The sequence below is a fragment of the Panthera tigris genome, chromosome C1 (assembly GCF_018350195.1).
Source record: "Panthera tigris isolate Pti1 chromosome C1, P.tigris_Pti1_mat1.1, whole genome shotgun sequence".
Classification (NCBI taxonomy): domain Eukaryota; kingdom Metazoa; phylum Chordata; class Mammalia; order Carnivora; family Felidae; genus Panthera; species Panthera tigris.
In genome coordinates, this window is record NC_056667.1 from 114801612 (window position 1) to 114873700 (window position 72089).

Consider the following 72089-nt stretch of genomic DNA (forward strand, 5'->3'; position numbering starts at 1 on the left):
CATAATTTTAAATTCTACTTAAAAACATATATGTATGTATATATGTGTGAATATGTATATGCATGTATATACATATGTGTGTATGTGTGTATATAAATGTATATAATTGTGTATATATGTATGCCTGTGTACACATAATTGTGTGTATATATACATGTATGTATGTAATTGTGTGTGTGCATGTGAGTGTGTGTGTGAGATTCTTCCTCCCTGGTGATATTCTTGGCCAGTGGTGAAGGAATAATTTATGTGCTCTAGATTCTTTTCAGAGCTCTCTTAGTTTTTCACATGCTGTCTTTTGCTCTTTCTGTGGAGGAAGAATCCAACCTAAAAATGGTTTTCTCATTTATTAGTTTAAACATGTATTCCTTCATTAGCATATTAACCATTTAACATCAAAAGTAAGAGACTTAACCATCATCACTTAGCATCATCTCAATTCCAATACTGAAGGAATAACATCCTCATTCCCAAGATTGCTTTGCCTGTGTCATAACTGGCCTTCATTAACTCTTAAGCATAGACTTAATGTTTGATCCTAAAGGAAAGAAAAGAGGTGGATGGTTTACCATTATTGAGCACCACTCCAGGGGCACACCGTGTCTAAGCACTTCACATTTCTCATTTCACCTAGTACAAAACCAGTCTCTATGAAATAGCATTGCTTATGTTCCGTGGATAAGAATATGAAAGCTTACATGGGTTAAATAAGTTACACAGGGAGTTGAGCTGATCACTGGTGAGCCTGGGATTCCAGCCATGACCACAGTCTCTGAAGTCTCGTTTCATCCACCATATTGTGCCCGTTCAGTTGAGAATATCATCTCATCGGATGTATCAGGAAGCCAAAGCAGATAGAGGGCTTATACAAGTTCACAAAAGCCGGGTAGGACTGACACTACATTAAGCCTCCTACATCTTGTTTCAGTGCTTTTCCACTCACCAGCGTATCCCCACGACAGGCACCCCCAGGGCCAAGCTCTGTGCTGGCCCCGCCAGAGCACAGATACTTTTACTGAGCCACTAAGTTCCCCTGGTACTTATGCTCTGTCTTCCTTGCTCCTGTCCATCTATCCAGTTCCTAGGCACAGTGGCCATGCCTAGTTACCAGGTTCTTTTTGAGGATCTCACTAGCACAGCCCAATAATTGGAGATAAATGAAAACTAGCACTCCCTCATAAGCTACCTACCAGTAAATTATAGAATCAAGTCCCAGACTAAATTCTGCCACATATGCAAACATTAACAAACTGGAGTGCAGCCCCAGGGAAATCTCACTGTACAATTTTGAGACTCTACACATGATTTGCATGGAAGATTCCTTGGAAAGAAATGATATAATATTCAAGGTGTGCATTTCAGCGAATCATCTCTTGGAATGCCATGACCAATACTCTTCTAAACCAGCATCTGGACACAAGCTCATTTATGAATCAAACCACCCGTGTTATCTCTAAAGAGCATATGGTTAGGTAGATACTAGATTTAGCTCTCTGTTCCTTAAAAGCAAGGATTGTTTTCAAAATACTTAATGTTTATTTATTTTTGAGACAGAGAGAGACAGAGGGAGGGAGACAGAGAGAGAGAACAAGGTAAGGGAGACACAGAATCTGAAGCAGGCTCCAGGCTCCAAGCTGTCAGCACAGAGCCTGACGCGGGGCTCGAACCCACAGACCACGAGATCTTCACTTGAGCCGAAGTCAGATGCTTAACCCACTGAGCCACCCAAGTGCCCCTTCAAAATATTTAACCTTGGGGCGCCTGGGTGGCTCAGTCGGTGGAGTGTCTGACTTTGGCTTAGATCACGATCTCACGGTCTGTGGGTTTGAGCCCCAAGTCGGGCTCTGTGCTGACAGCTCGGAGTCTGGAGCCTGCTTCAGATTCTGTCTGTCTCTCTCTGTCTGCCCCTCCCCCGCTCGCACTCTGTCTCTGTCTCTCTCTCTCTCTCTCTCTGTCAAAGATAAACATTAAAAACACTTTAAAAAAATATTTAACCTTATCCACAAATACCGAATAAAAAAATTATTCCATGGAAGCATATTTCTAACACCCACTATTTCCAATCTACAACCTTCCTGGTATCTGTCAGGCTTTCTAGTTAATTAGCATAGCCTGTGATATTATTTGGTGAAAAAAGTAGAATGCTCGTAGTAGCCACTCCTGGGGTGTGGGCTTTCCGATTAAAAGCTAGCAGATCTCCGTGGCATGATTATAGCAACCGAACAACCGGGGCATGCAATGGAAACAAATACACCCATTTATACCACGTGGCCTGAGATGAAGTAGTTTAAAGTAAATTGTTGCTACTTACAGGTTGACTCACCACTTCCCCTGGCCTGTGATCACGTGTTCACATAACTTCTCCTTGTCTGCCTTGTTTCTGAGACAGTCCTCTAGCCCCAGTACAGAGGTGTGTCCCAGATCCTGACCTCATCACGCTACGTTCTCCCACTTTGCATCATCTAGAACTCTAGATATGATTCCAGAGAATTCCTGGAGCTGCCTGGCCCTACTTTCTTCGCAAGTCTGTGTTTTTCTGTCTGGTCAGGGCAGTGAAGTACAAAACTTCAGCCAGGCATGAGACCGTCCTCTGGAGGGAAATTGACAGGACACATTAGTTCATCCGTCTTCGTTATCTGGGCATCTGTGGGAGCTCACCTCGGTGACTTTAGCATCATTCTCAAACCTGACATCACCACCTCCCTTCCTCCCTTCTGTAACGGTGAACTTTAAAACACCAGCTTTTCCCATCTAGATGGCACTGGACGACGTCACAGAATTCTCAAGACACAGGATGAAAGATACATGGTGACTCTAAGACGAGGTGAAAATCCACATCAAATCAAAGCTATTCAATTTTCAAGGAAGTAAAAGTTAACTGTAAACAACAGCAAATAAAGGCAGACCACTTTTCCAGGACTGTTTCGCTTCTGAGGTTGAACCAAGGGGTCAACCAGACAGGCCACATCAGTGAATGGGAAGCAGAGTGGGAGCCGGCACAGCCCTTTCTGAAGGGGCTGCCTTGACCCAGTTGAGTGGCTCATCATCGCCTCGCCAGAATGAAGCCTAGCTCACCAGAATTTCCAGTTTTTCAATAGATGTGTGTAAGTTTGGTTTTTAAGATGAACTCCAACTATTTTGAAATGTTTGGGGGTGATTTTAATTTAATGAAATGCTGTGCAGATACATTATCACACAGTGTAGCTGAAACATTGGGCTTCTTCAAGAATTTTAAGTCAGCAGCAAGGGTTGAGGCATCCTGTATATGAGAGAAGATCCATGAGCCACTCTATATGGGTAGCAAAATGTGTTTCTTTAGAGGGGTGCCTGGGTGGCTTGGTCAGTTGAGCATCCAACTTCAGCTCAGGTCATGAATTCACATTCGTGGGTTCAAGTCCCACATCAGGCTCTGTGCTAACAGCTCAGGGCCTGGAGCCTGCTTCGGATTCTGTGTGTCTCTCTCTCTCTCTCTCTCTCTCTCTGCCCCTTCCCTGCTCATGCTCTCTCTCTCTCTGTCTCTCAAAAAATAAAATAAAATGCTAAAAGAAATTTTAAAAATGTGTTTTGTGAGGTATAGGATTAAAACTGTTTTGTATAAAGTTCTTTTAAAAGTTGCTAGCATCTTCTAAAAGGCTACTCTATGAAAGACAAAACAGAAGGCTTCTTATGTAATTTAATTCTCCCAGCAACCCAAGAGGCAGATCTTATTATTTTCAATTTACAGGTAAAGAGACTGAGAAACTCTGAGAGGTAAGAGTAACTGTTGTAATATGCTGTACTAGCATTTGAGCGAAAGGCATGTTGGAAACTATACCCTTCACCTCAGATTTGACTCATTAACTCCGAGTTATTTGTTACTGATATTTTCTCGATCAGTAATCATTACCATGTGCCAGCACCTCCCTTTTAACTCTTATTCCAGAAATGGCATTAGATATTCCTGTCGTGCCTGTCCTGGAAGGGAGGACCCTGGTGACAAGATCAGTCTCCCACCTCACATCTTCTTCCCATCTTCACATCTTCCATTCATCTATCGATGAACACTTAGGTGGCTTCCATATCTTGGCCACTGTAAATAATTCTGCAGTGAACATAGGTGTGCATATATCTTTTTGAATTAGTGTTTTTTTTTTTCCCTCAGATCAATACCCAGAAGTGGAATTGCTGATTTATATGGTATTTCTATTTTCAATTGTTTGAGAAAATTCCATACTGTTTTCCATAGTGGCTATGCCAATTCGCGTTCCCACCAACAGTGCACGAGGGTTCTCTTTTCTCCATATCCTCACCAACACCTATTATTTCTTATCTTTCTGATACTAGTCATTCTGACAGGTATGAGATGGTATTCCAACATAGTCTTGATTTGCATTTCCCTAATGATCACTAATGTTCACCATTGCTTCATGGGCCCGATGGCCACCTGTATGTCCTTTTTGAAAAAAATGTCTATTCAGGTCCTCTGTTCATTTTTTAATTGGATTGCCTGTGTGTGTGTGTGTGTGTGTGTGTGTGTGTGTATTCAGTTGTGTGATTTTTCTGTATAATTTGAATATCAGCTCCCTATCAGATATGTCATTGGCAAACATCTTTTCCCATTCGCTAGAAGGCCTTTTCATTCTGTCAATGGTTTCCTTTGCTGGGTAAAGCTTTTTAGTTTCATGTAGTCTGAATTACTTTTGCTTTTGTCTTAGCCCTTGCCTGAGGAGACAATATTCCAAAACAAACTATTGCTAAGACTGGCATGGAAAAGTTTACTGCCTATACTCTTTTTTCAAATATGAAATTTATGTCAAATTGGTTTCCATACAACACCCAGTGCTCATACCGAAATGTGCCCTCCTCAATGCCCATCACCCACTTTCTCCTCCCTCCCACCCCCCATAAACCCTCGGTTTATTCTCAGTTTTTAAGAGTCTCTTATGGTTTGCCTCCCTCCCTCTCTAACTTTTTTTTTCCTTCCCCACCCCCACCCCATGGTCTTCTGTTAAGTTTCTCAGGATCCACAGATGAGTGAAAACATATGGTATCTGTCTTTCTCTGTATGACTAATTTTGCTTGGCATAACACATTCCAGTTCCATCCATGTTGCTACAAAAAGGCCATATTTCATTCTTTCTCAATGCCACATAGTACTCCATTGTGTATATAAACCACAATTTCTTTATCCATTCATCAGTTGGTGGACATTTAGGCTCTTTCTATAATTTGGCTAGTGTTGAAAGTGCTGCCATAAACATTGGAGTAAAAGTGCCCCTATGCATCACTACCCCTGTATCCCTTGGGGAAATTCCTAGCAGTGCTATTGCTGGGTCATAGGGTAGATCTATTTTTAATTTTTTTGAGGGACGTCCACACTGTTTTCCAGAGTGGCTACACCAGTTTGCATTCCCACCAACAGTGCAAGAGGGTTCCCGTTTCTCCACATCCTTTCCAGCATCTATAGTCTCCTGATTTGTTCATTTTAGCCACTCTGACTGGCGTGAGGTGGTATCTCAGTGTGGTTTTGATCTGTATTTCCCTGATGAGGAGTGACATTGAGCATCTTTTCATGTGCCTGTTGGCATCTGAGTGTCTTCTTTAGAGAAGGGTCTATTCATGTTTTCTGCCCATTTCTTCACTGGATTATTTGTTTTTCGGGTGTGGAGTTTGGTGAGCTCTTTATAGATTTTGGATACTAGCCCTTTGTCCAATGTGTCATTTGCAAATATCTTTTCCCATTCTGCCAGTTGTCTTTTAGCTTTGTTGATTGTTTCCTTTGCAGTGCAGAAGCTTTTTATCAGCATGAGGTCCCAGTAATTCATTTTTGTTTTTAATTCCCTTGCCTTTGGAGATGTGTCAAGTAAGAAATTGCTGCAGCTGAGGTCAGAGAGGTTTTTTTCCTGCTTTCTCCTCTATGGTTTTGATGGTTTCCTGTCTCACATTCAGGTCCTTTATCCATTTTGAGTTTGTTTTTGTGAATGGTGTGAGAAAGTGGTCTAGTTTCATTATTCTACATGTTTCTGTCCAGTTCTCCCAGCACCATTTGTTAAAGAGACTGTATTTTTTCCATTGGATATTCTTTCCTGCTTCGTCAAAGATTAGTTGGCCATACTTTTGTGGGTCCAATTCTGGAGTCTCTATTCTATTCCATTGGTCTATGTGTCTGTTTTCATGCCAATACCGTGCTGTCTTGATGATTACAGCTTTGTAGTAGAGGCTAAAGGCTGAGATTGTGATGCCTCCCTCTTTGGTCTTCTTCTTCAATATTACTTTGGCTATTCAGGGTCTTTTGTGGTTCCATACAAATTTTAGGATTGGTTGTTCTAGCTTCAAGAAGAATGCTGGTGCAATTTTGATTAGGATCGCTTTGAATGTGTAGATAGCTTTGGGTAGTATTGACATTTTAATAATGTTTATTCTTCCAATCCATGAGCATGGACTGTTTTTCCATTTCTTTGTATCTTCTTCAATTTTCTTCATAAGCTTTCTATAGTTTTAAGCATACAGATCTTTTACATCTCTGGTTAGGTTTATTCCTAGGTATTTTATGATTTTTGGTGCAATTGTGAATGGGATCAGTTTCTTTATTTGTCTTTCTGTTGCTTCATTATTAGTGTATAAGAATGCAACTGATTTCTGTACATTGATTTTGTATTCTGTGACTCTGCTGAATTCATGTATCAGTTCTAGCAGACTTTTGGTGTAGTCTATTGGATTTTCCATGTATAATATATCATCTGCAAAAAGTGAAAGCTTAACTTCATCTTTGCCAATTTTGATGCCTTTGATTTTCTTTTGTTGTCTGATTGCTGATGCTAGAACTTCCAACACTATGTTAAACAACGGAGGTAAGAGTGGACATCCCTGTCGTGTTTCTGATCTCAAGGGGAAAGTTCTCAGTTTTTCCCCATTGAGGATGATACTATCTGTGGGCTTTTCATAAATGGCTTTTATGATGTTTAAGTATGTTCCTTCTATCCCGACTTTCTCAAGGGTTTTTATCAAGAAAGGATGCTGAATTTTGTCAAATGTTTTTTCTGCATCGATTGACAGGATTATATGGTTCTTATTTTTTCTTTTATTAATGTGATGTATCACATTGATTGATTTGCGAATGTCGAACCAGCCCTGCAGCCCAGGAATGAATCCCACTTGATCATGATGAGTAATTCTTTTTATATGCTGTTGAATTCAATTTGCTAGTATCTTGTTGAGAATTTTTGCATCCATATTCATCAGGGATATTGGCCTGTAGTTCTCTTTTTTTTCTGGGTCTCTGTCTGGTTTGGGAATCAAAGTAACGCTGGCTTCATAGAATGAGTCTGAAAGTTTTCCTTCCCTTTCTATTTTTTGGAACAGCTTGAGAAAGATGGGTATTATCTCTGCTTTAAAAGTCTGGTAGAATTCCCCCAGGGAAGCCATCTGCTCCTGGACTCATTTTTTGGGAGATTTTTGGTAACTGATTCAATTTCTTCCCTGGTTATGGATCTGTTCAAGTTTCTATAATGCTTTGGGATGCAGCGAAGGCAGTCCTGAGAGGAAAATACATTGCAATCCAGGCCTATCTCAAGAAACAAGAAAAATCCCAAATACAAAATCTAACAGCACACCTAAAGGAAATAGAAGCAAAACAACAAAGACATCCCAAACCCAGCAGAAGAAGACAAATAATAAAGATCAGAGCAGAAATAAACAATACAGAATCTAAAAAAAAAACAAAACTGTAGAGCAGATCAATGAAACCAAGAGTTGTTTTTTTGAAAAAATAAACAAAATTGATAAACCTCTAGCCAGGCTTCTCAAAAAGAAAAGGGAGATGACCCAAATAGATAAAATCATGAATCAAAATGGAATTTTTACAACCAACCCCTCAGAAATACAAGCAATTATCAGGGAATACTATGAAAAATTATATGCCAACAAACTGGACAACCTGGAAGACATGGACACATTCCTAAGACACACACACTGCCTATACTCTTTTAGGAGTCTTGTGGTTTCACATCTTACATTTGGGTCTTTAATGCATCCCCCACTTATTCTTGCATAATGGTTTAAGCAAGAGACCCAGTTTCATTGTTTTGGGTGCAACTATCCAGTTTTTCCAATATCACTTATTGAAAAAAATATCTTTTCTCCATTGTATATTATCCCATTATATCTTTCTTTCTAGTTTATAAGGGGTTGAGTGACTGGCCCAGAATTCAACAACAAATGTTAACTACAGATCTCATAGCCTTTCCACTCAGCTGGTCATTAACATTTATTCCAGATCTTTACAGGATTCCGTTTCTTCTGCCACCGATGTTCACTTCATTTCTGCTAAAATATGTTTTTTTTTTTCTTCCTGAGAGTCATTATGGTGTTCTGGAAAGATGATTAATAGTAATTTGATAAGGTACAGAGTACTGATCTACAATTCCAGGATTCCAGGATGGATAGATAGATAGATAGATAGACAGATGATAGATAGATAGATGATAGATAATAGATAGACACACTTCCAGGAAATACATATATACATATATGTGTATGCATATACATGTATATGTGTGTGTATATATATATATATATATATATATTCATATCTAAATGCATCTTTGTTTAGTCCAGGACTAAGAACGGAGTAGGTGCCCCCATATCTTTCGGTTCAATTTTGATTATTTGATGCAAACCCAAACAGCACCTTGATTCGCTCAATGACGAACACACTCAAGTGCTCTTCAGCCATTGTGGCTCTCTTGCACTTCTTCTCTGGCTTGTTTCCAGCCTCACTTTGCTCCTTCCAACAGGTTTTTCTAGAAGCACCTGGCTGTCTATGAGCCCATGGCACAGGCATCTTTGTACAGGAACAGGGTGTCATGTCAGAGAGGCTGTACAGATGCGCCCTCACAGAGCTTTAACGCAGACCAAAATACCTGTGATAGAATGTCCCAAGTGGAAATAAATCCCTGAAATGATCCATAAACAAGGGCTGGTATCGATAACTTCATGTGACGAAAAACAATTTGTGGTCTGTGGCTTGAGTCTCTCCTGTAGTTCATTTATTCTGGAGAAGTCACGGCAATTTTAAAATATGCTTTCACTTAAAGTAATTAAGCAAACACATACACAGGCACTTAAGGAATAATGAGTGGTAAACAGTAATGTTCTCTTTTTTTTCCTGGTGATTTCAACAGCTATTATTCATACATATTTATATAACATTTGAGAGATAGCCTTAAAATATCGACTTTGTTCCTCATGCATTTGTTTGTTAGAAAATGAGAGCACAGAGCTATATGGATAGATAGATGGTAGACGGATGGATGGATGGATGAATACATAGATAGATGATGGATGGATGCATGGAGAATGGATAGATAGATAGAGAGGAAGGGAGTGGAGAGAGTATACAGTAAAGGCTACACTTTGTGGAGTCATAAAATAGATGTCAAAATGAATAACTGGATCAAGCCTCTCTTTTGAAGTCCACACACCTCACACCCTCCTCTCCAGGTGCTCTCAACACTCCCAGTTTCCCAAGCCTGCCTGTGCCTTCCTTCCCCAGGAAGACTTCATTGCCACTGCTTCATCTGCAGTGCATGAGGGGCTCTTGTCCCTCACCCCCAGCCTTCCTTTGGCTTTCAAGGAAGGGCTAATTTTTCAGGACTCGATTCAAAGCGATCTTCTCCAGTCTGGGTCTCCTCATGTCTCAGCCGGACAGAGTGCATCTCTTCCAAGGATTCACAGGCATTAGCTGACCCTTTAAGCAGTCACTATACAGTACGTGTTTCCTTGTCTGGGTTGTTGGGGGTGACTGGTGGGCAGTGACCGTGAGGTTATCTTATTCTTTTATTTGTTTTGTTTCTTTTTACCTTGGGATCCAGTTACAGCTCTCTAGCACAGGGGGCGAGCTCTAAATAGTAGGTGTTGAGTGAATAAAATAAGAAAGAGTTAAGGAAACCATAGCCTAATTGCAGAGACAGAGGCAAATAGCAGGACGCAGTATCACAAATTCTCTAAGCCCCCATGGAAGAGGTATCCCACCCCCCGGCATTAGGGAAGGCATCACTCCTATATTCACCCCCATTTTACCTGGAGCTGCTCACCTCCAGCCCACGGGAATGGGCTCAATATTGGCTTCCGCTCCAATAAGAAATACAATGTGAAACAAAAGGCATGGAGACACAGTCCTTTTACAGAAGGCACTGTGGCTTGAGTACCCCCACACGGGGGGTAGTTTCTGCCATCCAGCCCGAGAGAATACACAGGGTCAAAACACAGGAAGGAAAACACAAAAAGGGACAGGGAGAGGAAGAAGGGCATGGCACGTTACAAAGGGGAGAAAAACAAGTTAGGAGTGGGGCAGAGGGGATCTGGCCAGCACCCAAGCTGTGTATTTGCGACCTAAGGAGGATGAGGAAGGTCTTTATAACCCATGAGGATTGCCCTTCTGGTTATTTCAAGCTGAGAAAGTTTCTGAGAAGGTACCTAATGCTTCTTCCTACAGAATCAGCTGGTCACCCTTGTGCCCCCAAGCCCATGACAGGTAGGAGTAGGGGCAGTATAAGGTTAATATGAAGAATATAAAGCAGGATTTTTGCTGCACGAGTTCTGCCTCTCACTCCTTCTCCCCGATTTCATAGGAAGGAAATTATATTTGCATAGACACAAGCACAATAGCCAAATGGAAACTGAAAAACCAATCTAACAAACAGAACCACCTTCTCTTAGTGGTTGGGTCAGAGCGTGAACCCTACCGTGTGACCACTCTGGTGGACCTCCCCACCCCCTCCACCCCTCCCCCTCCACCCCCACAGCCCTCAAAGCTTAGCTTCAGGAACTAGGTGCATGGAACCATCTCCCAGGTAAATGGCGCTGGGACAGGCTTTGCAGGTGTCTTGGCTCCAGCGGATTGAAAGACTAGAGCAGGAAGTGCACATTTAGCTCGGCTCTCCACACACAGGCTCCACCGATTTTCCTTTCTCCAGGAGCCAAGGAACACAAGGGGGGAAAACACAGAAGCCCAGAAGTGAATGTGAAGGTCAGCCTTCCCCATGCCCTTTTCTTATGAGGTCCACCTACATAGAGACGAGTATGGGGCCCCGTATCTGGGGATCTGCCCATTCAGATTAGGAACTCTGCCTTTCTTTGGGTGAGATGATTAAGCGAGTAAGACACAGGGCAGCAAAGTTTCTCGTGGTTTTTCCCCCAAGGATTGAGGCGGAATGTGAAGAGGGAGGAAAAAGCGTTCTTGCACCAGAATTTAAGAACTTATTTTCCTGCAATGTAAAATTCAGAAAACAAAAGAAATTTCCTTACAATTGAGGAAACTAAATGAGGTAGTTACCTGAATAGCTGCAATATGAATTCAACAAATGTTCATCTTGTGGCCACACACAGCTGTACCTCAAGTTGGTGCCTGTAACTGGCATTGACACTTAACTTTCTTTCTTTTTTTTTTTACTTATTTTGAGAGAGACAGAGAGCCAGCAGGGGAGGGACAGAGAGAGGGAGAGAGAGAATCCTAAGCAGACTCCGTGCTATCAGCGCAGCTCCGGATGCGAGACTCAAACTCACAAACCGTGAGTTCATGACGTGTGCCAAAGTTAAGAGTAAGACGTTTAGCCCACTGAGCCACCCAGGCACCCCAGACCCTTAACTTTCAAGGTGTGTTACCGATTCTCATTTATAATATCTTGGGCGAAGAAAAATAAAATGAATGAAAAAAATGAAAACCTTGGAATTGTTAACTCTGTAGTCAGGGGCACTGATTTGCAGGGCTGGAGGACAAACACGACATAAACGGGGATCAAGAAAATGGAGCAAAGGACCACAAGATGCGTGGAGTGTGGCAGTGGCCCAAACTTGATGAATACAATGAAGGCAAAGCTGTCAAATGACTATGATGGGGACATACTCTCCAAAATAAAAGTGACAGTTGTCTCACTGTGTTCTGTAAGGGGCCAGTTGAATCAAGAACACCGTGGCCTCCCCTGGGGAGGCCATGGTAGACCAGCAGAACATTCAGGAAGAGCCATCACAAGTGCGTGGAATGAGTCCTGGGAAATGGCCACATGAGGACCCAGAGCCATTTAGCCCAGCAGAGAAGCACTTCTTTTCAGATGTGAAGCCACCATACAGACCACGGAAGCCACACTTTGCCGTTTCTCTGAGGCACAGAGGTGAAATCGACGGCTAGATTCAGAAACAGCTTATTTCGGTACACCTATGAGAAGGCCGATTTTAACAGTTTGGGCAGTCCAATGTGGGGTGGGCTAGCTTACAAAATTATCAGCTTCATACCATGGAAACTAGACACGTAACCATATACATATTCCCCTATATATCTTAGCCACTGAAGATGTGTTCCCTAAGACATAGTAAAACATCTGAAAATGGTTCTAATAGTGAAAGGAGGGGACTTGAGTGTAAAGAACAGGTACATCCATTTTCCATTTCAGCCCTCATAATAATTTATATTATATTATATTATATTATATTATATTATATTATATATAAAGGAAAAGTTTATTTACTGCCTCAAATATATTGAGAATCTGTATATGTACAAACACATATTTACTTGCAACACTGTGGGAGGTACATTAGATAAATTAGTCAGAACACAGTTCTCATAAAGTTTACAGCCCCGTAGAAGAAAAGCACACGTAAAGTCCTCTGAGAATGAGATTGTCCTTAAGAATGCACAAATCAGCCTGTTTTCCTTATAATAAAAAAAAAAAAAATTGGGGAGAAAAAAAAAGCTAAGGCATCTGAAATAAATTGCTTCTCATTTTCAAGAAAATAAATGAAGGCCAAAGCAGGCTGAATCAGACAAATGAGAAAGAAAAAAAATTTTTAAGTGTTTTTTGTTCAATCTCTCTCATGCTGTAAACCTTAGTGAATCTCAGGTTTGGGTTAGACCCACAAGAATACGTTTTTGGAGTTATTCCAAATACCTCTCGATGAAAGACCATTTTTATTTAGGGTAAGACAGATTTACTGAAGAAATACTAGAAATATTAAAAGAAAAAATAAATCATAATAAAGAACCTATAACTCCCATTATCATGTTTATGCTAAAAATACACCTTTTCAGTGTATATTAGCATAAATAAATATGCATATATATATACAGATATACAGATACCATGAATACTGAACAATGAATAATTTTAAACATTCTTCTTTGTGGCAGGATTCACACATGAACAGAAATACCTTTCCCCATTAATAAAACTCCTGGTGACATCACCCTTAGTGTCTTATTCCTTTGTTGGATGCGCTATAATACATTTTTGGAAGCCTCAGTTATTGGACACTTAATTTGTTTCCAATGTATTATTACAAATAACGTGATAATACACACATCAATAAATTGGCATATTTCAAATTATTGTATTATACATTTTCTCACCTGTATATGGAAGTATAGATGAATGCCTCATTCTGCACACTCTTAGAAACACTATTTCTATGATGTTTTCTTTATGTATCTCAGGGAAAAAGTGGCAATGCTGTACAATTTACATTTCTTCGTTTTCAATTATTGTGTTTGTACGTAATTATAAACTGTAGACATGTGAATTTATTTCCTTTTCAAAATCATCTCCTTATGGAATGCTTTCTTTTTCTTATTTATTGACAGGAGCATATTTACACATACTTCTCAGCATTGATTTTTAACATTTTTAAACGTTTTTTGTTATTCACACTCAAGTTTTATGCAATTAAAACTATTAATATTTTCCTTATGACTCCTGTCTTGGTCTTATGTTTTGAAAAGTTCTCTCTAACCATCCCAATTATAGATATATTGTTAAAATATTTTGTGATTTCATATTTTACATTCAAATATTTAGGGCATTTGACATTTGTTTGAGAGTTGTGTATGGTAGAGTGCCCTACGTAATTTTTTTATACAATTAACTCATTATCCAGTCATAAATTATTGATTTAATCATTTTGATTCTAAATCAATATTCTTTACTGGATACCCCTAATGCCAGGCACTGAGAAGACAGTAATGAGGAAAAAAATGGACAAAATTAGTTTTCTCACAGAGCTTATATTGCAGTAAGAGAAACACATATTAAGCAAATTCTTACTAAAATATTTATGGAAAACCATGGAGAATAGCCTCGGGTTGGGGAATGGATAAAGATTAAATAGAAACGTTGCATGGAGGGGTGCCTGGGTGGCTCAGTTGGTTAAACGTCCAACTTCAACTGAGGTCATGATCTCACAGTTTGTGAGTGACTTCAGCTCAGGTCATTATCTCACAGTCTGTTATTTTGAGCCCCGCATTGGGTTCTGTAGTCCAGAGCCTGGAGCCTGCTTTGGATTCTGTGTCTCACTCTCTCTCTGCCCCCTCTCACTTGTGTTCTGTCTCTCTCTGTCTCTCAAACATAAATAAACATCCTTTTTTTTTTTAAAGAAATCTTGCATGGAGAGGTGGGCAGAAAAATTTTTTTACTGAATTAATAAGACCCTGTTCACAGGTCCGGGTATAGGCTGAATGTGCCTCATTCAAAGAACTGAAAGAAATGCTCAAATGACTTGAGTCTGAAAAGTAAGAAGCCACCCACATTCTAAAGTACTTGGGTCCCTTCCACATAAGGCAAAGCTAATCCCATGTCCCTTTAAAACTAAAGATGCCAGCTATTCTAATATTTTTTTTCTTACAGATAATTTGAGAATAATTTTCTAAATGTCAGAGAAATATTTTGATTAGAATTTCTTTTAATTAAAATATTAAACTGTGGAGTTTTTTTATTCAATGGCATGATTAATTTTAAATGTTTATTTATTTATTTTGAGAGAGAGAGAGAGAGAAAGAGGGCAAGCACACATGAGCAGGGGAGGGGTAGAGAGAAAGGGAGAGAGAGAACCCCGAACTGTCAGTGCAGAGCCCAATGTGGGGCTCTATCCCATGAACCCTGAGATCATGACCTGAACTGAAATCGGGAGTCAGATGCTCAACCAGCTGAGCCACCCAGGTGGTTAATTGAATGAATCATGAAAGGGTCTGGTCTTAGAGTAAATGCATACTTCTCATGTTTTATCTGTCTGTGCATGTCTGTGAGCATGTGGGTATGTGGGTTGTTTTGTTGTTGTTGTTATTTTTGTTTTTTAGTGTGACCTGGTTTGCAAAGATTTATTATGAAGACTAGTGTGGAGTTTCCAAAGAAGACTCTTTGATTTAACTTGCTTAGCTATGTATTCTGGCAATACACGGTTGGTAGTTCTGGTGTGATGATGGACAAAGCGACATTAAGAAGTGAGTTTTTTGGAGATACAGAGATTCCTTTAAAAGGCGTGTGTGTTGGGGCGCCTGAGTGGCTCAGTCGGTTGGGCGTCTGACTTCAGCTCAGGTCACAATCTCGCGGTCCGTGAGTTCGAGCCCCGCGTCGGGCTCTGGGCTGATGGCTCAGAGCCTGGAGCCTGCTTCCGATTGTGTGTCTCCCTCTCTCTCTGCCCCTCCCCCGTTCATGCTCTGTCTCTCTCTGTCTCAAAAATAAATAAACGTTGAAAAAAAATTAAAAAAAAAAATAAAAGGCGTGTGTAACCATTGGATGGGAGACCGTGGTGCGGTTGTCCAGTGTGTTTCATGAAGGTCTTCTGAAAGAACTTCAAGTATTGCTTCAGATCAATTAGCCTTTAAACACAACTTTTCCATGGAGAAAGGGGCTGGCTTACCTATCTTGAATGATAGGTATGAACACAAGAAATATTAGAACACTAAACAGTTTTAATAAGTGAGATACGAAAGTAAAAGATAAGGAGATCTTATTTATTTTATTAAATAAAATTCATGGTCAGATTGGTTTCCATACAACACCCAGTGCTCATCCCAACAGGTGCCTTCCTCACCTCCCATCACCCACCTTCCCCTCTCCCCAACCTGCCATCAGCCCTCAGTGTGTTCTCAGTATTTAAGAGTCTCTTATGGTCTGCCTCCCTCCCTCTCTTTAACTTTGTTTTCTCCCTTCCCTTCCCCCATGGTCTTCTGTTAAGTTTCTCAGGATCCACATATGAGTGAAAACATGTGGTATCTGTCTTTCTCTTCCTGGCTTATTTCACTTAGCATAATACCCTCCAGTTCCATCCACGTTGCTGCAAATGGCCAGATTCCATTCTTTCTCATTGCCAAGTAGTATTCCATTGTATATATAAACCACCACTTCTTTATCCACTCATCAGGTGATGGACATTTAGGCTCTTTCCATAATTTGGCTATTGTTGAAAGTGCTGCTATAAACATTAGGGTACATGTGCCCCTATGCATCATCACTCCTGTATCCCTTGGATAAATTCCTAGCAGTGCGATTGCTTAGTCATGGCAGGAGATCTTAGATTCACTTTGTCTTAACGTCTTGGCACCAGATATTTGGTTAGTCCAAGATACATGTCCTAGCAGCACTCTACCAAAATAGTTGGCTCTTGGGGGGGAAAAATCCACAATGAAATCTTTTTCATAACTTTTATTTTCATTTTTTTTCCTCTTTTTAAGTAATAAAGTGGATCTTTTCATCTTAGGTTTTCTACAAAACCACTAAGTGGTTGGCCCACCTTAACGAGGCTTAGATATAAGCAGAGTCCAAGGAAGTCAGAAAGTCATACTATAGACATTTCCAGATAACCAGTCACCACACCAGTGAGATTCATTTGCTATAAATTGATCTGCATTGTATCGTCTTTCCTGTTGGTGCTATACACCGACTCCCAGTGTGTCTTTTGAGAGTTGCGCCCAGGAGGTATATGATTCCTTGGCATATTGGACATATCCACAGGGCAGTTTTCCCCTCCTCCAAGAGAACAGCCCTCAGACACAAAGATGCAGTTACTGACAGCTGAAATTCCATAGACCACACTGCAGAATTGGAGTGGAGGCTCCACCGAGTCTGCTACGCCAACACCAATCTTCCGATCACAATGAAAAAATCACCAGTAAAGTGTTTTACAGTTTCTTTCAAACTGATCTTTACTACAAATACTATCCATGGAATTTTACAATCTCCATGTTGTTAAAATCATTCCCATCACGTTCATGACCACATTGTGTCCTTTTGGGTTGCTTTACTAGAATGCATTAAGCTGTGTTTGTCCGGTATTGTCACAGTAAAATGGTGTGCTGGGAACGTTTTCCAGGTGAGCTGTCAAAGTGCGGTCAATGTTTATTGTTAGTGTGTATTTTCATGTCAACGAAGGATCATACTCTTACAACAGTATCCTAGATGGAAGAAGGAGTTGAACACAAGAAACTGATAAACCAACATCAATCAGATATTAATGAAAGATCACATATTTATCAAAGCACTTGAAGAGTTTTGCCTGAAGACCGCAAAAGAAATGCACATCACGAAATAAACTTGGGGCACCTGGGTGGTTCAGTCAGTTAAGTGTCTGACTCTTGATTTTGGCTCAGCTCATGATCTCAGGGTTGTGAGATCATGCCCTCATCAGGCTCTGTACTGGGTGTGGAGCCTACTTAAGGTTCTCTCTCTCCCTCTTTGTCTGCCCCTTCCCCTCTCCATCTCTTGAAAAAAAGAGAGAGAGGGAGAGAAAAGAAAGAAACTCCTCTGCTCAAAAAGGAACTGAGAGGGTCGCCTGGGTGGCTCAGTCGGTTAAGCAGCCGACTTCGGCTCAGGTCATGATCTCAGGATCTGTGAGTTCGAGGCCCGTGTCAGGCTCTGTGCTGACAGCTCAGAGCCTGGAGCCTGTTTTGGATTCTGTGTCTCTCTCTCTCTGACCCTCCCCCATTCGTGCTCTGTCTCTCTCTGTCTCAAAAATAAATAAACGTTAAAAAAAATTTAAAAAAAAGGAACTGAGATAAAGAGTGACCAAACAAAAAGCATAAGAAATATGGAATTAACCAATCCCTTCAAAATTCCAGTCTTCTAAACAGCAGAGAAACACATATACGTTGAGCACGAGTGGCTGAAACATCTTGTTGCCATGCATTTTCTTTGGCCTCAAATTTGGAGTTGACACTATAACTTCCAGTTTATAGTACCTAATTTTGATCATTTCATGGAAAAGCTCATTCCCTTTTGTGTGTTTTTCCACTATTCCTTATCCTGGGTCCTGTCCTACTCTCTCCCACACAGGCACTTAATCTAATTTGTTGTCACATGTCCTTGGATATGTATATAACCTAATGAAAACACAGTGGTTCCTTTCTATGTGTTTTTAGGTTACGCAAATAGTATTGTGCTATGGACGTTGTGTGTGTGTGTGTGTGTGTGTGTGTGTGTGTGTAATGCTGTAGCTTTGTGTGTTCTTCATGTTGTTGTATGTACACATAATTTATTGCTCTGTAATGTTGTTACAGTAAATGTATCCATCATATTTTATTTATGTAGAGGTGCAAAGATAAGATGTTCACAACAACAGCTACCAGAAACAATGCTGAAAAGAGTTAGCTTCAGAGGCACACGGGGGGCTCAGTTGATTAAGAGTCTAACTTCGGCTCAGGTCATGACTTCACAGTGCATGAGTTGGAGCCCCTTATTGGTGAAGGTGAATACCTCATACACTTCTAGATGTTTTTGCTTGTTTTTTTCGGTTTCCCTGTGTTCTTGTTGATTTGCAGCAGTCTTCTATATTCAATATTTATCTTTAATTGGTTTCCGTTGCTGCAAATATCTCCTTGCAACCTGCCATGCGTTGGCTAATATTGTCTCCATTTTCCTTCTTTAATGAATTTCTGATATTTTAGGTAATGAAATCCATTGATTCTTCTTTTTTCCTTACAGTCTTTGGTTTATTCATAATATCTGGAATATTATCTCTTTCCTCTGCCTTTACCCCTGGGCCCAGCCATAGTCTTCTTTTCTTCCTTTAGCTTTATCGTGTTTAAGATTCATAAGCACTCGGAATTGCACGTTTATGTAATGAATGAGAGGGATCCAACTCCACTTTCCTCCATTTAGCGCGCTTATATTCTTAACGTTTTCATGACTGGGTTGGCATGCCAGGTCCGGCATAGATCACATCTGCTGTAAACACATGGTTATGTTTCTGAGCTTTTTATCCTCATCTCTGAGTCAACTTTGAATCAGTAGTTTATTGGCCACATACACCTCCAATGGCTTTTTATAATATATAAATGTGAATATGAATATATATATGAATATATGAATAAAGATTACTCTCTCGCTTCACAAAACGAGCTTGGAAAAATGAGCTTTATTCTGTGTTCCTCTTTCTGGGAAAAACTTCTTAAATTACTAAATAGCTATTCTCTGGAAGTTTATAGAAGTTATGGGTTAATCCCTGGCTGACTGCTCTAATTGTTTTGACACTTCCTGAATGGCTCATGCTCTCTATTTCACTGACATTTTTTTGACATTTCATGGTTTTGTAGGAACTTGCCATTTCATCTAAGTTTTCAAATGTATTAGCATATAACAGCTCCTAATATTCTTCATACTTTTTAAAATCTCTTTAGCGTCTTATTTAAATGTCTAAAATAGAATTTTGAAGTAGCTCTTTTATTATTGATTTCCAAACTGTATTGCACTGGGACCAAAGAACTTAGTCTACACGATTTTTTGTCTTTGAAATTTATGAAGCTTCATTTGTAGCCTACATATGGTATTTTTGTATTACCTATGAATCCAAAATATTTATTTTTGATGGTATCTCTACATCTCTGCGTGCATTGTGCAGATCTGTAATTTATTAATTCGCTTAGACTTTTTTAATAAATTTATTATAATCTGGTTGACATGTTATTTTCTCACAGATGTATGTTCACTTACCCAGCTATAATTATTAGCTTATGTATTTGCTCCCCATCTCTGCAAGTTGTCATTTCATACATTTCAAGTCTATACACTTAGGTTCATATAGTCATGTCTGTCATGTCTTGACCCTGTTGTTCCTTATTATGTCCTCTTATGATATTTTTAAACTTTGTTTTACTTTTACCGATAAATACGTTTTAACTATTCTCCAGATTGACTATATTAAAAATAACACTCAGGTCTCACCTTGCCGCCATTTTTGTTCTTGAGATAACCTGATATATATTTGATTCTTACTCACAGATGCTTTCAGGAATCCCCATTTGTTATTTGATCTACATAAATTTCACTAGAATATCAAGAATGTCTTGGATTTTTTTTTTCTTATTTACCCTGTGGCCCCTATGAACCCCATCAATATGAAATCATCATCATCCATTAATTATGAGAAGTCTTTCAGAATAATTTATTCTAGTACTGACTTTTCCCTCCTTTTTTTAAATTTTGATTTCTGGGCTTATTTTTAAAAATCAATTTTTCTCTTCTTCTATTTATTAGCTTGGATTTTATATTTATTTCTGAAGCCTCCTGGGAAAGGGACCGCAAATCATCACTTTGTGAAGTCTGTTCTTCACCCATATATCAATTCTCTTCTTTCAACTATTACAATTTTCTTTGTTTTACATTTTTAAATGTTTATTTTTGAGAGAGAGAGAAAGAGAGAGAGAGCACATCAGTGAGGAAGGGGAAGACAGAGAGGGAGACACAGAATCCGAAGCATGCTCCAGGATCTGAGCTGTCAACACAGAGCCTAACGTGGGGCTTGAACCCATCAACTGTGAGACCATGACCTGAGCCGAAGTCAGACGCATAACCGACTGAGCCACCCAGGTGCCCCAACTGTAGGCATTTTCTTACTCGGTATTTTAATTTGATTCTTTTAAATGTAACAATTGGGCTTCCTTTTTTCTCATTATCAATATTACCCCCTCTAGTTAGATTCTCACTTTAAATTCTCATTTTCAGTGGGTCATCAGCACGAGGTTACTTAGCTTATTAACCTTCTTTTCAGGGTCTGTGTTCCTTAGGTGTCTCATTATTTTCCCCTGTGATCCCATAATTTTTTGAGTCTTTTGACTATACTAGCAGTTGCTATATTCACTAGGAGAAGAAGCAAAACCCTAGGCTGTAATATATACCATACCTGGAGTCTGGGACAGGCCTGGCCAGGGGGGCATGTGTCTTTATTGGTAAAAGGACACATCCCACTACCTGTTCGCTACTTCTGCCTTCCGTAGCCCTGTTCCTCAGGGGACTTGCCTGTCCCTCTACCTTGATCTGTGCTTTGTTGCTTAATCACCTAGCCCTTGGAGTTACATGTGATATGAGTAGGTGAGGGATATCTCATTTGCCAGCTCTCCTACTCATATTCATTGAGATTTCCTTTCTGCCAGCCATTCTCAAAGGCTCCTCCGTGGATAACCCTTCCCACCTTAGAACAGCGTGTGGACAGTGTTGCTATTCTTGACCAACCAGGTTGGGTCACAGGTCGGGCAACAGTCTATTCTGGGAAATGCTGGGGACAAAAAGTCACAGTGAGGGTTTGCCAGCCCACTCTCTGAACATCCATCATGATCTTTTTTACTCAAAGCTGCTCCCTTCCCTCTCAATGAGACTCCATCACCTTCTGTCTGCACGATTTTTTCTCACAGATTTTACATTACTTTCTCTCACCTTTTTGCCCTTTGTATCAAGTATCTCAACTATGAGGTCGGTGTGCCGTATTCTCTAGAAGCAGAACTCAGGAAAATATTTTCGTCTCCATTTTGGGTAAGAGGAAACTTAAGTTTGGAATTAAAAAAAAAAAATGTGTCCTGCATTACTGAAGCAGTAAAGAACAGAGAAGGAGTGAGAACTGTTAGATTTGACTGCAAATCTCATGATTTTCCCTAGAATCTATATCATACAAGATGTAATACACAGGAATCGTTTCTCAGAATATCATTTGCTTGGTCAATAAAAGAAAATCATCTTGGTTTTACAAACTCTGGACCTAGAAAAGCACTTCGAAGTTTCCTAGCAAAATCAAACACCTAGAAGATACTTTCAGGCCCAAGGGTTCATGGCTACTTGATGGAGATGAGTAAAGGCCGCTGGATGAGTATAGAGGATAATTTTGAGTCCCATTTACAAAGACAACTCATGCGGAAATTGCGTACATCAACCCCATGAGTGGACCGTGAGCTGTTCTCAGTTTAGAGCCTCTCCAGTGACATGCACAGAGCAAATGGAAATCCGCCATTGCCCTCCACCACGAAGAGAACCCTGGCTCTCCTTTTGGATGAATGCTTTTCAATGCAATGCCCAGAACAACAGCTCTCGAGACAAAACAGAACATTTAATTTTTAATCACCGCATCGTTGTTTGTTATAGGAGCAGCCACACCAGTGCCAAGCACTAAAATACAAGCTAGTCAGATGGAAAATACCACCTGGGTTGTCTTGCCTCGAATCTTTTATGGCCACATTGAAAACACTTCCTGGGGTGTTTGCTAATTTTTGTGGGGTTTTGTCTTTTTATTCCTGTGCATTTTCATTTGGGGAGAAAAAAAAATACTTATTTGAGGGCAAAGGGAGTTGCTTTGAGTAAGTCTTGTGATTCAGGTGGAAGTGATCTTTCTCTTTTTAAGACACTATGACAGGTCTTTGGATGCCAAAATAGAGACCTTTTTTTTTGGGGGGGGGTTCCTGTAGAACGATGGACAGTCAGCAAAGCCCCGAAACCCACAGCATCATCATTTCTCATTTCTCCATCCTGGATAATTCATTCTCTATGACTGAGCTACTGGAACTTTTGCCAAAGCATGTCTTCAATCTGGTAGAATAACATCCAAAGCAGAGCTTGTAGCTGACTACAGGATTCAAAGCAGAGGTGACCAACCTATTTACTTTCTTATTTGGGTGAAAACACCGCTATAAAAAGAAGAGGTAGAAAACGCTACACGAGCATCCCGCTTGCTAAATATTTTGCCAGTCATCTTACATCTGTGACTCAGCCAGATTGGTACAAGTCTATGATGTTATTGTCAGAAATTAGCATCCTGAGGACCTGGGTGGCTCAGTCGGTTAAGCGTCCGGCTTCGGCTCAGGTCATGAACTCACCGGTTTGTGAGTGCCAACCCCATGCTGGGCTCTGCGCTGGCAGCTCGGAGCCTGGAGCCTGTTTCAGATTCTGTGTCTCCCTCTCTCTGTGCCCCTCCCCCACTCACACTCTGTCTCTGTCTCCGTCTCTCAAAAATAAACATTGAAAAATTAAAAAAAAGAAGAAGAAGAAAATAAACTAGCTTCCCCCTCAAAGTGTCCTCACCTTTTTCTGAGGTCGTTGGAAGAAACAGTGTCGCAGTGCTCAGAAGATCCTTCAGTATTCCCACCTCAGCCTGTGGGCACTGCCCCCATCACCCAACCTCTCTAGCTGGTGAATCTGGCAATGCTTTGCTGGGCAGAATCCCTCCAGTGAGGACCACACTGTCACTGCTACTCTAGACACTGGAGATGGGACATCCTTTTTTTTTTTTTTTTTTTTTTTTTTTTTTGCATGTCACATTTTACCCTAAGCGTAAGTGTGACTTTTACTTACTTTCCCACAGATAACTGACATCAGGTAAGAACTCCTTCTGAAGATTGTCTCATGAATCATCTTCTGCCGTAAGACTAACTTATTGCATTTTCAAGAGACAGACACTCGTGGTGTCTCACTGGGAACCCCTCTGCCACAATCCAAGCTGCTCCCACAGGTCACAGGAAACTTCTCCCCAAGACGTTTATATTTCAGAACCCCAATATAATAAGACGACAAGAGGTTAAAATAAAATAAGAAGTCACCATGTATTCAACATTTATGATATACTAGAGAAGTAATTTCATCTTTTTAACACTTGAAGAATGGATATTACTCTCCACCTTCCAACAAATGGGAAACTATAGCTCAAGGAACTTAATAGTTTGCTCAAGGTCACATAAGACTCAAGTTTGGTCAACTCTATAGTCAATATCTACAAATATATCACCCCACTTTCTCATAAATTATAGAGATCATAAGGTACTACTGAAGAAGGAAACTTGCAAATCTATCTTTGTATAGTCTTTTAATAAAAATAGAACACCTCTCATGAGTTTATCTTCCTTTTATGACATGTTGGTTTGAATTCCCATTACCTAGTGAAAACAAAAAGGTCTAAAAATACTTTGAAAGGTTTATAACCCTATTAAAGAGCGAGGTGTTATTATTAATTTGTAAGGTTTAACGGTCCTTGCATAAAGCATATTTTTATTATTTGTTTTATTGGATATTATTAAAGAATTATTTATACAATGATCCCAAATCTACATTGTTAGTGAAAGAAAATAATATGGATTTTCTGATTACTTTGCACATATTATGAGGAGAGCTATGAACTATGCACACTCCAAAGCTGATTGCTTCGAGATCCTTTATGCAAAATACTCAAGGACTATGTACATGATTTATACTGAATTAAGTCTGTAGAAACCTCTTGCTGTTGATAAAACAGAGCAGTAACCTGGCTCTGTTTCAAGAATACTACATATTCATCTACATTGTGAATATATAGTGACTTAATTCTTATGAATGTATGTATAAAACATTATAAATTACCTATTATTATTTTACTAATAAATTATGCTAGTGACTTAAGTGGGGGCATAGTTAAAATAATATTAGCTACTATTTATTAATGATAGTCTATGTGCCAAGAGGTATATTAGATGTTTTATCTACATCATCTCATGGTATTTTTTCTCTTGGTAACTCTCAGAGGTTGAATGTAGAGGCTCAAAGACGTTAAGTTATGTACTCGGAGCCACACGTCTAGAAGTTGTGTAATACAGACAATGGGAATCCAGGACTATCCACATTTGAAATTCCTTCCACTTGGGCAGACAGCCTCAGAGTTCCTCTTAAGCAAAAGCATGAACCAACATCAATAATGCTCACTCCACCCACAGGTTTGACATTTATGATTTTTTGACCCTCTTGGCATTTCGTTGTCCCCTCCTGGAAACTATGCAGAGTGAAGGCTCCTCCCCTCCACTACAGGTATTATTTCCTTTCATCCACATCTCCTTCTTCTGAACCTCAACCTGATGCATGTAAGCCTGTACTTAAGGTTACCCAAGGCTAGTGAAAGATATAGGATAATTTGGGCATGTTAAACTGAAATCACTTTGTTGCAGTTTCTTAGAGATTATCTGGTCTAATGGACAGCTGACTAGAATAGCCTGGCCAGAGGCACTGCCCCTGAAACGGAGTGAAATTGTAAGTCATATGTCAGACTCTAAGCTGTCAGAGCAGAAGGGATCTTAAGAAATTGTTTTATAATGTGTTTTTAGGAGTGAGTATCTTGAGTACTTCTGAGATGAATGGATGGCCCCAAGTAATTTAGCAGAGAGGCAAAGTTGCGAATCTATCCCTCAGACTTTCAGACTTACATTCTTCATTCCACTGAGTATTTACATTTTTGTATATTACAAAATCAAGGATGTGCCAGGAAAATATAAAAATACATATGTATCCGCCATCCAAAATGCCCCCAGTCCTGTATCCTAAGCCATACTTTCTACCCCAGATATAACTGCACAATTAGAAAAAGAGAGAAAAGTGTATTTCTATATGGAGAAATGTATAAACTATATGGTAACTACCATAAGAAACCTGAACAAAAGATATTCATGGGCCTTTCACCAAAGCATGAAGGATAAATAAATACAGATAAAGCTGCACAGTCTCTAATTGTGCCTAAATTCATTAAATGTTGATTTTTCTCCTAAAGGAAGTGGGGGCATAGCAGATTTTAAATACTATTATAATTTCTTTGCTCTTCTCCCATACAATCTTCCCTTGTTATTTTTGCCTAGAACTCTATTTCCATTTTTTTTTTTAATTTTCTTAAGTGGCTGTGTTGACGTTGATTTTTTCTACCACTTTGAGTAAATTTCACCATTCTTTGCTCATCTTTTTTTTTCCTGCTTGTCGTATTTGGATCCACTTGTATTCCCAACAAAGTGTTTTTTCAATTTGTTTTCAGTAAGTTGAGATTTGTCAATATTTGAAACTAGTTTGCTTGAACACTGACTTGACATCTATCGGTCGTGATCGTTTACATCTCTTCAGGTAATATTTTAATATTTCCATGCCATGAGTCTTTAATATTTGCATGCAATGTGCGCCCAGGTCATGACAAGTCAGAATGGGCAGCAGCCACGACACGCGAGATTCATGCTACTGTGCCGGCGGGCGGGAGGGGGGGGCTCTCTTAACTCTTGTATGTTGGGGAGATCCAGTGTGTCCTAAAGAAGTTAAAGGACAGTGGTCAGGATAATCTGAGGCTCAGGCTGGTTAGGAAATACTTGAACATCTAACATCTGGTATGGCTGCACCAGCACAGGCAGAAAGAGTGCTTCCCAGGCAACTTCTGTCCATCTGGTTCTTTCCCCTTGCTGCAACCTTGGTTTTTATCTTTAACGTTTTTTGTCATTTTCAACATTCATCAGTTTTCCCATGATGTGTCTAAGTGAGGGACATTTTTTTTTATCTTGTTTACTACTCGGAGTGTATTTTCCATCTGTTAGATACCTGTCTTTCAATTCTAGAAAATGTACCATTTTGAATATTGTCTCTCTGCTTTGAATATTGTCTCATCCTTTCCTTCTGGAACTTCTATCAGGTGTGTGTTGGCTCTTCTAAATAGACACTCAGTGTTCCTATTCTTCTTCTTCATAGTTGTCATGTTTTTACCAATATTTAAAGCATTCAAGGTAAATATTCATTACCATTGTCCACCTCCCCATTTCGCTTTTTTGGCTCAGCCAAGAGTTTCTCCCTTCAATTAACGTTTTTCTAATTTCAAGACCTTTTTTATTGTCAGAATTTCCGATTAGATCTTTTTCCCTCTCTCTCTCTATTTTGATTCCTTATTTATATTTGTAGATATTATTTTCTTTCCTACTATGTGAAAATTTCATAAATATCTATTTTAAAATCATTTTGAAATTGCTCTATCACTTTTAATTATCTTCTTGATTATGTAGATAGCGGCTCTGCTTCTCCAGGTTAAAATTCTAATTGGCACAGAACAGCAGGTGCCAAAGTTAAAAAAAAATAAAGAATAAATAGTCACAAATTAACTTTCATCTGAGAACTGAGAAAAGATCAACGTGATTTGATTTCAAGGACAGAATGTACAGGTTCTGTTCCACGTGATCACTCTGCAAATATGCATTCCAGACAGTTTTATACCTACCCCGATCTTCCAGGTGGTGAGTGAGAGCATCTCAGGACTCTCTCTCCCACCTGCACCACAGCTTAGCATCCTAACTCTTATATCCCCCTCCCTAGTCTAGTCTCCAGAGAGCCGGGGTGGCTTTTAATAACTGAAAATCAGGTCACATCAATCCCTTTTCCAAACCAATGTCTTTTCATCAATAATGATTTAAAAATATCTGCAATGTTTTCTGTCTGCACTCAGTGCTTTTGAAACTTTCAATGTCAACTGAATTACCTGAGAATCACTTGAGAATCTTGTGGAGGTGCAGATTCTGACTCTGCAGGTCTGAGGTGGGGCCCGAAATTCTGCATATTTTACAAGCTTTCAGGTGACGTTTACCTTGCCAGGTATGCTGGATTATAATTCCGTGTAATCTGTCTTTAGCCTTCCTTCCCTACCGAATTTCAAACTCTTCACCTCCGACTCAGTGCCTTGGTCTTTAAGAAGACCGAGATTGTGACAACCTTGGACTTGGACTTGGGATCAATTTCTGGTCTATTCCTTCACTTCCTTCTGGGTTCTGCTCTGACTTGGCCTGTTCCCACAGTTCTTCTCTGAATAGCTCACCTAATATACCCCCCACTCTTTACTACATCATTCTTTTGTTTGTTTCTCTTCATAGTGAGACAGGGAAGCCAAGGGGAACCCAGGAGAGAAAAAGCTGTGTTTCTCCTTTGCTTCTTTTCTGGCTTCTATTCTTGCCAGGATCTGCACTGCCCTCCCAACTCTACACATAGCCTTGTAATGCAAATAGCCTATGTCCTCCCTGTAAGAGACAAGGAGTTAATGATTCTCTGGAATAAATTACATAAGGAAGGACCAGGTGAGAATGACCAGAGGAAGTTATCATATGCATATTCTAGACCACCTGTGCTAGATATCTCCAAGCTAAGGTCCCCTGGCTCCAAGGAATAATCCCTGGGCCCCCATGTTTGTTTTCACTGGTTCCTGGATGCCTGAGAAGATGTGGGCACCAGATCACCATCCTCAGTAAAAACCCTTACACCCTGAACAAAAAAGGAGGCTTCCTCTTTTCCTTTCTGAGTCTCCTGGATGCTCCATTTATATATATATATATATATATATATATATATATATATATATATATATATCTTCCTTAAACTCTGCTTTAGGAAGATGGCTCACATTTGACTTCCTCCTGCTGGCTCACATTTGATTTCCACCTTGCATGAAGGCAAGGACCCTCTTGGCTGCTCTTGTGGGCTCTCCTCCCTCCCTGGATCCTTGGACCAGGTCTGCTGTCATCGATAGCACTCATCATTAATTTACGGTATGTATGAATATATATATATATATATATATATATATATGCTTTATATAAGTATATATATAAATTACAGATATAATATTAATATGTAAAATATATAATATGTATTTCCTTAATAATTTGTTTGCCTTATTAAACCATGTATTCCATTAAAATACGTATTCAAATTTTTTACTCCTATGTTTACTAGATAATAAACACTTTGAAGTTCTAGAACTTGACTGTCTCTCATGAATAGAATTGCACTTAGCAAATCTAATGTGAAAAAATAACCATTTTGTGGAAGTACTGAATGCAAGCACTTTGTGATCATACTTGTATAGCCAGCTCCTCGTTCCAACGTGGGGAAATTCCAGAGGCCGTACTGACTTTTACTTTAAGTGAACACCTGTCCTGGACTTAGCAGGTGTGTTAGGGAGAACTCTAAGGCAGTCCCCCAAATTTCTGGCCCTTGAGATACACATACTCTCGTCCGGTTATTCAGTCAAGCACTAACCTAGGGGCTGAGGTGAAAAGATTTTATAGATGTGATTAACATCGCAAATCAGGGGCTTCTGGGTGGCTCAGTCAGTTAAGTGTCTTACTCTTGATTTCAACTCAGGTCATGATCTCATGGTTCATGGGTTCAAACCCCACCTTGGGATTCTCTCTCTCTCTCTCTCTGCCCCTCCCCAACTCATGCTCACGTGCTCTCTCTCAAAATAAAGAAACCTTAAAACAATCTCAAGTCAGTTGACTTTTAGATAAGGGTATTATCTTCCAGTGGACCTAACACTGGAAGGTCCAGTGGACCTAACACTGTCCTTAATATCGACAGGCTCTTTAAGAGAGAAATTTGAAGCATAAGAGGAATCCAGCATAAGGAAGATTGTATGTTTCTGTGTTTGAAGAGGGAGAAGGTCATGTGGCAACAGGTGGTTCATATACACAGTAAAGACTGAGAAACATTGATTTATAGAATATATGTGCGATAAGAATCAAGGGGTGAGGGATATCCTGGAAATCCATCTGGCCTTGCTGGAATAACTGAAATCCATGTTAGTCACTAAGTCTGGGGAAACTTGGAGTTGTAATACATGAGGGAAAGCGGCTTTCACTATATCTATAATTGTTTTTTTAATGTAAGTAAATAGATAAAGAAGGGCTACATAAGAAATTTGGGGGGGGGAATATAGCATTCATTAATTCTAAATGCAGATGTCATGCATATTTCGTTATTTAAAAATTAAAGCACAACCTTATTTTAAATAAAAATTGATGTATACAAACTAATTTATGAAACCTATAAACTTAGCTTCACCGACTGGGATAAAAAGAACCTCCCTGACTTCCTTATGGCAGAATACAATAACTCCAAATCCCAGCTGTGAGAATTAGATGCCTGTGTGTCCCCTGCTATGCCAATTTCCAGTAGAACTGAAATTTAGATGAGCACCTTTGAGATCAGAGGAAGCCACAGTCACTTCTCAGTGCTACTATTGTTGTTACTGTTGTCCTAATATCTGAACAGGGGAGAAACATAAGCAACAGATAGGTTAGCTGAAGCAAATAAAAAAGCAACAGCTACCTTAATTGTGGTGGTCAAGAAAGATCTTCTGAAGGTATGTCATCTGAGTTGAGAACAAGAAGATAAGAAGGATATCTTCAATGTTCTGAAAAAAAGTGTTCTTGGCAGAAATAAAGACAAATACAACTGCTCTGATGGGGGAAGGAGCTGAACCTGTTCCAGTTTTGGAAATTTTCAGTGATTTCATTCACCTTGCCCCATCCCCTTTCTGGGCCAGCACAGCATGGTCAGGAGAAAGTGGCTTAAGTCTCCATTCTTTCCCTCTGGATGAAAGGAGCAGACTGGAATTTTTTAGTATGTTCTAGTCTCCCTTGGGACTGCCAGGGTACTGATTCCAGTCTCACCTGACTTGGAGGTCAGATAGGAAAAGTGGCATAGCTGGTGGAAGCCATGGCAGGCAGTGATGGGTAGCACATTGTGTGGAAACTGTGGAGAGACTAAACCTACAGATATATGAAGGCAAGGGACTATGGCAGAGAAATGCATTAGAACACATTTCTAAGGCCCGGAAGAGCTGAGGTAAAATTCTTCGAGAAATTAAGGCATTGAAAAGCAATCATGTATATGGTGGGGAAGAGGGAAGTAAACCCCCAGTTATAAAGTCAGTAAGTCCTGGGGAAGTAATGTAAAACACAGTGACTATAGTTAACATTATTGTTTTGCATATTTAAAACTTACTGCAACAGTGGATCTTAAAAGATATCACAAGAAAAGAATGTAACTATGTATGATAACAGATGTTAACTAATTGTGGTGACCATTTTGTAATATACAAATGTCAAATCTTTATGTTTTACTCCCCAAATATGTCAATTATACCTCAATTAAAAACAAAACGGAACACGGGCACCTGGGTGCCTCAATGAGTTAAGTGTCTGGCTTTTGATTTCGGCTCAGGTCCCGATCTCACAGTTTGTGGGATCGAGCTCCATGCGGACAGCACAGAGACTGCTTGGGATTCTCTCTCTCCCTCTCTCTGCCCCTCCCCTGCTTGCGCTCTCACTCTCTCTCTCTTTCTCAAAATAACTAAGTAAACATTAAAAAAAACACAATGTCCTTCTCTTCACATTGATTTTGTTTTGTGTTCTAAAGCAGAAACCATCACTGAAGAAACACATGCATGAGATTTAGTAAAGAAAAGTTTTAAAACAACTGTCTCAAACATGCTAAACAAGAACACAAAGAACTGAAAGAAATATGGGAAAATGGCCTATCATCAAAAAACAATATCAAAAAGGAGATATAAATTATTTAAAAAATTGGAGCTTAAAAAATTCAATTTATGGGACAGATTCAGGCTAGCTGGCGGACACATGATGGGCATTGTAGGAGAATAAAGACAGAGCCGGAGAAATTATTTGAAAACATAATGGCTGAAAACTTCCCAAATTTGAGGAAATACATAGATATACAAATCCAAGAAGCTCAACAACTTCTACTTAGGTAAACCCAGAGATCCACACCAGTACACATTTTAATCAAACTGTTGAAAGTCAAAGATAAGTTGAGAAGTTTGATAGCTAGATAAAAATGGACTATAATTGCATTAAACTTAAGGATGACCTCAATCCAAAGTAGTAATGGAAAATACTATCGATGGGCAGAGCTTGGAACAGCACAAGTGGTCATATGTCTTGTGTGGGAGGAGAAATATCCAGATATTAGAATATATGTGAATTCATGAGCAGTGGCCAATGAGCTGGTCAACTGACCAAGTCCTTTATAGGGAACAATCAGACAATTAAGGACAAGGAAGTCTGAGGTGGAGACATGAGAGTGGGCAAAAAGTATGAAGGCCTTTGTATCACATGTTAATGCCCAGCAGGGAGCATCTACCATGGAAAAGGGACTCAGCCACAATCTGACAAAATGTTTCACCCAGCTGGCATCATCCAGCCTCTGACAGTGGGCATCCAGTGCTGGCATAATAGCAACAAGAGTAAAACGGCCTTTTTGACAGAGATGGAAGTTATGGGTGGGTCTATTTGCCTGGATTCCTTCTGACCAAGGCTAATCTAGCTTTCTTCTACCTTGTTCTCAAGTATAATTTCTTCTTACAGTGATTGACATGGGACTATCCACTTCCTTCTGATTTTCCACCCTCTCCCAGGGCAAAGTGACCAGTCTTGTGAACCATTACAGAATAGATGAATATACAAGTTCACACTGTGTTTCTCTAAATAAGGCATCTTACAAGGGGATAAAGAAAATGTCATTGGGATTCAGGAAATGAGAATCCTTTTTTTTTTTTTGCTAGAGGAAGCATAGTTGAGCTAGCAATTTAATTGGATATTCAAGAACTTGCAGGCATATTGTATAAATTGACAATTGGATTTCATTTTTCAAATTCTCTACCCTGGCTCTGAGTTAGGGCATGACCAATGAGTATGTGTTCAAGCAATTCTGAGCTCATGATTGTAAGTGTTCTCAAAACATCAGATCTCGACAAAGTGTCTTCAGAGCTCTTTAACTTCAGGCAAAGGAAGTAATCAATTTCTTGTCATAAACAAGTGACCAGCAAACACTCAGTGACACCCTCTGACTTCCCAAAATGGGAAAAAGTGATGACTCAGCACCTAGTCCCCAGTTTGGCTCTTCCTACTTTAAGTTGATCATTCCCTCAACTATTTAAAATCATGCTTCCAGGTGTCAAAGGCGTTAGGTTTTCCTTTTCCTTTTTAAAAACCTTGCGCGTGCAAGTGATTGCTGTCTGAATGGCCATGGAATATTTTCATATCATGACACTCTAAGAGCGGAGAAGGTCATTATATTTGAGACTGTCTACATGTATTAGTTTATCTGAATCAGACCCTTTCCGGTAAACCAATTAGTGTCCTTCCTCAGTGTCTTCCTACATTAATATTTGTCCAGTTCTGTGTGGAAATTTTCACTTTGTGGTAATGCTGTCGAGAGAGAAAGAGTTCCCCTTATATGTGCATCCATACTGATTGTACTTCAGGAGAATAACTTCCAATTCAATAAATAAACTTTCCTGCCACAGCCAAAGCCATGACACGAAGTAAGCCATGGTTCTGAAGCTTATTAGCCCAAATGGGATTCCTGACTAAAAGGGGAACTGGCTTCAATACAGGCTTCCTGAAATTCATAGGCAGACGAAGACCCATAATTGGTTTTCCTATTTCCACCTGCCAACTGGACATCATTGGATGACTTAAAAGTGCTTATCTGATGCCTAATGAAAATTCAGTCATTATCACCTCTCTGCTCCCTGCCTCCCCGTATGCAAAGAGCCAGCAAATCTCCCCATACTATACCACTTTCATTTTTAAATTCTCCCCTCCTTTCCACCCACACTACCTCTATCTTATTAGTCTATGGTTTTCTTTAGCAGCCTCATGTATCTTTCTGTTTCTGGCCTCTGTTCTTTCCTCTGCCCAGCTGACTGGATTCCGTTTCCAAAACAGTAATTGTTATATCGTTCCCAGTCTGGAAATGCTTAGATGGCGTCCAATCACCCATAACAACGAAGGACGGTCTAAAGGGCTCTTGGCAATGAGGTCTCATGCTGATTTACAGCCTCTGATCGGCTGGTTCTCACAAAACACTCTGCTTGAACAGGACAAGATGAATTTAGTGACCCAAATGTCTCTGATTGTTCCTGCCCCCGTTTCCCCATTTCTTTACATGTAGTGGTTTGCAGCTACCTTCCACTCTCCCCATAATGTCTCATCTTTCAAAACATGAGATCTTTCCAGAATGGGAGATCTTCTCCAATACCCACACACATTCTTTCTCCTGTACTACAGTGGCCATTTGCATTTATTAGTAGAGGGCTTGCCACATTTCTTTGAGACGGAAGGAAACTTTCCTGTGTGAACTGACGGCAGCTAGGACAATATGCAATACTTAGCCCTTGCTCCATAAGTCCTTTTTGAGTTAATGAATAGATGAATAAAAGAATGATTGTCACCGACCACCGCCCTTCTCTCTTTTCCCCTCCTCTAACTCAAATGCAGAAACATGATAATAAATGCAAATCTTCAGTGGTATCTCCCTCGGGTCTTTGTATCTTCGTTCCAGCATGAGTTGCTAACTTCTTTTATCAGGGTCCCGAGTCGACTTTTCATTTGGTCTCCAAATCACTTCGCCAACACTCCTGGCCACCTAAATGGACCTATTTATCTCACCAATTAAAAAGCCTTCCAGAGCACTTTTATAACATATTGAACAATGAAATTATCACATATGAATTACGCCACCAAGAATTGTAAGCATTTACAATTCTTTAATATTTGCTTCAAATGTTTAAAATTTGAAAAAAAAACCTAATTTTTAGAAATGAGGTAAATTCTAATTTCGCAGCATACCCTATGTCATTTTCCCTATCCCCTTCCTATTTCTCAGCCCTGGTCATCAGAAGCAATCTCTACCATCAAACCACTTTTATAGCTTTACTCACACACACACACACACACACACACACTAATTTTCGAAAAGGATGCATTGCATTGGTTTAACAAATTCGCACATTGAATGTGTGTAAGTGTTTATTTATATAAATGTGATCACTGCATACATCTTGCTGCATTCAAAATATGCTTGGATACTTATCTTTGTAAACCTATTGAGATAAATGTTTTCTATTATCTGATATATAGATACTATATTGTATTTAACATTAATGCTTATTTATTTTTCAGAGAGAGACAGACAGAGTACAAACAGGGGAGGGGCAGAAGGAGAGGGAGACACAGAATCCAAAGCAGGCTCTGGGCTCTGAGCTGTCAGCACAGAGCCTGCCCTAGTGCTCAAACTCATGAACCATAAGATCATGACCTGAGCCAAAGTCGGACATTTTAACTGACTGAGCCACCCAGGTGCCCCTATTTAACATAATATCTAATTGTATTTAATTTGTCTTTTTGAAGAATGTTTTGGTCATATAGTCTCTTTTCTGTTTGCAATTATTGCTGTAATAAACATCCAAGCACTTGTACTGGGAGTTTATATTTATATATACACTCCTTGTGTATATATACAAATGTATTCTTTATATGGTATGTATAATCTTTATACATACACACACACGCGCACGCACGCGCATGCACACACGTGCGCGCGCATGCACACACGCGCACAGAGTGGGGGAGGGGCAGAGAGAGGGAAAGAGAGAATCCCAAGCAAGCTCTACACTGTCAGCACAGAGCCCAATGCAGGGCTCGAACTCACAAACCATGAGATCATGACCTGAGCTGAAATCCAGAGTTGGGCACTCAGTGGACTAAGCCACCAGATGCTCCACTTCTTCAAATTTTATTCTAATTTACATTCCCATCAAAAATTGTGAATATTATATACATTCTAAATTGATTTTCCTAATTGACCATATTTCCTGTCATTTGCTTACGGCATCTTTTTGTGACTATTTTTGTTGCTATAAAATGCTAATTTTTTATGAAATCAGACTAAACAATATTTCCTTGAATAGAGATTTTTCTTTTTACTTTCTTCTTGAAGAATATATTCCTTACTTGATGTCATAAATATGCTCTCTTTTATTCCTTCCAATAATTTTGATACTTCTCCTTCCATATTTTGCTGTTGAATCATCTTTTTGTTTTGTCTTGTTTTGCTTATAGCATGGATTGGGTAAATATTTTTATTTAGAATTATAATATCATATTCATCACATGCCATATCCGTTTTGGAGAGATGTCCTTAAATCCTTGAATTCTTATTAAAACTTACTTACTTTATGTAAATTTTTAAATTGACGTGCTTTAATTGATATATAAAGTGTGTTCCAAAAGACACATATTAAATGTACAGTTTGATTAATTTTTAGCACCACTCTGATCAAGAAATAGAACAGAATACAGAAGTCTAGTAATACAGAAGTCCTCATCAAACCCTCTGAATGTGACTATTCACACACAATGTAAATATTTCATAACTTATAACATTAAACGTACCTATAAACACAACTCATATAAATGAGTTAAACCCAACTATTAACAAGGAGATTCTCAGATTGCAAAAAAATAAAACCAAGTCAAAATTAGTTACATATATTATATATATGTATATAATGTATGTATAAATTAGCTTAAATTACATATATCAAAAATAACAAATTATTTGTGTGTAAGGTTATTAAACAAGGAAAAAGCTGGTGTATTCTAACCAAAATGAAGCTGCTATAATAATGCTAATATGAGAAATAGGAATTAAGGGGGTGCCTGGGTGGCTCAGTTGGTTGAGTGCGTCTTGATTTCACCTCAGGTAATGATCTCACAGTTATTGGGTTTGAACCCCGTGGAGGGCTCCACGCTGACAGTGCAGAGCCTGCTTGGCACTCTGTCTCTCCCTCTCTCTCTGCCCCTCTCCTGCTTGTGCTCTCCCTCTCTCTTAAAATAAATAAACTTTTTAAAAACAATTTTTTTAAAGGAAACGGAAATTAAGAAAACAAATGAATATACCAAAATTTACTTACCTGCCTTTGTGCTGATAAACATTTGGGTTATTTCCACTTTGGACTAACATAAACATTGCAGCTATGAGTATAGACATACAGTGAAGCCTTGGTTTGTGAGCATAATTCATTCCGGAAACATCCAAAGCACTTGTATATCAAAGCGAAATTCAAGATCCATTGGCTCAGTTGTGATCATGTGACATTTGGCATCACATACTATTTGTATTGCAAGATATCTCTCACTTATCAAGTTAAAATTTAGGGACCCCTGGGTGGCTCAGTCGGTTAAGCGTCCAACTGGCTCAGGTCATGATCTCACTGCTCATGGGTTCGAGTCCCATAATCGGGCTCTGTGCTGACGGCTCAGAGCTTGGAACACGCTTCCCATTCTGTGTCTCCCTCTGTCTCTGCCCCTCCCCCACTCACGCTCTGTCTCTCTCTTTCTCAAAAATAAACATTTAAAAAAATAAAAACAAATTTATTAGAAATGTTTGCTTGTCTCGCAGAACACTCACAGAACAAGTTATTCACATACCAAGGTTTTACTGTATAGATACACCCATCCGTCTCTATATATCTTTTCATGAATATGTGCGGGCCATTCTTTTGGGTACATACTTTGAGCTGGAACTTCTGACCATACAGTATGCAAGCATTGAACTTTAGTGGATACTGCAAAACAGATTTCCAAGGGACTGTACCAATTTACACTCCCACAAGCAATATGAGACCCTTTTCATACTAAAGAACTATTTTAGTATTAAAGAATTGTTTTGGTTTTGTTTTCAATTATAGTCATTCTGATACATAGGTGATAGCATCTGATTGTAGTATAGTTTTTATTTCTATGATAGCTAATCATGTACAGCACGTTTTCATGCTTACTAGCAATTGTAGCAGACTTTTTAGCGAGTGACTTTTAAGTCTTTTTCTCAATTTTAAAATTGCACTGTCTGCCTTTTTTTAGTGACTGCTAGAAATCCAGGACTCTCGGAAGGAGGTTGATTCTCACAGCCTTAAGAATATGTTCTGAGGAGCACAGAGTCTTAATTTTACTACAATGAAATCTACCAGTCATTTCCTTTATAATCAGAGCTTTACATGTCCTATTTAAGAAAACTTTGTCTACTCGAAGATGATAAAAATATCCTCATATGTAATCTTCTATAGACTTTATTGTGTTACCTTTCATATTAGAGTTACAATCCACCTCAAACTAATTTCCATGCATGGTGTAAAACAGAGGTTCGGATCATTTTTTCTATATGGATATTTTATTGACATAACATTATTCGTTAGACAATCTACTCCTTTCTCCTTCATTGTTCTATTTGCGTACTTTTTTACATTAATACCATACTGCCTCCCTTACTATAATATAATAAATGCTGACATCTACAAAGGTAGGTTGCCTAACTTGTTTTTCTCCAAGATTAATTTCACCTTCCTTGCTCTTCTTTAGTTCCATATACATTTTAAAATCGTTGTGAAATTTTTCACCAAAAAAAAAAAAAAAATCAGCTTAGATTTTAGTTGAAATTGTAATAAATCAATGGCCTGACTTTTAGGAAGCCCTACCAATATTTCATTGAGCCTTTAATCCCTAAACATGAAATGTCATTCCTTTTATTTAGATGTTCTGTAATTCCCCTCAGTAATATTTTATAGTTCTTTGTGTCAATGTCTTCCAAATCTCTTCTAGATTTATTTCTAGAGTTGCTTTATGGTACTATTAGTGCTATCCATTTTTAAAATTTTATCTTTCAATTATTTGTGGCAATATATGTTTACAAAGTATATAAAGTATTGAGAGTAAATCCAGTGACCTAACTGAATTTACTCAATTACTAATAATTTATCTTTAGCCTTTTTTGGATTTTCTAAGTACACAATCCCATCATGAATAGGTGCTAAGTTATATCAAATGCACTTTCCACAACTGTTAAAATGATCAAACAGGGGCGCCTGGGTGGCTCAGTCAATTAAGCATCCGACTTAGGCTCAGGTCATGATCTCACAGTCCGTGGGTTCAAGCCCTGCATCAGGCTCTGTGCTGCCAGCTCGGAGCCTGGAACCTGCTTTGGATTCTGTGTCTCCCTCTCTCTCTGCCCTGCTTGTGCTCTGTCTCTCAAAAATAAGTAAACATTAATTTTTTTAATGATCAAATAAATTTCTCATTTTTATGGTGAATTACACGTTTCATTTTCAAATGTTAAGCCTACTTTGTATTCCTGGACTAAAACTCATTTATTTTTGATGTATTATCCTATTAGTATATCTCTGGATTTTTTTTTTTTTTTGCACCAGGGTTTTTTACATGTTTATGAGAAAAATTAGCTAGTAATTTTGTCTTGTAATATTTTGAAAGGCTTTGGTTTCAAGTTTATTCTGGACTTTGAAAAGGATTTGGGTAGTTTTCTCCCATTAATTATGAATTAAATTTATATCATAGATCTAGGACTATTCAGAGTTTCTATTTTTTCTCGGGTGTGTTTTGTTAAATTGCATTTTCCTAAGATTTCTTTTATTTCTTCTGTTTTTTCAAGTTGATTTACATAGAGTTGTTTACAATATCCTTGTATTAACTTTTCATGTATGTGTTTTCCATTATGGGGGATTTGTGCATTAAACACTTTTTCTTGGTTAGTCTTGCCAGTAGTTTGTCAAAATTATTAGTCTTTTCAAGTGATCAACCCTTTCATTTGTTGAATTTCTCAACTGTGCATTTTTGTCTTTTTATAATTTTCTGCCCTCTATTTTCTTTAAAATTAATTTGATCCTTTTTTTACTAGATGATTAATATTGCTGCTCTCCCTTGTTTTATTCTAAAAAAAATGAAGCTACTGTCTTTCTTTTACTTCTACAGTATTTGATTTTTTAGCTTGATCAATGTGTGGCAAATGGAATAAAGGGTCTTTCTAAAATGTCTGTGTTCTATTCCCTGGAATCTGTGAATATGTTACCGTACATGGCAAAAAAGGAGACTGAGCATGTGATTAAGTTAGAGGATTCAAAGTGGGGAGCTTTTCCTGGGTTATCTGTGTGAGCTCAAAGAAATCAAAAGTGTCCTTAGAAGGGAAAGACGATGGCCAGAGAGTCAGACAAGGAAATGTGGAAAGCAGAGGGAGAAAATGGAGATTTCAAGATGCTACTTTAGTTGGCTCTGAAGATGAAGAAAAGAGCCATGAGCCAAAAAAAATGCATGTAGCCTTGAGAGCTGGAAAAAGGCAAGAAAGTGTACTCTCCTCAAGGTATCTGAAATACATCAAACCCGCTGACACCGTGATTTTAGCCTAGTGAGAACAATTTTAAACTTCTGACCTCCAGATTTGGCGACAATAAATTGGTGGCTTTGAATCACTAAGCTTGTGGGTATTTGTTACAAGCAGCGATGGGAAACTAATATCACATATTTGAACTTTTTTTGGTTACAGTGCCATTTGAACCTCACTTTTCCCAGCTAGATTCAATGTTTTCCTCCTTAGCTACATCCTCAGTGGTTTCTTCCAGATGGGTCGATGGATAATAAGCTTTCATAGACTTTGTATCTCTTACATGCCTTGACTTTATTCTGACATCTTCCGGGCAGTATAATGGCATAGCTAGCCTAAGCACTCTCAAGTTGGATACCATAAAGATGACAGTTTATTGACCTTATTCTTTTTTTAATGATAAAAAGCCTGTTGTCAATCTAATTACTTTGAGTAAAATCTGTCTTCTTCCCCTTCTCGTAGATATTTAAAGTTATTTTCTATTTATCCTAGGTATCAGTGGAGATTTCCTCTTCCCCTTTTAAAGGTAAGTCTACGTATATCATTTAACATAAAAATACATTTTTAGCTACCCTTCCTTTTTGTTTGGGAGACATAAGGAAGATTTTCCTTATTCTGTCTCATTCTTCTGGACCTAGAAGACTTTAGAGATATTTAAATGAGAAATGGAACACCGGTATTAAAACTTCTTGAAATATGACACTTCTAATGAAATCGCACCCCCTATTGATTTTAGCACAGTTGTGCACTCTTTGCATTGTTTCGAAAATTTCTTAGTAAGTCCTAGTCTGTCCCGATCTTACTTTCCCTCTTTATCACTTTTCCTAAGGCTCTGAATACCTTAATATCCACGTAAAATACAAGATAATGTGTCAGTTTAGCCATCCTAATACATTTCTATAAATTATGTCAATAGCGGCAGGGTTCTTATTTTATGCTACACTTGATTATTAAGGAAGAACATAGAGAAGACAGAAGAATGTAAACAAAATGCTAGTTAGATACATTAATTCAGTTTTCTGAAGTTCTTTGGTAAAAGGTGGATAGTGCATGTATCTTTGCAAGATCATTTTCTATAGTTAAGTAAACTAATTAAGTAAAAATAATTTTTCATAATTATCAGGACCATCATGGATGTGTGTATGTGCGGGCACGCACATGCGCGCACACACACACACACACACACTCTCTCTCTCTCTCTCTCTCTCCCTTTCCCATGAAATGCAAATTTTCTTGTTAAAAATGAAATGAAAGCTCCCTACATTCCACAGTACTACAGGAATAATTTTGTTTCAAGGTTACGAGTTTTGGGGCCCTTAGGTGGCTCCATCAGCTTCAACGGTCAAGCTTCCGACTTCGGCTCAGGTCATGATCTCAGGTTTCATGATTTCGGGCCCCACGTCAGGGTCTGTGCTGACAGGTCAGAGCCTGGAGCCTGCTTCAGATTCTGTGTCTCCCTCTCTCTCTGCCCCTTCCCCACTCTCACTCTTCCTGTCTCTCTCAAAAATAAATAAATGTTAATTAAAAAAAAAAAACACTTACAAGTTTTGTATTTTTCTCTTTTGAAAAGGGGCAAGTTGTATGGCATCAATATGTGTAAACAGCTTATGGGACTAATTCAAAGATATCTTAGGTGAAAATGACAGAAACTGTTCACTGTGGCAATTGCCAAACACATTGAGAAAGCAGAAAGAAGGTGTTGATCCTGAGAACCTCCTCGAAGCTAGGCTGCTTCCTCAGGCTCCCAGGCCCTCGCTCAGCTAGGAACTGAACTCTGAAATGCTCCCGCCTTCTCTGCCAGTCGCAGCACCAAAACCTTTATTTGTGTGGTTGTCAATAGTTGCCACAGAGGAAGCAATCTGTACTGATCCAAGCAAGAAACAATACAAAACTCTTGGCCCATGGAATTAGTTAACTAAGTTACAGTTCAATCCCAGCGTCACCAGTACCTCGTCTCAGTTTCCCCTTCACGAGAATGAAGATAGCAAATATAACTGCCTCTTGCAATAATTATAAGGAATAAATGAGAGAGCATGTATGCAAATGGGCCAGATGTGAGATGTGGCCTGCAGATACAGTACGTAAAGAACTAAGCACTAAATTTAAACTCAAACTTGACTTAAATTTAACTTTGAACTTAGATTGTCCGAATCTAAGACATGCATGGCATCTTATCATTTATAATCTGTAGGACAGTAGATAATTGTTCACTGTTACGACACTATTCTCATGAATCTATGTGTCATCCCTGCGCAGGGACCATGCCAGTCTTCGCTGTGTCATTCCAATTTTAGTCACGTGTGCTGCCGAAGCGAGCACACAACAGTACTCTCGATGAGCATAAACCCTTAACGGGTTTTCCAAGAATTCTTTCCATCGTATAAGATTCCACGTGGAGAGAAGGTTTGGGGATGCATACGGCATTGTGCAGGCAACTTGCAGAACTGCGAAAGCCAGCCAGGGAACACAGACGGTGGAGAGGGTCGGTATCAAGCCTGAGAGTGTCCCTCAGATCAGGTAGAAGGGAAATCATGTGCTTTTGCTTCCGATAGACTAATTCTTGTCCCAGCACGAATATACAAGCCACTTAGCAAATTTATTTTAATTCAAACCTTAATGGCATTCAGAGCAACATTCTACAGAAGTTAACAGCTCTCCTGACAAGCAGCAGCAGATTGTGTGGCCCTAATATGCAGCTAAGTATTTTGAGCTACTCAGACATCTGGCCCCAGTGAAACAGCTGGAAAAGCAAAACTATTAACCTTTTGTTTGCAGTGAGAGCTTTCCCAATAGATGCCAAAACATGGTGGTAGACTCGGAAATACCTCGTAGTGATTCAGACAGCTCTTCTAATGGCAGGTGATGGTGTCGTGCCTTCTTTCCCTCCTTGACGTACACCTGTTACGCTGAGCTCACCACACGCAGGCAGAGAAAGGCTTTATAGACCAAAACAGTCTACCATGTCTAAAATCAAAGAAGCAGTTGGGATGCCTGGGTGGTTCAACTGGTTAAGTGTCTGAAGCTTGATTTCAGTTCAGGCCATGATCTCACAGTCCGTGGGTGTGAGCCCCACTTCGGGCTCTCACACTCACCTCTCAGAGCCTGCTTGGGATTCTCTCTCTCCCCTCTCTCTCTGACTCTCCCCTGCATGTGCACTCTCTCTCTCTCTCTCAAAATAAATAAATACACAGGAAAAAGGTTAAAATAAATAAAATCGAAGCAGCCGTGTCTTTAGCCAGTGAGGACATTTGTTGAAAGGGAAATTAAAGCAACATAGTATCAGAAGTGCAGGTCACAGAACTAAATATCTAATGAGACCGGGGCTCCTGGGTGGCTCAGTTGGTTAGGCATCCGGCTTCGGCTCAGGTCATGATCTCGCGATCCGTGAGTTCAATCCCCGCGTCGGGCTCTGTGCTGACAGCTCAGAGCCTGGAGCCTGTTTCAGATTCTGTGTCTCCCTCTCTCTCTGACCCTCCCCCGTTCATGCTCTGTCTCTCCCTGTCTCAAAAATAAATAAACGTTAAAAAAAATGTTTAAAAAAATATCTAATGAGAGTTAATCAGATATATGTCAGTTCTTTATTATTTATTCATTCTCATTTTGTAATGTTCACTGAAACTTTGTTTATAGAACAAAGTGGAACATGGAGAGCTCGTGTAAGTTGTCCCGAAAAACACACTTAGAACACCACCATTATGAAGTTGGAACCCACACAGTCCCCATGGACCTTCCACACAACCCCCTAAATACACCAGATTGTAGTTTTTGCCCAGAAGTTTTTCAATTCTGATTAAATTTTAAAATGTTCCACATAAACTCCATCGTGGTAGTTTTTCCAGAAATGCCAGGTTCCAGATCTTTCTGGATACTTTGTGTGTCTCAGGGGTTACTTGCTTCAGTAAAAGATACAGTTAAATAAATGACGGTATCTACCGCAGCCTCTTAGGTGGAAAGGCCCTTGTGTGTAATAGAGCTGCTCACATAAATTTTAAGTGGCCAGTAACAACAGGAATGCAAAAATGATAAAGAAAAGCGTCAGAGCAAAATACATTAGTAGTGGCAGATAGTGACAAAATTTAACAAATGGAGACTTAAAGTTAATGATATTTTTTTTCAAGTAAAAACAGGGGGAAAAGGAAATCCATCACAATATTTTAAAAGATTTTAATCAGAGTTTTGAAAACTATCTATGACTGTAGGTCTGAGAAAGGATTCCTGGAAGAAGAGAGGGCAGGAGAAGAAGGCATCTCGGATTATGACAATGGCTTGAGGAAATAAGCCAGTAGACTGGATAATGGATTTGGATTTGGAGGGTACAGAAGTAGACATATCAGAGGGGACTCTAAGGGTTCTAGTTTGCCTAGCAGGGTGACTGGTAGTGTTATCCATTTACCGCAGAACATGGGAAGAGGACCTTGCATGAAGGGAAGTCCTTGAGTTCACTTGGAGACCTAAAAATCTTGAAGTACATTTGAGACACCCAACTGGGGATGTCCAGCAATCAACTACATATGAGTGTGTTACACAGAAAACTATCTTATAATAATTTATTTGAAGCATCTTGCACAATTAAGATGGAGTAAAGAAAGAAAACCAAAACAAGGGAAAGATCAAGACAGAGATACTTTATTTCATGCTATGCCAAGTAACATTTTTCCAACTCCCAAAAAACACCAGTCCCTTAGAGTTTGTTGTAAGTGGGCCCCTTAGAGTTGTTCAATGTGACAACCTTCGATAGAGGTTTGAGGACCGATGATGAAGGGAGAGAAGGATTCGCTTGTCAAGTGAGCACATGTAAAGACAAATAAGAGGCAAACATGGGCCTTACATGGCAGTGGTAGAGAAGAGAATATTTCAAGATGGGCAACATTAGAAGTTACAACTGTGGTTGGGGCTTCAGCGATGGTGATGATTTAAAAGGAAGGACATTGAACTTGGCAACACGAAAGTCATGAGAGTTCTTGACAAAAACCATCTCAGCAGAATTACAGAGGTGGAAACCAGATTGGAGCGGTTGAAGGGGTGAGAAGAGTTTAACTCTCAAACCTCATCACACACTGAATTCTCTAGTGACATCTGTCCCACTGCAGTGAACCTATATCTGTCAGAGCCTTTCAAATGAAAGGTGAGTCCATTGATATGAGGACCCTATCTGATCCATCTCTGCACACCAGTCTCACTGTAGCAATTGGAGCGGTCCTCCCAAATCATAAATCAGATGAGCTCCCTACTAAAACCCTCCACTGGTTCCCAGTCTACCGAGACATAATGACAGGGTTTGCATGACTCCAAGACCCTCTATCAGCCATTCCCTTGATCTCTCTGGCTCTGTCTTCTACTACTCTCTCCTCGGCCATTCACCAAATGACCATGAACTCCTCACTCTTCCACCAAATGCTAAGCACATTGTTCCCTCCTCGCTTACTATTCCTTCTACCTCATGGGCTCTTCTCCTAGACACCCTTGTGGTTAGTTTCCTGGCTTATTCCTGGTCTTCATTCAAACATCACCTTTTCTGAGAGTCTTTCCCGGACAACCCATCTGAAAGGTGGCTTCCTCACCATCCTATAACAGTAGTCTCTATCCTCTTTCCCATTTTATATAATTGTTTCTTTAGTACTTAACACTTTCAAGCAAACTCTAATTTATTTGTCCTATTTTGCGTCTTCTCCATTAGAACATGAGTTCAACGAGTGTAGGAATTTCACATGAGTTTTACTGCTATTTCCGCAGCTCCAAAAGAGTATTCTGCACAGGAAACCACTCAATAATTATTTGTTGAATGAATGAAAAATTCTAGTGCCTAATGCTGTGCTCTCTACATAATTGACAGTTGATAAATTAATGAGTACACCTTCGTATTATGACCAAATTACACTGTTAATTGCCAACATTGTATTGAATGAAAGGATGCAACTGATTCCTTTTTCAAAACTGTCTGCTTGCCATTAGTTTTTGATATTTATCTTTAACTCATCAAAATTGCATTATAGTCATTATGGTAAAATTCTTTGAAGCAATTTGGAACTGCAGGGTTTCGTTGGCCATCCATATCAATCTTGAAATTAGATTGATGTAATGCTGCCCACTCATTTGAGTCTAATGCTTTTCCTGGAGCCTCGGAGTAAAGAATATGTTTGGGTTTTATATATATATATATATATATATATATATATATATATATATATATTTATAAATATAAATATATATATATATATTAATTTCTCAAGTACCAGCACTAAACATATGGATTGTACAAGCCTGAAATCTTTTTGTTTTTAATCCCATTCTAAGTGTGAGCCTGGCTTCACTGAGCAGAAAGAATAGATAATGCCATAGTTCGGACTTGACTAAGAGAGTGGCCTAAACAATTCGGTGGAAATGTTCCATGGCATCTTTATGTCCTTTACTGATGTTTATTTCAAATTGAGTCGCTTATTGCTCCAAAAATTTCAGCTTAACATGGTTTCATATCATCTTTCTCCCCAAAGAAGATAAAGACCAGGTTGTTGAGCCATATCTCCATTGGCTTCATAAATTTATGACTTGTCACCAAGTATAAGTACGTGAAAATTGTCATAATGACAGAGATTAGTCTGTCCAGGGCAGAGGCAAGATCTTGATGCAAAACTTCTAAGCAGAATAAACAATTTCCTCTGAGGAGCTCGGTGAATGTTTTTAAGAAATATGGCTCACTGGTGACACTGTCACAAGAACAGCAAGCTGTGTTTTTTGGGAGAAAAAAAATTCATTTCATGATGACAAGTATGAGGTACAGCAGCCACTGTTCCCCTGAGGCCCAAACACCACAGGAAATGTGTATGGAGACGACCCGGCATGGCCAAAGACCGTGTTGTAGGTTTCATGTCAAAAGCAAAAAAAAAAAAAAAAAAAAGAAGAAGAAGAAGAAGAAGAAAATAGTAAATTCATTCCTCTGGGACATATTTCTACTTCTTTGTTTTTCATCTTATCCCAACTAAGATAACCTCACTTTTTTTTTCAATATATGAAATTTATTGTCAAATTGGTTTCCATACAACATCCAGTGCTCATCCCAAAAGGTGCCCTCCTCAATACCCATCATCACCGACCCTCCCCTCCCTCCCACCCCCCATCAACCCTCAGTTCGTTCTCAGTTTTTAAGAGTCTCTTATGCTTTGACTCTCTCCCACTCTAACCTCTTTTTTTTTTCCTTCCCCTTCCCCATGGGTTTCTGTTAAGTTTCTCAGGATCCACATAAGAGTGAAAACATATGGTATCTGTCTTTCTCTGTATGGCTTATTTCACTTATCATCACACTCTCCAGTTACATCCACGTTGCTACAAAACACCATATTTCATTCTTTCTCATTGCCACGTAGTACTCCATTGTGTATGTAAACCACAATTTCTTTATCCATTCATCAGTTGATGGACATTTAAGCTCTTTCCATAATTTGGCAATTGTTGAAAGTGCTGCTATAAACATTGGGGTGCATTTGCCCCTATGCATCAGTACTCCTGTATCCCTTGGGTAAATTCCTAGCAGTGCTATTGCTGGGTCATAGGGTAGGTCTATTTTTAATTTTTTGAGGAACCTCCACACTGTTTTCCAGAGTGGCTGTACCAGTTTGCATTCCCACCAACAGATACTAACATCGCTTTTTTAATTCATTAGCATTCGTGCTAAACCCCTTTCAGAGCCTTAAGATGAAAGAGGCAAAATTGTACTCTGATTCCCCCAAATTGTATAAACAGAGCAAGTGGGGATTCCTTACCCTTTAGCATAACAGAGACAATATCATAAACATCACCTTCCATAGATTTTTTTTTTAATGGAAACAGCTGCATGGTCAGCTTGGAAATCTCCATGGTGTGGCCACTGCACTCACGTTTTCCAGCACAAAGCTCTGGGAGATCAGCTTGTTCAGGCTGGATCCAGTCCTCAAAGCCCAGGTGTATTTACAAACATCCTTTTCAGACAAATGGCTTAAGGGAGAAGGGTGTTGTGGTGCTGTCTTTTGCTTGCTCTAAGGTCCATTTGGTTGTAAACTGACATCACTTAGGTGTGTTTCGCCATAAGAAACCTTTTCCCAGATGAAAGGCATTTGCCAAAGACCTCTGTGCCCTGCTTAACTAGAACCATAGTGTGAGTCCAGGCTGCAGAGTCTGAGAAACCTCGCAAAGCTGGTGTGGCCAGTTACTATCTGTGTCACACTGGGCAAGTTACGTGAACTCACCGGGCTTCACTGTACTTCATGTGAAGTAGGAATAACTAATAATTTCTACTTTATAAGGTAGTTATGACAAGTAGTTGAGTGACTGGAAAGTTCGCGGTTCAAGTAATATGTGACAAGGGAGTCAAGAACACTCAAGGGGGAAAAGGAAGGTTTCTTCAGTCAGTGGTGCTGGGAAAACTGGATATCCACTTGCAGAAAAACAAAACTGGATCCCTATCTTATACCACCCATGAAAATTAACTTGAAATGGGTTAAAGACTTAAACATAAGACCTGAAACCATTAAGCGCTTAGAAGAAAAGATAGAGGGAAAGTTTCCTAATATTTGTCTTGGCAACAAGTTTTGTGGACATAATATCAGAACACAAGCAATAAAATTTAAAAAAAATTAATAAGTGAGACTGCCACAAGCTAAAAATCTTCTGTACAGCAAAGGAAATTATCAACAAAATGAAAAGGCAACCTATGGCATGGGAGAAACTATTTGTAAATCATTTATCTGATAAGGGATTAATATCCAAAATATAGAAAGAACTCATATAACTCAATAACAATGAACAATCTGGCTTTAGGACAGAGGACCTAAATAGACATTTTTCCAAAAAGGACATCCAAATGGCCAACAGGCACATCAAAGATGCCCAACACCACTCATAATCAGGGAAATACAAATCAAAATCACAGAGAGATAACACCTCACACCTGTCAGACATGGCTGTCACGAAAAACAAGAGTTGGGGGGCATGGGTTGTCCAGTTGGTTGAGTAACCAACTCTTGGATTTCAGCTCAGGTAGTGATCTCATGATTCATGGGTTTGAGCCCCGTGTCCTGCTCTGCACTGACAGTATTGGAGCTTGCCTGGGATTGTCTCTCTCCTCTCTCTTCCCTCCTCCATGTCTCTTTCTCAAAATAAATAAATAAACTTAAAAAAAAGAAAAAAAGGAAAAACAAGAGATAACAAGTGTTGGCCAGGATGTGGAGAAAAGATATTCCCTAGGTATTGTCTGTTGGTTTGCAAACTCCTAGGGAGCTTCCCAGGTGAAATAGGAAACTGGCCCCATAGACAGAGGGCAGGCAGAGGCCAAAGAAAGAGGCAGGCCACTCCAGACTGGTAGGTAGCAGTACTAATAAGTAAAGGAACTCATGTTCAAGGTTGGGTTTGGGTTGCTGCAAGATGAGTAGATCTCTACACCTACCTGCCAAATTGTAAACATTTATATACAGCTTTTACCTGGGTTCAGTCATATATACCATCAAGATGGTCTCAGGACTACATCACTATCCCAAAGCCATGTCTTTGGGCAGCTTCTGGTAGTGGAGAAGGCAAGGGGAGCCCGTATTCCAAGGACAAGAGCCTCCCATTACCCAGGTCCAACCACAGATCAACCAGTGGTAATGTCTTCTTGATGACCTTCCCCAAAACTGTACCTTCTGTGACCAGCTCTTATGATCTCACATGTCCCCCTCCTCCACAGTGGGTCCTGAGAGGTCAGCAAGGGGTTTCACTGGCATGGAGGCAGCTCCTTTGGTGGCTATCTTGCTGCATTGGAGGCAGATATCACAGAGCAAGATGGCCACATGCAAGAGAAAACACAGATTAAGACAGTGGCTCTCAAAATCAGTGACAACTTTTTCCACTAAGAACCCCATGATATGAGCCACTGATTCATTTGGTCCCTTAAGCCAAGGGGCAAGATCACTCACTTTTATCCTCATATGATTTAAAAGATGGGATGTTGGCAAATCCATCAGATATGAACACACAGTATTCTGTTTAGATGATGGCACAGGTGACTCCTTCAAAGTCCATTCTATTTTGGAGGACAGCTCTTCTCATTAGAGATATCTCAGCACTCAGTAAGGACAAGCTTTGTTGGCTATCACTTGATCCTTGCTGAGTGAATTTAGTAAGGACTTATTTGTGTGCCATGATGCCTTTTAGGACAATGGAAGAAAGGAAGACAGCAGCCAAATGATGGTATTTGTGGAAAACAGTGTCCACCTGGCCTTGAGAAGGGGGAAGCTGGCAGTTTTAGGAACGTGACCTGGTTGTCCATACCATATGTGTGACCCTGGAGAGGCAGCACTGTCAGGCATGAGGAGATGGACTGGGGACAGGACATGCCAGACCAGGACTCCCAACGCCTCCCCTCCTTCAATGGGATGTGTTCTTTCAATGGTGCATTTCAATCGGTCCAGCTTATTGCAGGACAACAGGCTCCCGGTGGAGAGTGACTAGTCTCCCCTTCATTTGGGGGTGCAAATTAACTCAACATCCCTAAGGGACCTCCACTGAAATTTCTAGCAGCCAATTCCTTTCCCAGATGTGATGGGGCATGACATTCTCAGCAGCATAGCACATTGATCCACTGTGAGAGTGAAGGCAATAGTTGTTTCCTGTGACTTCCATACCTTTCCCAGATTTAATGCCTCAGTAGGGGTCTATGACCTGGTATATGGGCAACAGGCCCAACTGGTTAATTATCCACATGTATTAAAGCCTGGACGGTACTTTAGTCTACCCAGCCAAGGTGGGTTTACCTGTTAGTAATTTAATCTGCTGGGGGGGGGGGTTGTCTGCTATTTTTTTTAATGTTTATTTATTTATTGTGAGCAAGAGAGAATACGCAAGTAGGAGACGGCAGAGAGAGAGGGAGAGAGAGAATCCCAAGCAGGCTCTGCACCTTCAGCTCGGAGCCCGATGCAGGGCTGGATCTCACAAGCTGTGAGATCATGACCTGAGCTGAAATCAAGAGTTGGATACTTAACCAACAGAGTCACCCAGGCACCGCTAATCTGCTATTGTAATTTTCCCTTTTCCCTTTCTACCAAACCTGCTGCTTGCAGGTTACAAGGGAGATGGAACCTTTCTTCAACATCATGCTCTTCTGCCCAAACTTACACATTCATGACCTTTGAAATATGACCCCCAGTCACAGTCTAGTAGATGAGGGTATCTACACACGGTACTCAATTTCTCTAATCCCCCGATGGTGGCACCCTAGTCTGCACGGCGGCAGGGGACAGCTTGGTTGAGGCCAGATGCAGTGTCCACACGAGCCAAGGCATATTCATAACCCTCACTTGGGTCAGTGCAAACGATTTGCCAATCCCTTGCTGGTTGAGAACTCCAATGGAAGGCCCAGACTCCTTCGGCAACTGCCTCGGGTGTTGCCTAAAACACACAGGACATGTTGTCACTACATTAACCAAGTCACTGTATTTGAAGGGCAACCCAACGTTCTTGGCAATACTCCATCTCACCTGGGCACTGTGGCGGCCACTCCGTCTATGCACCCCATCTGCTGAATCCACCAAAGGGTCAACGGCTAGGGCTCAGACCAGAGCTATAGCATCAGCTTCCTAGCTGCCAAGGGGGTGTCAGTGTCATACGAGACAGGACATAGTAAGGCAGCAAGGACTGCCTTAGGCTCCTACAGACGGACTAAAATGTCTCTCCACATATTCTGATCCCACAAAGGCTCATTCATGGTCACGTTGCCCTTAGCTTCCTATCGTCCAAGCCACAGGGTTCATTCCTTTAGAACAACCCAACTGTCAGTGCAAAGAATTCATATCCAGAGCTCATGAGTCATCACCAGCCAGACTGCTGTGAGCTCAACCCGACCCGCCGCCGTGCTGACTCCTGCGTGACGGGTTCTACCCGGAGGAGCCCCGGGTACACTGCTAGGAGCTACCGGTCTAGGCGAATATATTGGGCTTCTGCCCCCTTCCAGAGCTGGGGCCAAAATCCGAAGGCATTTTCCCCCTTCTGTGGTCTCTGTCATAGTGTCTGGCCCATGCCTTCCTGAGTCACAGACACATCTAACTCAAATGACAGCCCTACCTGGGAGCTGCCCAGGCCTTGAACCTATTCCACTAGGTCACTCAAAGACACCTTGTTACTCTAACCCTCAGTCCCACACACGCCTGTTTGGTTTTTGGTTTTGTTTGGTTGGTTTGTTTGTTTGTTTTTCTTTTTAACCAGGACATAAGGGACAGAGGTACTGTGCCAGGTGGGGATTAAAAATCCTCCAAAACCCCAAAATCTCCACAAAGTCTTGCACCTCTTTCACCCTTGGAGGGGATGAATAGGCTTGTACCTTATCAGTCGCAACTTCTGGGACAGCGTGCACTTTACCCTGATCGAATAGCTCCCAAAACCTCACAGCGGCGCCTGGGCCTTGAACGTCCGGTGGGTCCAGTGCCCATCCTCTCCCTCACAGATGCTCCAGCAAACCCTTCAGGACGCCCTTCAGCAGAGGTGATTCTTCACGTGTTAACATCATAGCGTCAACGTAATGGGCCCATTTTACTACTGTGGGGAAGGAGGGAAAGGACAGGTCTCCAGCCACCATCCCTCGACACATTGCCAGGCTATGCATGCAGGTAGCCTGGGGAAAGCACCTGAAAGGTTCATTATTGTTCCTCCCACATGAAGGCAAATGGATCTCAGTTATCAGAAACCTGTCCAAGCCTGTTCCATCAATCTCCTTGAAGATGAAACACTTTTGCAAGATCACTTTGCCACAGCATCCTCGTGAGACAGTAACTCTGCAAATGACAAAAGATGGCCATGGTTAAAAATCTAATGAGAGTCCGTTACAATACAATGGACAAGGGAACTTGGTAACTTCTGTGACAGACATTTTTTTAACTGACCGATACATTATAGCAGAGCACCTCAGATTTTTAGGAATTTCATACAATGATACCCTAAAGAAAGGAGTATCACTCCTTATTTGACAAAGCTTCCCATGAAATTCAATATACATAAAAAGTCACATGTACCTATCTCTTTTAGTAGAGAAGGCTCAGGTTCCTGAAGTAATCAAATACCTGATGAGGACAAAGCAGAATTTTTGTTTTCTAGGCAAGTTACGTTAAAGGGAAAGAAAAACCTTTGCTTACAATTTCTTATTAAGAGCCGGTTGATGATGTAAGAAAACTGCCCTTTTTTTTTGTTTAAACACTTATTTACTATTGACAGACAGAGAGACACAGAGCGTGAGCAGCGGAGGGGCAGAGAGAGGGGGAGACACAGAATCCGCAGCAGGCTCCAGGCTCCGAGCTGTCAGCACATAGCCCAACACGAGGCTCGAACCCACAAACCGTGAGATCTTGACCTGAGCTGAAGTTGGACGCTTAACTGACTGAGCCACCCACGCGCCCCAGAAAACTGTCCTTTTAACAGAGAGAAAACCAAATTCTAATTTTGCACCAGGGTACTTTTTTGCTCTTTTTAGCTTGCATAAATCCATTCCAATCTTAGCTTGACGGCACATAAAGGTCCTTTCTCCACATCCCTGCTCCACAAACCTTCTGCAACGTTCTATATCCATTCAGCTTGGATTTCAAAACTGTAGCTTGAATCAGGTCCCCACCCACGTGGCTAAAGCTGTTCACTGACTTCTTACAGAGGCTGTGCACTGAATTGGGGGCAAGGGAACTTTTATAGCAGTTTTGGTTTGTTGGTTTACTTAAACTATTTTCCCTTTCCTTTCCTTCAGTCTCTGTGGGTGATGTTTTGTTTATCTCCTGGGTGTTCACATTTCAAAGGCAGGCTGAGATTTACAACTTGAAGGGACAGAGAAAGAATTCAAATTTTCTCCCAGAAGTTTTTTGGCGTAACTGTTATTTAACGTTCCTTTGTATTAGGGTCCAGAAAGGGCATGGGGCATTTTGTCTGTGTCTTCATCAATTAACACATCCATTTCTTCATTTTTGTTATCTGCCCAGAGATTCCACCTCTTAGCGTTTTTTGTTTTTTTGTTTTTGTTTTTTTTTTTAATGTTTACTTACCTTGAGAGAGAGAGAACGCACAGGGAAGGGACAGAGAGAGAGGGAGACAGAGAATCCCAAGCAGGCCCGGGGCTGTCAGCTGTCAGTGCAGAGCCAGACTCGGGGTTCCATCTCAGAACAGTGAGATCACGACTGCGTCGAAATCAAGTCGGAGACTTAACCAACTGAGCCACCCAGGCGCCCCTCCACCTCTTACACTCCGATCAGGCTTTGTCACAAGTGCCTGGATCTTTGTTGTTGTTGTAAATGTGCATTTTATTGATTTTTGAGAAAGGGAGAGAGATCACAAGTGAGGGAGGGGCAGAAAGGGGAGACAGAGAATCCCAAGCAGGCTCCGTGTGATCAGCACGGAGCCTGATGCGGGGCTCAAACTCCTGAACAGGGAGATCATGACCTGGGTCGATATTAAGAGCTGGATGCTTAACCAGTTGAGCCACCCAGGCACCCCAGAAGTGCCGTCATCTAATTCTACGGCAGCACGAACTTTCCGAGTTTTTCAGAACAACACAGTAAGGCCTCCAACTTACTATCCTGCCATGCCAACTTATCTACCAGCCTGTAGAAGCCAGAAGAGTGGTGGGCACTCAAAGGTCTTTCCCTAACCCGAGCTCCTCTTCCAACTTTCTAACTGGAACTTCAGCCTCTAGTCTGGCATTGGTGGCCAGCCCAGCTGCCCACAGAGGGGCCGGCCCCCTGTGCGACCCTGCATTTCCCTTCTGTGCTGCAACACACTCTGTGGGGTTCCTCAAACGAGCCCCTGAGGCAGCCAACATTTTAGGGTGTCCCCATATTCACAAAGTAGTCCACAAGCATCTGACATACGGACCACCCCTCCCCCAACAGAGGTCACAGGCCAGCTTGAGATTTCCCCTGTGGATGCCTCTTCTCCAAGGCTAGAGAATTTATTTAAAGGCTTATACTAGCCACCTTTTCCCTCACAGAGGTCAATGACCAACTCCAATGTCTCAGTCCCACGGCCTATGTGTTACTTCTTGGCTGGCTCACCAAGTTTTGGTTTGCAAACTTCAAAGGAGCTTCCCAGGTGTGATCTACCACTGGCCTTCATGTGCAAGAGGGCAGGGAGAGACCAGAGAAAGAGGTGACCACTCCATATTGGTCTTACGAGCAAAGAAACTTACATATAAGGCTTGTCTGGGTGGCTGCAAAATGGGTAGATCTCTGTGCATATCCACCAAATCTTAAAAGTTTATATAGAGCATACCATGTACGCCGTGTGAGTATTCTCCACACGGCATCACTATCTCCAGGCTATATCCCTCTGAGTGAGGAAGGCAAGTGGAACCCATATTCCAAGGGCAGAGGAGGAGGTGAGGAGCCTCTTTCCACTGGGGTTCAACTCAGAGGTCAACAGGCAGTCACATCTCCTCAATGATCTCCCCCAACGCCGTTGGTGAGAATATAAATCGGCACCACCCCAATGGAAAACAGTGTGGAGGTTCGGTAAGAAATTGAAAATGCAACTATTAGACGATCTGGCAATCTCACTTTGGGGTATGTATAAAGGAAATGAAAACAGGATCTCAAAGAGATATCTGCACTCCTATGTTTATTACAGCATTATTTATAACAGCCAAGGTATAGAAAAACCTAAGTGTCCATCAACAAATAAAAGGATAAAGAAGGTGTGGTTTACATCTACAGTAGAATATTTTTCAGCCATGAGGAAAAAAAAGCCATGCGACAACATGGATGAAACTTAAGGACACTATGCCGAGTGAAATAAGTCAGACAGAGAAGGACAGATTTCCTATCATCTCACATGTATGTGGAATCTGAAAAAGTTAAACACAGAAACAGAACAGAATGGTGGTTGCCAGGGACTGGGGAGTGGGGAAAATGGGGCAACGTCGGTCAAAGGGCACAAACTTCGGTTTTAAGATGAATAAGTTCTGGGGATCTAATGTACCACATGCTGATTATAGCTAATAATACTGTACTGTATACTTGCAAGTTGCTAGGAGAATAGGTCTTAAATGTTCTCACCACAAGAAAAGAAATCGTAATCACGTGAAGGGATAGAGGTGTTAGCTAATGCTGCTGTGGTAATGACTTCTGCAACGCGTAAATGTATCGAGTCAACACATTGTACACCTTAAATTTACACTATATTAAATGTCAGTTACTTCTCGGGCGCCTGGGTGGCTCAGTTGGTTGATCATCTGACTCTTGATTTCGGCTCAGGCCATGATCTCCTGGTGGTGGGATCCAAGCCCATATCGGACTCCGCGCTGAACATCGAGCCTGCTTAAGATTCTCTCTCTCTCTCTCTGCTCCTCTCCCCACAGCGTGCGCTCTCTCCTAGTTAAAACACAAAAAAAATTATTTAAAAAATGTGTTTTTTCTCAATAAAGCTGGGGAAAATAAAGAATAAAGAAAGAATAAAGAATGCCTGCACGGTGTTGGAGCTCAGTCGATAGGTATGGTATTTTCCATGTCAGTCTCCAAACTACAATATTGTGGAATATTATCTGATACATGCTATGACAGTCCAGTAATGAATTGGACCCCATAGCTGACTTGTAAGAATTAGAATCCTAATGAGTCGTGTTCGCAATAGCATCAGATTCCCTGCAAAAAGTATAGATGTTAGGCAGCAAAAACTCTAAATTAGTTTCCACTTGACTAAAGTTTTTTGATCTCTATTTGTGAGCCAATTTTGAGAAAATGTTAGTTTCATAAAGATCCTGTCTTGCATCACTAGAGCTATCTTTTTAATCATTTAAAAATTCATGTGTAGCATCTCTTCTTACAATATGTTACGATATCACACTGTGAAATGTGAATCTAAAACATCAGGTAATTTGTAATTCAGCTCTGGGCGCCTGTCGAGTGAGAGGAGTTTGGAAATGGACTGCCTACAATCTGGAATCACAAGTGAAAAACAGCTTGGTGGCATTTGGATTTTTACTCTGAACTATTTTATATTACTAATACTTATAGAAATGAACAATGAGGGCGCCTGGGTGACTCGGTCGATTAAGCGTCCGACTTTGGCCCAGGTCATGATCCCACGCTTCATGGGTTTGAGCCCCACATCAGGTTCTGTGCTGACAGCTCGGAGTCTGGAGCCTGCTTCAGATTCTGTGTCTCCCCTGCCCCTTCCCTGCTTGCATTCTGTCCCTCAGTCTCCCAAAAGTAAATAAACATTTTAAAAACTAAAAAAAAAAAAAATAGAAATGAATAATGGATTAAGAGAGGTGTATATTTCTGTCCCTTCCCCTTCACACGCCTCCTCAGCATTGTATTTAAACCTTCAGAATTACCAAAGACCAAATTCCCCAAAATGTATGAAACAAGTAAAAATATTCATCAGTCATCTATTTATTAGATACCTACTGTGTATGAAGATGTTAAAAATCAGAAATACAACAGTAAGTAGGCTATCTTGAGAAGGGCTTACAGACTAATGGGACCTCACAGGTAATTTAAGAGAGGGGCTCCTGGGTGGCTCAGTCAGTTAAGCATCCGACTTCAGCTCAGGTCATGATCTCAAGGTTCATGGTTCGAGCCCCTGTGTAGGTCTTTGTGCTGACAGCTCAGAGCCTTCTCTGTCTCCCTCTCTCTCTGCCCCACCCCCACTTGCTCCCTGTCTGTCAAAAATGAATAAATGTTAAAAAATTGTTTTAACTCAAGAGAAACTGAATAGTGCTCGTTTTACCATTTTCTAGTCTCAAAGTGATTGTTTATTCAAATTACACCTAGATATACATTCCTTCAGTGAAATATAAACAAGATTCATTCTTAACTGTGATACACAAGTTTTACTAAGTTAAATATGCCACATTTGTCGGTATGGGATCTGTGTATCTTCATCCTCACTGACAAACGGCAAGCAAGACCAATGAGATTCGTGTGTCATTTCACAGGAAAGAATTATAATCCTAAGCACAAACTGATCACCTTTCTTCCCTGTTGTAATACTCTTGTTGTGGGGGCAGGAGGGGAGGAGAGATATCTTTGCCATATTTAGAAAGTGCTTGACTCTCTTCCCACTTAAAAATTTCGAAGTTGATTTCTCAAAGCCTCATTTTCACCAGTGGCTCTCCAAGAGTGAGTGGTTCCCAGACCAGCCACACTGGCATCAGCAGGGAACCTGCTGGAAATGGAAATTTAAGACCATCATCCAGACCTATTGAATCAGAATTTCTGGGAGTGGGGGCCCGTGATTTGTGTTTTGACAAGCTTGGCAGGTGATTGTGAAGCATACTCAAGCCTGAGAACCATAATTTCAGTCCAAGGTCAATCCCGTTGAGTTTTTTCCAAGACGGTCATTACATTTCCTAGAGCTGCGCAGTCCCACGAGGTAGTTAGTAATCAGCGTGGCTACGCAGCTCTTGAAATGCGGCTAGTCCAAGTTGAGATGCGCCTTAAGGGCAGAAAGAGTTCTAACTTCAGAGATTTCATGGAAAAATGTTAAATATTGAAGTATTTTTTTATTAACCGACTTTACTTCTTACAGTGGTTTTAGGTTCACAGTCAAATCAAAAGGAAGGTACAGAGGTTTTTATATACCCTCTGCCCCCACATTTGCCATGCTCCCCCCACCCTCATTATCGACACCCCCCGCCAGAGTACTACATTAATTATAGTCAATCAATCTACACTAACACATTATTATCACCCAAAGGCCATAGTTTACATTAGGATTAACTTTTGGTGTTATACATGCTATGGATTTGAACAAATGTAAAATGACATTTGTCCACCATGATAGTACCATACAGAATAATTATACTGTCCTAAAATCTTCTGCATTTTACCTGTTCATCCTTCCTTCCCCCACCACTACCACCACCAACACCTGAAAACCACTGGTCTTCTTACTTTCTCCATAGTTTTGCCTTTTTCAGAACGCCAGATAGTTGGAATCACAGAGTATGAGCATTTTCAGATTGGCTTCTTTGAGTCAGTCATACATTTTGAAGATTCTCAAGGCCTTTCCATGGCTTCATAGCCCATTTCTTTTTAGCACTGAATACTGTTTCCTTGTCTGGATTAGCACAGTTTATTCATCCATTCACCTACGGAAGAACCACTTGGTTGCTTACAAGTTTGGCGATTAAGTATAAAGCTACTAGAGACATTCTTACGCAGGCTTTTGTGTGGACCATGTTTGCAATCCATTTGGGTAAATACCAAGGGTGAGGTCGCTGGATCATATGGGAAGAATTTGTTTCATCTTGTAAGAAACCGTCAAACTGTCTTCCAAAGTAACTGCCCCGTTTTGCATTCAGACTACCAATTTATGAGACTTTGTTATCCGCAGTCTCACTAGCATTTGATGTTATCGGTCTTCTGGACTGGGGCCATTCTAACAGGTATGTTGCGGTATCTCCTTATTGTTTTAATTTGCAATCCCTAATGACACATCATGGGGAGCATCTTTTCATATGCTTACCTGTTATCTGTGTATCCTCTTTGGTTGAGCAGTCCGTTCGTTCGGGTCTATGGCCTGGTTTTAATTGGGCTCTTCATTTTTGTTCATTGCCGGGTTTTAAGAGCTCTTTGCATAATCTGCATAACGATCCTTTATCAGATGTTTCGTGTGCAAATACCTGGCTTGTCTGTGGCTTTTCTTCTCCTTCTCTTAATAATATTTTTTTGTATTGATTACACAGGGACATGATTACATTTCTGAGATGCTGGATTAGACATGGAACCATATTAAAACTGGAAAGTTCCTGTGTGGCTTACATCCGCTGTCCACGTTAGGTTTCTGTTGGACAAAAGCTGTCCCGGGGTCTCACATTTCTCTCTAGAAACATCTCCCACTTCATTGTGACACGCTGGTGCAGAAAGCAGTCGTGCCAGGAGTTCTGAGATAAATATTCCAGTAATGAATTACAACAAATTGTGAAAAACACTGGAAATCATTTACTTACAAAAAGGATTACTATATGTTATTGCAGTCCAGAAAACAATCCTGAAAGAGGGAACACTTTCCCCAAGTCAATTCTACTCGCAAAGGGAAGTGTTATCACTCTTTTTAAGCTTATTTATTTCTTTTGAGGGAGAGGAAGAGAGAGAAGTCAGGGGAGGGACGGAGAGCGAGAATCCCCAGCGGGCCGTGAGCCCGACGCGGGGCTCGAACTCACAAACCGCGAGATCATGACCGGAGCCGAAATCAAGAGTCAGGTGCTTCACCTCCTGAGCCACTCAGGCGCCCCTGTCACTTATTTGAGATTGAATATCTAGCATGGCAATAGCCTCATGCCTCATCGAGGACCTGGATGTCAAACATGGCCTTCAGTTCAAAACTCCTATGTGTATACTTTGTCTTATAATGACGGCTTGGCCTGTATGTATCAGATAGAACTATTCACCTACCTTTTCAGACCACCCTGGACTCATCTGTTTCTCAGCGCCTGGCCCTCTTACCTGGCCTCAGCAGCTCCCAGCAATTCATGGAACCTCACTCCCTGTGCACCACTGGCAGAGGCCGGGGGCCTGTGGATGTCAGCCCAGAGGCCCCGCCTCCTCTCCACTTCCTGTGAACTTGAATGCAGAACCTTGCTCTGGTGCCGGGGATCTGGTTTCCCAGGCAGCTGCCGGCAAAGCCAGGTGACCCGGTCCGGAATTACAGGGAGAAAGAGAGGCAGCTCCCCTGGGGTAAATTGTGCTCAATGCGGAACAGAAAAGGCAAGTATGCACAGATGCCTGCCTTCACCCTTCTTTCTGTCCGCCGGCGCGGCGGTCCCGAGAGGCCCTGGGCGCCTCCTCCGGCTGTTCATCAGTAAAGCCCGAAGCCAGTGCACCGGCCACTGCCTGGCATTGCATCCCTACCTCGCCTGCCTGTTCTGGAAACGTCTGCATCCCAGCACGGGTTCGAATGCTACATGGGACCAAGAAAGAGGTTAACGAGCTGTGGAAACAGCAGCTGGGGCCATGAATCAGGGGGCTCTTTACATCGAGGTGATGTGAGGAGTGACGACAACAAAAATAAATGTTTCCAGTTTAAAAAAAAAAAAGAAATGTGTTTAGTTCAAAAACAAAAAAAAAAAAGGATTTTTTTTTCATTTCTGTGCAGTATAAGGGAGACTCATATTCTGTACAATACAAGGGTTATTTCTGAAATATAGTTAATTTCCTCCAGTTGCACAAAAATAGCTTCTGTAAGTAACAGTCGACTCACTCACTTTTTTTTTTTTTTTTTTACTACATATTGAGAGGTAAAATGAAGATCCTCCAATAGAAAGCTTCTCTGACTTATTCTTAGGTCATCTCCTGCTAGTTGTGAATGTGACAGAAAAGCCAGCTCATTAGTGCTCTGTAGATGCTTGTGTGGGAAGCATCCCATTTCCCTTAGCGGTCTGACATTTTTCTCTCTAATGTGTAATCTACTGAGAGAAGCTAATCTTCAACTCCCGCTGCTCAGTGGGAAGTGAAGAACTTGCTAATTATCCCATCGAAAACCCACAAGTGCTATAAGATTGGGGGTGGGTGTTTTGTATACAGCAGGAAAGAACTAACACCCATCCCTCAGTGCGGTGGTCTAGAAGTGGAATGTCTACGGATACTCGCCTTACATTGGCACTGGGCGGGAAGCCTAGGAACGTAAAGGAAAAATCTCCTTCAAATATTCACAAGCGGCCGGGAAACGGTACCGTCACATGTCTATGGGGCCAAAGCTAAAGGAAGCTTCTGAGAAAAGGATCACACAAATGTTGGGGAAGAATGGGATATCCCCACACGAAGACTTCCCGGAGAGAAAAGCCACAAGCTGCCAGGCCCTTTGGCTGAATTCAGCTCATTGGGTGTTTTTGTAAAGGTGCACTAGTTGTCAAAATTTAAAACTTGGCATACAGACGCAATCTGTATTGCTGACTTCCTTTGAAAAACAGGTCGGTCCAGCAAACTGGTCCCACAATCCGTGTGGCTTCTGTTGGATGCAGCAGGGGACAGGGCCCTCCCCAGTTCACCTCTGTGCCCCCCTCCCCGGAACCCCTCCCCTCATTGATTTTACCAATTCGTCTCCTGTTTGGGTTCTCAGGTAAGAATTTCTCTACATTTGAGTTGCAGCTGATGTGATAGTCAGATCTTTACCATTGGGGCATTCTGGGAGAGTGTTTCCCAAACTTGACCACATCCCAGAGTCACCCACAGCTTTACCCACTGCTATGCTTAGGCCACACCCCATAGTCACCAAACCAACCTTTGGAGAAGGGGGTGGAGCATTCAGGCATAAGTTTTTTTTCAGATTTCTCCAAGTTATTTCAATATGCAGCCAAGTTTGAAAGCCATTGTAGCCGGAAACTTTTCAAACTCTTGAAGCATTCTTCCCCGGAATTCAGATAACCAGGTGACGCCTCACTGGGAGCCACAAGATGGCAGATGGGATGGCAGACAGGGGCAAAGGGGAAAGAGAAACGAGTTACATCAGGAGTTTGTCAGCTGGGTGCATGTTAGAGTAACATCAGGAGCTTGGGAAGAAACCTGCTATCCTGGTGATTTGAACGATCTGGTTTCGTACTCATTCATCAGTATTTTTTTCAAGAACCTGCCTAGTTTTTCTAAGAAAAAGGGCTGAAGACGCTGGTTTAGAGCCTTCACTACAACGTAGAGTACTTACCTGGGTAGGAGTTATTTAATCACTGATTACCATGAGCTAGCAGACAACTGGATATTATCGAACAAGGCAGCCTTTCAACGCATCTCATTTTCTTCCTAGGCGCAGAAAGCTTCCTAGACCTTCAGCTTTCTTTGGCCTTTTAATTCCCATGAAAAGTTGTCACATTCTCCAAAATGAGAGAGCGAGCTTCTAATTGGCAGAGTCCACAGTATGATTTCATTTTCAACGTATATCTTAAATGCCTACCAGCTGCTCGTTTCTGTCTTCCTTCTTAGTCTGTCTCAAGACCCTCGCGTGGAATCTGGCACCTGGCGGACCCCCAGTAAAGGTTCCCTGAAATTAAAACAGAGCTGGAGAGTTTTCATAAGTTCTAACATCAGCCTCTAAGTTTTCTCTTTCTTCATTCTTAATTATGAAACAAAAAGCACAACACATTCTTTTTGTCTTAAAATAATTTCCTCAAAGTTTAAGCCAAGATAAAAACAGGAGAATACAAACAAATGCAAAAGCCAACATGAGGAGAAAATCTCATGCCAGGAATAGAATCGGGAAAAATGTTCAGAGACAAAGAGGAGTTTGTTCCTGGTGACAGAGGAGTGTGTTCCTGAAGCTGTAAGAACATACGTAACATTTATGGTTTTTTTTTTTTTAATTTTGTAACGTTTATTTTTGAGAGAGAGAGAGACACACACACACAGAGTGAGCAGGTGAGGGACAGAAAGAGGGAGACACAGAATCCAAAACAGGCTCCAGGCTCTGAGCGGTCAGCACAGAGCCCGACGCGGGGCTCGAACTTGTGAACTGCGAGATCATGACCGGAGCCAAAGTCGGACACTTAACCAATTAAGCCACCCAGTCACCACCCCCCCTTTTTTAAAGATAACATTTATTGTTAATATCATCCAAGGCTGGTCTTCCCTATCCCACAAAATTACACCAAATTAAACTTCAGCCCCTAGGCTGCATCAGCCAGAAACGATATTCTAACTCATGTGTGTGAATTTTGTCTCCGGTTGATGAACGCAACACTTCTCAAGTATCCTCCAGAGTGCTGACCGCAGAGGCAACTACACATGGTTCCCTTCCTGCAGCTCATTTGTGGATTGGACAGACTGCATTTTCTACAGATAGCCCCCAAATATCTGCCATTCCATATGCTCTTAAACCTTTCCATTCCTTTACTGAGAAATGGAGTTGGCCTCCCCTCTCCTTGAGTCTGGACACACCGGTGACTTGTTCATAAGCAACAGAATGTGATGGAAGTGATCCTGTGATTTTTTGAGGCAGGGAATAAAAGGTGAGGTAGCTTCCACTTTCTTCCCTAAGATGCTTGCCTTTGGAGCCCTGAGATACCACGTGAGAAGCACAACTCCCCTGAGCTCACCGTGTTGTGAGGAAACTCAAACTAGTTAACACAGAAAGAACACCTGGAGGGTCGTCTGGTTGGCTCAGCAGGTTAAGCGTTTGACTCTTGATTTCAGCTCAGGTCGTGATCTCACAGTCGTGAGACTGGGCCCCTTACTGAGCCCCATACTGGGCTTCACACTGGGTGTGGAGCCTGCCTAAGATTCTTGAAAGAAAAAGAAAGAAAGAAAGAAAGAAAGAAAGAAAGAAAGAAAGAAAGAAAGAAAGAAAGAAAGGACAAGAAAGAAAGAAAGAAAGAAAGAAAGAAAGGTAGGAAGAGTGGGAGACAGGGAAAGAAGAAAGAGAAAGAAAGAAAGAAAGAAAGAAAGAAAGAAAGAAAGAAAGAAAGAAAGAAAGAAAGAGAAAGAGGGGGTGGGAGGGTGGGAAGAAGGCAGGCAGGCTTGGAAAAAACTACATAAAAAGAGAAAGACACAAGGTCAGCCCTTCTGTTCCAGCACACTACTGTCCCAGCTCTAGCCACTGTCTGACTGCAGTTGACTGAAAGATGTTTAGCCATAATTACCCAGCCATGTCTTTCCAGGATTATTTACTTGTAAAACTGTGACTCATGCTAACAAAATAATAGCTGTTGTTTTAAGCTACAACATTATAGGATAATTTTTTTCTTTACAGTATAAGAAACTCATTTTTATTGGAGGGCTCGTTCTTTGGGTAAGAAGGACCTACGTAATCAGCGGTGTGCTGATCAACAACCAGCTCTCAGAGTGGGCCAGGGAGAGAGGAGCCCTGGTTTGCAGTACTTGCTGATTACCTTGTAATTTCAAGCAACCAACAGAGACATCCCTGAAAATGGAGTTGGGAACAGTTACCCAGTAGCACATCATAGTTCTTCCACCACATGGACACCATGGATGTATGTAGCCTCAAGAGAGTAGTCCATAGGAGAAAAAAATTAAGAAGAGGTGGATTTTAAGTTTATCTTTGTGTTTAATACGATTTATGTAATTTTAAACATATACAATTTAATGATGAATAGTAGCTGTGTCCCACAAGCAGCTTACAAAATTCCTGAGAAGTTCCCCACTGGCCCCAGCTCCCTACTGTGCCTACTTACCCTTGTCTATCACTCTCTTCTCAGCCCTGCTGTCAGCACCAGTGCTCATGGGGCCATTTCAAATGCCAGATATGGTCCCGGGTGCCTGCTGTGTCTCGCACTTAAGCATCCATCCCATTTGCCCTCCCAGCTTGTCCCGCTGACTTCCATCATTCCTCTGACCGTCGACAATCTGATTACCCATAATCGTCAAAATCAAAATTCATTTCCCAAATCAGTGGATTAGAACTTATTATTAGTATGCCCCGTAAGTACCTCAGATTCAATTTATAAAGGGTTAAAGTCCTCGTTTTCCCATCACCCCCCCTTTTTTTTCCAGTTTCTTTATCTTGTTTATTAAAATTAGGAGACCCCTGGTCCCTGAGTACACTTGAATTCCACCCTCTCCGTGTCAACGCATCAAGAAATGCTATTATTCCTTCAGTGGTCGGGTTTCACAATTGTGTTGACTTCTCCGCACTTCAGATGAGACTCTCATAGTCCAAGTATTGATTCTTCCTTGATGGATCATTTTAACAGCATCCCAACCTCTGGTGTTCTACTTATCTACCTATCTTACAGTGCTGTCAGCGCGGAGCCCGACGTGGGGCTCAATCCCACCAACTGTTGAGATCATGACCTGAGCCAAAATCGAGAGTGAGATACTTAACTGACTGAGCGCCCTGAATTTTCCTTTTGACCAGTACTTACCCTACTTGCAGAATTCCAGTAAAGTTCAGGTCATTTAAATTGTTCATCATTTGTTTCAGAGATATGTCTCCTTTGTATTTATATTCTCTAGCAAACCGGCCAATGGAAATTGAAATCTGTACGAGAGGTATTTGCCATTGTCTAGAGATTAGTCTTAATTCTTCTCCCTGATTATACCAAGAGATAGAGCTATAGAAATACAATTATGGGCACCTGATTTAACATCTTGAGAAAAGATTCCTTCGGGAGTTGTGTCACTTTGATCAACCTTAATTTGTAACAACAGAACCATCTGGGTCTGATTTCTGTGGACCTCAAATTAAAAAGAAAATCACTTAGTTTACCCACAGTCCACCTCTGAGCTGTATCATTTCATTTAAGTGACAGTAGTTGCATAAGCAAAAATACATTGGAATTTTTTATTAACCCTAATTCATTCATATACTCAGTATTTTAATCTTAATCCTAAAGTACTTAGGTTCGGCATGAGTTGCTAAAATGAATAAAATTCATTGGATCATAAAAGAAGATAGAAAAGTTAAATGATCTGCAATACATTTTATACAAGACTCTCATTTTTCAATAAAGCTTCAGAAAACATGCCTGTATTCTACAAGAAGGGATATATTACAGTCACACTGGAGGTTTCAATAACTTCTGATGTTCACAATGGATTATTTCGATGTTTATAACTGAAGGAAAATGTTTTCCATCAAAATCTGCTGAATTATGTTTCCTAGGGATATTTTTCCAATACAGTCCTCTACAGTGGGGGCGGGGGGGGGGGGAGCTTTAGAAAACTATCTATCTCAGAAAGAATAGCAGATTTTACTGAGAGATGTTCATGTTCTTCGTTCTCAAAGAGAGAGCTTTTCTGTTCTTTAAAAAAGCTGGCTCAGTATAGACAGCTACACACAAGAGTCACCTCCCCCTTCGCGATGCCTGCCTACTGAATGCATTTCGTACTTGTCAACGGAGTCCCGCTCTTGTCAGCCTCCCATTTGTCAAAGGCACAAATGCCACTCGCAAGGCTTTACCACGCCACCTAAAAAGAAAAGATGGCATTTCCACACAACTGTCATAGGATTTCTCGTTACGCTGCTTTGTTGTGATTATTTCCCAGACAGAACGGGATGGATCCCGAGCTTCGGGTAGAAAATAAATTGTGATGAAGCGTTGTAGAGTATTATTTAGGTTTTCAGAGCGTGCTGCTTTTCCAAGAGCAATTATGTATTCATTCACTGCCCATCCGTGTCGTCGTGAAGTATTTATTTTATTTTTGTTTAAGTTTTTAAGTTTATTTTATTTATTTTGAGAGAGACAGAGACAGAGTGAGCAGAGGAGGGGCAGAGAGAAAGGGAGAGAGAGAACCCCAACCAGGCTCCATGCTGCCAGTGCGGGCATGGGGCTCGAACTCACGAAACCGTGAGATCATGACCTGAGCCTAAACGGAGAGTCGGTGGGTTAACCTACTGAGCCACCCAGGCTCAGGCACCCCTGAAGCATTTATTTTAATAGTGGATGAAATGTATTGAACACTTACTCTGTGCCACATGCAGTGCTCAGCATTTCTTATATTATCCCATATATTTCCCCCTACAACCTTATAAGACATAGGTACTATTATTATGCCCATTTTGCAGAAGGAGAGATTGGGGTCAAAATAATTTTCACATGGACCAAGATTTTTTTCTCTCTTCTTCCCACCTTTTTGGAAGAAATATTTAGTCCTGAAATTGGTAGAGAAGGTGATTTCCAACTGTGCAAATACAGTTGCAAAGTTAGCAATAAGAATATCACGTGCCCATTTCAATTTGAATTTCAGATGGAGATTATTTTGGTATAAGTATGCCTCGTGCAATATTTGGGACCTACTGATATTAAAAAATTATTCACTGTTTGTTGATAAATGGTTACTATCCAAAATCTATAAAGAACTCATCCTACTCAACACCCAAAAACAACCCAGTGAAAACATGAGCAGAAGACATGAACAGACACTTTTCCAAAGAAGACATCCAGATGGCTAACAGACACATGAAAAGATGCTCAACATCACTCATCATGAGGGAAATACAAACCAAAATCGCAATGAGATACCACCCCACACCTGTCAGAGTGGCTAAAATGAACAACAGAAAACAACAGATGTCAGCAAAGATGCTGAGAAAGGGAAACCCTCTTGCCCTGCTGGTGGGAATGCAAACTGGTGCAGCCACTCTGGAGAACAGTATGGAGGTTCCTTAAGAAACTAAAAATAGAACTACCCTATAATCCAGCAGTGGCACTCCTAGGTATTTACTTAAAGGATACAAAAATGCTGATTCAAAGAGGCACATGCTGAGGCACCTGGGTGGCTCAGTCGGTTGAGCATCGGACTTCAGCTCAGGTCATGATCTCACACTCCGTGAGTTCGAGCCCCGCGTCGGGCTCTGTGCTGACAGCTCAGAGCCTGGAGCCTGCTCTGGATTCTGTGTCTCCCTCTCTCTCTCTACCCCTCCTCCTCTCATGCTCTGTCTCTCTCTGTCTCAAAAATGAATAAAAAACATTAAAAAAATTTTTAACAAAGAGGCACATGCACCCCAATGTTTATAGCAGCATTATCAACAATAGCTAAATTGTAGAGAGAACCCCAATGTCCATTGACGGATGAATGGATAAAGAAGATGTAATATCAGCCACCAAAAAGAATGAAATCTTGCCATTTGCAGTGATGGAGCTAGAGTACATTCTGCTAAGTGAAATAAGTCAATCAGAGAAAGACAAATACCATATGATTTCACTCATATGCAGAATGTAAGAAACAAAACAGATGAACGTATGGGAAAGAGGAAGAAAAAAGAAGAGACGGAAACAAACCCCAAGAAACTCTTAATGATAGAGAACAAGCTGAGGGTTCATGGAGGGAGGTGGGTGGGGGATGGGCTAGAGGGGTGATGGGTACTAAGGAGGGCACTTGTGATGAGCACTGGGTGTTGTATGTAAGGGATGAATCACTGAATTCTACTCCTGGCACCAACATTGCACTGTATGTTAACTAATTTAATTTAAATACATATATCATTGTTAATTTAAAATGAAGCGTAAGGGTGCTTGGGTGTCTCAGTCACTTAAGCATTAGACTTTGGCTCAGGTCATGATCTCACAGTTTGTGAGTTCGAGCCCCGCATAGGCTCTGTGCGGACAGCTCGGAGCCTGGAGCTGGCTTCAGATTCTGTGTCTCCCTCTCTCTCTGCCCCCCCCCCCCGTTCATGCTCTGTCTCTCGCGTGCGCAAAAATAAACACTACCAAAAAAATGATTAAAATGAAGCATTAAGTAGGCGTTCTGTATTTTATCTGGAAACACTATTTATAAAGCTAGTTCAGGTTTCTAAAACTGGATCCCATTGTGTCTTACTTAAGCAAGGCTTATCCAAACCCCTGCAGGTACAAAGTTCTTTGCCTGCTGTAATCTTGGCTTTGATTCCAACCACCCTGTGGAGCATGTAGGGTGATTCATGTGTCCCCATTGGACCTCACCTGCAGTGCCCTGCAAGCCCCTATCTAACAAGACCTAGACCCCTCCGGTCTGCAGGGGCAGAGACCTTTGCTTCCGGGTCTCTCTTCCCACAGTACTGGATACCCGCTGCGTTGTCTGCAGTCTGAGCTCCTGACTCAGCAGTCCCCTCCTGTTGTCCTTTCAGACCTTTGTGCTTCCCCTGGCCTCACGGGCGGTGCGCCGTGCTTGCCTGAAGTCTTTCCCGGAATTCTGCATTTCAGCCTTGGCCTCCATAAGACACCATTCTCATCGTTTCCTCAAAACTCTCAAGAAAAAATGTATCTTTTCCATGCTGCACATGAAGTCCAGACACTGAAGAACTCACGGGATCCAGGTGAAGGGACCATGACAGATTCAGGACGATCAAAACAGAACCACGGAACACAGCGAGGGCAAAAATGAAACGGGTTGAGAAGGTCCACCTTCAGCACAGGTGGAGGTTTGCAGCACTTACGATGCTGACAGATGAGAAGGACATCAGTTACTGCCCTCCAGTTGGTCCGTCTCTGGATGTAAACCTCTTGAAAAGGTCTGGAATACATTCTTGTTGTTCGCAGGCCCAGAAGAATGGCCAGGCAAGCAGGGCACTTGGACACATCTAAGAAGACTCTCACAGGGCACCGGCATGGCTCAGTCAGCGTCCTACTCTTGGCTTCCGCTCAGGTCATGATCTCCTGGTTCATGAGTTCCAGCCCTGCTTCGGGCTCCACACTGACAGTGCAGAGGCTGCTTTCGATTGTCTCTCTCTCCCCCTCTCCCTCTCTGCCCTGTCTGTACTCTCTCTCAAAATAAATAAATAAACCTTTAAAAAAAAAACTCTCGCTTCTAGAGTTCCATCCTTCACTATATGACCCTAAAATCAACTAACTCCTTAAAGGTTGGGTCCTAGGCACCTCACATGCCTCCCCCAAGCCTCAGCCCCGGTGGTTGGACAGTCTTATGCATCACCATTATATGGACTTTCTAAGATCCCCCCTGAATCTTAACCATGTAAAAGGAGCATGTATTGAAATGTACTTAATTTCTGGAGTGAGTTTTAGAACTCAAAGAAGAACAATAGCCCATCTATCAATCCGTAAGATGCAGGTGCATGAACTTACAGCTCCTGATTGTCAACACTGATCCTCTACCTGGCATTCATTTTCCTTCCAGTTAAAAGTGTATCAGATATAATATGACATAATAATAAATCACAGTGTACAGGGAATGGATTAGCGAGAACAGAGAGCTGGCCTCTAACACCAGCTCTGTCACCGACCGTGTGATTCTGCATGGACGAAATCATCTCTTTAAGATTATTTTTTTTTTTTTACGTAATGATTTATAATTGACCGAGGGCTAGCGCATTCTTAAGAGACACTGGTTCTCTTACCTCCTCTGTCTTGGCAATAACTCCTTCCTACACTCAAGTTAATTAACTGTAATTTCTGATAGGAAGGAGATAATACACAAAGCCCTTTCTCCTCGACCATCTGTATTTGTAAAGGAGAAAGCACACTAGACTTGAGGGCAGGGATCTTGGGTTTGAGGCTCAACTTGACCAAACACTATCTAGGGTGAAACCATTTTAGCGCTTAGCTTCATGGTCTGTGTAAAAAATGTGAGTGTAGGAGACCCTGCTCCTCACAAATATTTGATTAATTATTCTGTATTCAAAACTGCTGAAGAGAACTTTTCAGATGTCGTTACGGTAACGTTTGTAAAATGACTTTGGTCACATCTGTCACATGGATTTCTGAGCCTCTTTATTTTTGAAATAGATTGTGTGCTGCAACAATTTGTGATTCTTAGTGAAAGAACCTAAGCACAGGCCAGTCAAGGTCTACCTAGAACAGCCAAGTCACCAAGGTAGACTTAAACTATGCAAAATATTGGGGCACCTGGATGGCTCAGTTGTTTAAGCATCCCGTGTCGGCTCAGGTCATGATCTCATGGTTCATGAGTTTGAGCCCCGGTTCAGGCTGCATGCTTACAGTTCAGAGTCTGAAACCTGTTTCAGATTCTGTGTCTCCCTCTCTCTCTTCCCCTCCTCTGCTTGTGTTTTGTCTCTGTCTCTCTCTCTCTCTAAAATAATAATAATAATAATTTAGTTAAAATTAAAAAATAAAAATAAAAATAAATGAACTCTAAAAAATATAATAAATGGCTGTTTTTAGCTCTTTAAGACTGGGGTGGTTTGTTACGCCACAGTAGCTTACTAATACATTGTCTTCTAAATCCTGATCTATCTCTTGCTGATTCTCAAAAGATTTCCCTAATTCTCCTGGCCCCAAATCATTTCTTCTTCCTCTGGATGTCTATGGAACACAAAATTTTCACCACAAATTGGCAACTAACGCTTGGAATACATGCATATTTTTATATCCCTACTCTAGCAGTAATCACCTCCTTAAGAGAATGCAGTACCGCTTTAAACTCACAGTTCCTTATACGAAGCAAAGGATACATATTTATTGATTTGGTTAATACACTTTTTTTGTTCAAAGCCCAACTGATTTTTTTTAGGAAAAAAAAAAGTGGCATTATATTTACATTATACATAGCACCAGCTCTCAACAATTCTGATTTAATTAAGTAAGGGTGAGGCCCAGGGCACTGGTATCTCTTAAAAGTTTCTCGGGGGATTATAATGTATAACCAGGATAAAGAGTTGCTACTTTCGACTTGTCTCTGGACAGATTAAATCCTTAGGAGACTTTCTTTTAAAGGTGTTTATTCTGCCATGTTCACTTACTCCAGGTAGAAATCACTGACTGCCCCTTATAATCTGCTCAGGCTTTGGGCTTATTGATGTCCTCCTGCCCCAGCCATTTCCCCCCCTTATTCCCATTCCCAAGCAGAGCTGGATGCACCCTTGGTTCTTTTTATACTTTAAATGTGAACAAATCCTTTAAAACCAAATTGATTCAGCCGGGGGAAAAAATAGCAGCATGTAGAATGCTGGTATTTTTATAACTTCTACATGCACAATCCATTGTAAATGATTAATTCCATTACACTGCAATTTACATCTAGTGCCAGCTAATGAAATAAATTAGTTTCAACATCAAGTCAACCCACTTCCCTTTCTTGCATGCTCTCATTAGCTTCCTCCTGAATGTTTTGCTACAACAATTTCTCTGCCATACTGGCTGCAGCATTGCTGGAC

General features: G+C 40.8%; 1 non-coding gene across 1 annotated transcript; it reads right to left on the minus strand.

Moving 5' to 3' along the window:
- Window positions 1-41834: 41834 nt before the first annotated feature.
- On the minus strand, window positions 41835-41942 carry LOC122241698. The gene has a single exon (XR_006221932.1). It is a non-coding gene; the product is annotated as a U6 spliceosomal RNA (small nuclear RNA).
- Window positions 41943-72089: the final 30147 nt, after the last annotated feature.